The sequence below is a fragment of the Cryptomeria japonica genome, chromosome 10 (assembly GCF_030272615.1).
Source record: "Cryptomeria japonica chromosome 10, Sugi_1.0, whole genome shotgun sequence".
Classification (NCBI taxonomy): domain Eukaryota; kingdom Viridiplantae; phylum Streptophyta; class Pinopsida; order Cupressales; family Cupressaceae; genus Cryptomeria; species Cryptomeria japonica.
The window spans coordinates 608674954-608747042 of NC_081414.1; the positions used below are offsets into that span (position 1 = coordinate 608674954).

The 72089-nt window shown below is 35.8% G+C and overlaps 4 protein-coding genes across 5 annotated transcripts; 3 read left to right on the forward strand and 1 right to left on the reverse strand.

The window, feature by feature from the left end:
- Positions 1-14371: 14371 nt before the first annotated feature.
- On the reverse strand, positions 14372-15802 carry LOC131859096 (uncharacterized). Its single transcript, XM_059212627.1, has 2 exons — positions 15043-15802; positions 14372-14922 (listed from the first exon to the last, which is right to left on the reverse strand). The coding sequence occupies exons 1-2, from the start codon at positions 15800-15802 to the stop codon at positions 14372-14374; spliced, it is 1311 nt and encodes a 436-aa protein (XP_059068610.1).
- Positions 15803-18570: 2768 nt separating this feature from the next.
- On the forward strand, positions 18571-19691 carry LOC131064341 (7-deoxyloganetin glucosyltransferase-like). The gene is made up of 2 exons (XM_059212628.1): positions 18571-19335; positions 19429-19691. Exons 1-2 carry the CDS (start codon positions 18822-18824, stop codon positions 19689-19691), a joined length of 777 nt encoding a protein of 258 aa, XP_059068611.1. The 5' UTR covers positions 18571-18821.
- A 61-nt stretch (positions 19692-19752) lies between these two features.
- On the forward strand, positions 19753-20316 carry LOC131859097 (linamarin synthase 1-like). The gene is made up of 2 exons (XM_059212629.1): positions 19753-19886; positions 20031-20316. Exons 1-2 carry the CDS (start codon positions 19753-19755, stop codon positions 20314-20316), a joined length of 420 nt encoding a protein of 139 aa, XP_059068612.1.
- A 5605-nt stretch (positions 20317-25921) lies between these two features.
- Positions 25922-29155, forward strand: LOC131064342 (UDP-glycosyltransferase 85A8-like). Of its 2 annotated transcripts, XM_059211967.1 has the most exons (3): positions 25922-26390; positions 26483-26800; positions 26949-29155. In XM_059211967.1, the coding sequence occupies exons 1-3, from the start codon at positions 26258-26260 to the stop codon at positions 26993-26995; spliced, it is 498 nt and encodes a 165-aa protein (XP_059067950.1). In that variant the 5' UTR covers positions 25922-26257; the 3' UTR covers positions 26996-29155. The 2 variants fall into 2 exon arrangements, with proteins under 2 accessions (XP_059067950.1, XP_059067949.1); XM_059211966.1 differs by lacking the exon at positions 26949-29155 and having other exon boundaries at positions 26483-26940.
- Positions 29156-72089: the final 42934 nt, after the last annotated feature.

Genomic DNA, 72089 nt, shown 5'->3' on the forward strand with positions numbered 1-72089 from the left:
TTGAGGAACAACTAGATAACCGAGCAAGAATTGAAGGAGAATTGGCTAAGGACCTGAAAAGAATAGCCCCACCAAAGTTCGATGGAAAGACTATTGGTGATAGTGCAAAGGCATGGGTGATAGAGATGGAGAAGTACTTTGGTCTCTGTAATATGTCCAACAAAACCAAAGCAGTATGGGTTGCTTACCAGCTTACTGGAGAAGCTGCTACTTGGTGGGATAATGAAAAGTCTGAAAGGAAGTTGTAACCTGGAGATGTTACTTGGGAGTTATTTTTGCAATCCTTTAGGAAGAGGTGGCTTCCTTAGTTATTCTTCGATAAAAAGATGATTGAATTTCAGAACCTAACACAAGGTGGCATGTCGGTGAGTCAATACTAGGAGAAGTTTACCAACCTTCTTAAGTATGTTCCACAATATCAGATGGATGAACGATTTCGCATCCAAAAGTTCATCTTAGGTTTGAGACCTCATATTGGAGCAAAAGTGGATATACATAATCCATTGACTATGGAGGAATTATTTGAGAAAGCAACCAAGCAAGAGCAGAAGTTGCCACAGTTGGCAAATTTCCGTAGAAATGTGAATACCAGACCAAGTTTTTGAAACAGGAATTTCTAGAAGAGCAACAACAACAACCAACAAATAAGGAATCTGAAGAGAGGACCCAACACTCAAGAAAAAGGAAGAGTGAATTGGGATGGTAATAAGAGAGAAAATAGTAACACCAACTACACCAACCACAATGCCCAACAAAACTTGGATAGAAGTAGGTCAGGTAGTTATTCTAGACCTAAGGACAGGTGTTACAAGTGTGGAGGGAACCATTATGCCTAAAAGTATCTGCATCATACCCCCACACAAAGAGGAGTAAGTCAGCAAGGAGCTTCACAACACTAGATTCATGCAACAGTTGACAACCGTCAAGCTGGTTTTCAAGCTTCACCTATTCAGATGACAGGTAAGTTTTTTGGGCAATCAGTTTCTATTTTAATAGATACAGGAGCTACTGAATGTTTTATTGATCCTAAAGTAGTTTGTAGATTATTTGTTAGACCTGGTTATATGTCAAATGCATGGATAGTCCAATATGGGAATCAAGCAGAACATAGGGTAGATTCTTCTCTATTTTGCAATGAACTAGAGCTTTCTAGTTTCCAAACTCAAGTTAACCTTTATGTGGCACCATTAGGATCGTATGATGTGATCTTAGGTATCAACTGGCTAACTGAGCACAAAGCCGTAGTAAACTGTGAGGATAAGCTCATTAGTTGTATAGATGATTTTGGGAATTTAGTTGAAATTCTTGGGTCTCAAAAGCCTCTTGAATTAGACACATTTCAGCAATGCAACTCAAGAAAGCCCAAAGGAAAGGATGTTCCATAATTGTTGTCATGGTAAGTGATTTGGATAATGTTGAGAAAAGCCCTAAGGATTATCCTATTCTTAGAGAGTTCCTGGATGTTTTTCTAGAAGACCTTACTAAGTTGCCACCAAAGAGCGAGTTTGATTTTTCTATAAAACTCTTACCGGGAATGGAGCCACAATCTAAGGCTCTATATAGAATGACAACTATAGAATTGTATGAGCTTAAGGCTCAATTGCAAGAATTGCTTAGGCAAGGTTTTATTAGACCTAGTGTATCCCCATGGGGTGCACCACTGATCTTTGTAAAGAAGAAGGATGGCACTTTAAGGTTATGTATTGATTATCGAATGTTGAACAAAGTAACTATCAAGAATATATATCCTTTGCCAAGGATAGATGAATTGTTGACCAAATGAAAGGTGCAACGGTATTTTTCAAGATTGATCTTCGATCAGGATACCACCAATTAAGGATTAAGGATGAGGATATTCCTAAGACTGCATTCCAAACACGATATGGACACTATGAATTCATAGTCGTACCTTTTGGTTTAACCAATGCCCCAGCAGCAGGGGTTGAGAGATCGCAAGCTTTATGTAAAATTTTCTAAGTGTGCTTTCTTTCAAGAAAAGGTGCATTACTTAGGTCATGTTAGAACTGCTGAAGGAATTTCAGTTGATCCTGCAAAGATAAAAGCAATAGTGGATTGGTCAACACCTCAGAATGTGTCAAAGGTCCGAAGTTTTATGGGACTTGCGAGATATTATAGGAAGTATGTGGAAGGGTTTTCTAGGATAGTAGCACCTATTAATTCACTTCAGAAAAAGGAAAAAAGGTTTGAATGGACTAAGAAGTGTGAAGAGTCGTTTCAGCTCTTGAAGCAGAAATTGACAACAACACCAATCTTGACTATACCATATCCCAATGGACACTTTATAGTGATTATAGATGCCTCAGGTGAAGGTGTGGGAGCAGTGTTAATGCAAGAGAGAAAGCTGGTTGCATTTGAATCAAAGAAGTTGAAGCAATATGAATTGAATTATGCACCACATGACTTAGACCTTCTAGCTATTGTTCATGCATTACAAATGTGGAGGCATTACCTTTTAGGGAAGCCTTTTGAGCTAAAAACAAATCATTTAGGACTAAAGTATATCTTTACACAACCTAACCTTAATGCAAGACATAGAAGGTGGCTTGATTTCCTAAGTGAGTATGATTTTGGTATTGAATATATCAAAGGGAGGGAAAATAGGGTAGTTGATTCTCTCAGCAAAAGAAGACCTCTATCTGCTATGGTTACTACAAGAACAAACTTGAAACAACAAGTGTTGCAGAATCTTTCAGAAGATGACCATTATCTAAGGGTTAAGCAAGCCTTGGGGGAAGATTCTTCAGATCATCGCTATGATGAATATGAGTTGGAACTTGATGGTATTTTAAGGTACCAAGGAAGAATGTGCATTCCTGGAGGGGGAGAGTTAAGGAAGTTAAAATTACATGAGGTGCATAATACACCTTATTCAGGACACCCTGGAGTAACAAAGATGGTAGCTGACCTGAGATCTTTGTATTTTTGGCCTAAACTCAGAAAGGAGGTGATTGAGTATGTGGCACAATGTTTGGAATGTTAGCGAGTGAAAGCTGAGAATGTTCATCCAGTAGGAATTTTATTTCAACATGTTATACCAGAGTACAAGTGGCAAGTAATTAGTATGGATTTTATCCAAGGATTACTGATGAACAAAAATAAGCATGACACTATCTTAGTAGTGGTGGATAAGTTAAATAAAGTTGCACATTTCATACGTGGGAATCTCAAGGATGGATCATTTGTTCTTGCCAAGAAATTTGTGCAAGAAATATTTCGGTTGCATGGTGTACCAAAAACCATAATTTCAGATAGGGATACTAGGATGACTTCTAGATTTTGGACAACATTAAATGCAACATTGGGAACTAGACTGAATTTTAGTTCAGCATATCATCCTTAGACTGATGGCCAAACAGAAAGGGTTAATCAGGTCGTGGAAGATGTTTTACGAATGTATTACATGGATCAAAAGTACAAGTGGGAGGAGTATTTGCCTTTGGTTGAATTTGCATATAACAACTCCTTTCATGCATATTTGGGGATGGCACCTTTTGAAGAACTCTATGGGCAAAAGTGTTGCACACCTATCAGTTGGGATAGACTAGAAGACAGGATCATCATTGGTCCTGATTTACTTAAAGAAATGGATGAGCAAATGATGTTGATCAAGAGTAGGTTGAAGGAGGTAGTTGACAGACAAAAGAGTTATGCTGACAGAAATAGGATTTTCAGATAATTTGTTGTAGGAGATAAAGTCTTCTTGAGAGTCAAGCCTCATAAGAGCTCTATCTCATTTGGAAAATCATCAAAGCTGACACCAAGATATGTGGGACTCTTTGATGTGCTCGAATTTATTAATCCAATTGCTTATAGATTAGCTTTACCACCTGCTCTAGCTTGAATCCATAATCTATTTCATGTTTCTTTGTTGAAACCTTATCATGCTAATGCATCTCATATTCTTGATTGGCAATCTTTACATGTACAGGATCCAGGGGTGGTGCTAGTGGAGCCCATCCAAATCCTAGATCAACATAGTGTGGAGCTACGTAGCAGAGATTTCACTCAATATAACGTCCAGTGGGACCAATATTCTGAGGATAGTGCTACATGGGAGGATGCTAAGACGATTGACCATCATTTTCTTCATTTGCTTTCTTAGAAAAGTAGTTGCTTATCATATGAGATACCTTGGAAACAATGATTTTGATTTTATGGTGTGACCTTGGATAGCATGAATGCTATCAATTGTTATTATTTATATTTGAAACTTGATGTATGGTTAACATTTTATGAGATAGAATTTCTATGTGCTTATTGATGGATAATAAGACATCGAGACGATGTCTCTTCCAAGAGGGGAAGGATGTCATGAACCGTATTTTCAATAACATGTTAATAGTAAAAGGTGGCGGGTTGAAAGAGTAAGTTGACTGTTAGAAGCCGATGGTCGAGCCGTTTTGGGCGACTTGGCACGTAGTGTCCACAACATAGAAAAGTTTGCAGTTAACTCCCTCTTCCCACGGTGAATTAGTTGTGAAGTCGGCAGATAACTCAAACTTCTCCACGACAATGGTGAGAGGTGGTCGACTCAGCTCTCCATGATGGTATAGAACAATAGTCAAAGGCCAAGGAACCCATAGACGTATCGACAAGGTAGGTAGCTAAGAGGAAGGAAGATCGGTGACTGATTATCATGCATAGTTGGTTAAACCGAACTCTTAAAAAGTCTAGGAAAGGAGTAGATGTGGAGGATAGGTCTTAGAGACCTGTCAACCTTAGAAGCCAATCTAATTGACAAATATACAACAAGTAGAGTTCTAAACTAAGGGAACCTTTAGTGTTTAGAAAAGGTGTCAAAGTCATGGCTAGGCCAAAGCCAAAGTTTTAGCAGTTAATGTAGAGGAAAATAGTATAAGTAGTAGCAAAGGCGCGAGAGAAGAGACATAGGAAGATAGGAAGAAGATCAGGAAAGGTAGAACATAGAAGAACGACAGAAGATCAATTAAAGAGATTAGAGAGGAAATTTTAGAGAGGAATGGTAGAAGAATCGACAAAGGATTTGTGAACCAGCATCCAAGAGAGGAGTAGGCAGATTTGAGGAGGAAAGCGAGACCTTCACCTCAAGCCAGTAACAAAGCATAAGGAGATAGGATCTACTTCTATTCTTGGTCAATATGCATTTAGAAAGGATAGTGAGAAAGTCGTAAAATAGTACAATGTTTACTAGAATGGAATTTGATTGAGACATTCCATGATCAGATTAAATTTGTTTTAATGTTCTTTTGAATAGTCATATAGGGAAATACATTATGAGGTAACATTGGATGAAATAACTATGAACATACATGTTAAATGTTAAAGAATGGTATTTAGTGCTTTATGGGTTACAATAGTTAATCTTTTAAAGAATGTGAACTCAATATAACTCATTTATATGAAAAGATTCATACTTGGGCTACACCTTCTTCTTTTTAAAAAAAACTTAGTTGATTTACTTTTTGGTTTACAAATGAATTATGTTTTCTTATCAAATTTGCGTGATATTTAATCAATGAAAGATTGTTTTCATATATGTGTGAATGCACTTCCACGAAAGAGTGTTTTATCTATGAACAAAAGTAATAGGAATGTTGTTATTTCTATTAGACAAAAGGATTGTTTTCTTTATGAAATTGTATTCTTGATTTATATGAACCAAGCTAGATAGGCTTATGTATGGGGAAAGTTACCTTCTGGGATGGGTGCCGGATATGGAATCCTAGAGAGAATAGTTTTCTTTTCCAAACTATCTACTTTTGCTATGCATGGCATTATACTCGGCCAAGTAATCCAATTGAATAAACCATTGAAATAGATGGAGTTCATTTATTTATGCTCTCTACCATATCCTTGATTGATCTTGCTTGTTTCTTATTGGAATTACAAAAATAAAAATGAATGTATCATCTAGGCACACACCAGATTCCATCTTATATTTCGAATTCTTTTTGCTAAGCAATTCGTGCAGGGTCGGGTATTCTTGATTGACTAAGAATTCCAAGGAAGCGTAAGCTTCAAGGTTGGGTGGAAAAAGCGCGTGATTTTTGTTCTTGTCTTCATTCAAAGGATTGAATTGAAGCGACTCAGATTGGAGATCAACAGACGCATCTCTCTTTCTTTTATGTTTGATTATACTTACAACAATAGAAAGCCTAAGCATGGTATAAAAATATGTAATGAGACATTTATACATTTCATTGTTTATGAAAATTTATTTATCTCCTATTGATATCTATTATTGTTTAAGACCACTTCTCCAAGGAAAGATACAAAATTGATCTCATAAAGAAATATGAATAATAGATTGAACTGCATACAAAAAGAATCTTATTAAATCCATATTTTAATGAATTGGTTGTTGAATTTCAACCAATTTAATAGCAAGTTTAATGCTAGAAAATAATTATAGGAAGTTGAAAAAAGATCATTAACATGTGAAATGATCAATTTGAAGTTTTGCAGTGGCTAATTGTGATCACAAATCACTAAGATAAAGTTGGGCGCTCACATTATGGTCATTTTGACCATACAAAAAAAAGAAAACAATAAAACTTCATTTTTGCATTTGAGTTCTACAAAGTTTTAGTATGCAACTCATTTGAAGCATGCTCATGTTGTTGGAGAGGTCATCCTTCATCGTTGCTTTGCCAAATCATTGCCAAAATGCTGACACGGCATCATCAAGTTTGAACAGGCAAGTATTTTTAGTTTTTAGTGTAAAATTTGGATTAAATAGATATACTCAATTAGTTTTTTTGATGAAATTTGTTTAATTTTCAAGATTTGAGAATGCACCCCTAAATGATCGAACCCTCGATTCATGTTTTCATTAAAACCCCATTGAATAAGAACCATAATAAACACCTCCTTCAATGCGTCAACATGGACTCTAGAAACACAAGAAAACATATTAAGTCAAAGAGAAGTAATGTAACATTTCATCCACTCAATTTACACTTGAAAGGAAAGCTAAAAGTTTATAACAATCCCTAGAGTTGGTGAATTGATCATATCCTTCGGCTATGATTGGGAAACCCGCAAATATTAGGATTTAAAAAATAGGATTATATAATTTATAGCATGATGTGGCAATATAGGATAATATATCTAGACCAATTAGAAAAAAGTACTTTCTCAATGGGTAAGTGCACCAAGATGGTGAACAAAAAAGTGGCCACTAGCAAAAAAACACCTAAAACAGATGAAGCGTATACGCGTTTTTAATAAATTCAAAAATTGTGTATCTGTTAAGGCTTGAAAAATCCAAGCCAAAGCATGATCTTGCTCTTTAAATAAAAAATGTGATCATGTTCTTTAAAATAAATTGGTATATATTGTTTGTAATAGATATTGATAAGATATAGAGAGAATTAGAGAAGCATAAGTGATGCAAGTACAAGATGGATAGATGATCAGTAGATGTGAAGTGAGTAAGAGTAGTGGTTCAGAGGTATATGCAACAATCAGATGAGCATATTAAGGGAATTGTTATCTACATTCTAATAGATTCTTTTTTTATGCACTTCAATCTATTATTCTTATTTCTTTATGAGATCAATTTTGTATCTTTCCCTAGAGAAGTGGTCTTAAATGGAGAAAGTCTCTTTTTGTATCTTGCTTGAGGTTGTGTGTCTCACTTTACAAGTTTGGAGTAGTAAGCTCTTTTTGGCAGGAAGCCTTGTCCATTGTAAAACTGTTACTATTATTGTGATTTTTATTCTCATTGTGGTTTTTCCCAATTTGGGTTTTCCACATAAAAATTAGGTGCCATTGTGTGGATGTTTTTGTTGTTACTACAATTTCCTTTTAGCTCATTAATTTTGATGAATGATTAAGTTAGAAACACTTTAATTTGATAATATTTTGTGAATGTTGATTCACCCCCTCCCCTCTTACCCTTTGATAGTGTTCAACACTGCTACCATCACCACTATATCCTCGGTTATCGTCGTTGCCTCTAATTGTCGAGAGTGTCTGCGAGATGAAAGGCACGAGTTTTGAAATTGTGACTACCCTAATGATAGGGCTCGTGACTTATTGTCACGCTGCGAGGTCATCCCCTATTTTTCTAGTATTATTATCAATTTACATAATAGTTTATTTTATTTTATATTATAGTATGTTTATATCATTTACTAAATTAAATCATATAATATAACTATTGCTCTTTAGCCCTAACTATTATTGTAGAAATATATTCTTTTTTCTCTATAGAAAAACACAATTAGGTAGTATTGTAGAGCCAAATAATTTATTTTTTCTAGTGAGCTCATTTGTAGCCATTCAACTTTACAAGGAGACCAAGGGCCCATATGCTATTTTCACAATAGATATTGACATATATATGAATTTATTTTAGCCTATCTAAGCCTATTTAAGAATCTTTAAAATTTATTTAAGGTTTTTTTATTCATAGAACATTTTTTATTTGCATAGACAATTATTCTATTTTGCTTCGGAAGTAGTTAAGTTTTGTATAATTTTTATTTACTTAGAGGTTAGTTCAATGAACATGAGAATTATCTTATTTTATAGAAAGTAATTTAGGAAATGGGAAAATAATCTTGAATAATCTTTGAAAGAGTGATTAAGTTTAGTATCAAATTGTTTATGTCACAAATAATAATTATTAATAAATGTAGTTGAGTTTTGTGTTCTACGACAGATAGTATATATGAAACTGATGCATTAGAGACACATGTATGGATTAACCATTTAATTCTATTTAGTTATTATTAATAATGGTAATTTTTACTTCCTACGATTTTACACCCTTCTCTAATAATGAATGTGACAAAAACCTCTTATCCCAAATAATTCATTTATATCTTACTATCGCTGTAACCCTTGCACTATCTTTTTGTACAAGTGCTAATATGAGTTACATGGTTATTTTTTGTTTCTAGAAATGAAAGGCTTGTAATAAACCTTCTTAAAAAAATTTATTTAAACTTTAGTGACAAAAGTTGGTATTTAAAAATCTTCATATAATTTTTGAAAATTCTTAAATTATTTAAATATAAATGCGCATATAAAATATCCAAACATTAAGAGTCGGAGTCAAGATTGTTTGACTGTTAGTTTCAACAAATTTGTTCCTTCAAAATCGAAAAATCCTAAATAGGGGAAGAGCACCAGTAGTCGTGCACCCTAACTTCGCGCTTTTCAAAAGTCGACATAACAATGTCGAAAATGTCTAAATTTTTTATAGCACCTTCTATGACAAGTTAACTACTTATAACTAAGGTTTCGGGTCGTCATCATCATTTTTTATAGGTTTTTTAAACGCATTTATAAAAAGTGTTCAAAATGTCCATTTTTGAACCCCCTACCAATCATAGTGAATTAGCACACCCAGTCTTTAGTTACCTTTGACCTAATAGTTGAACATATTGTCACCTAAAAAATTCACCCCCTAACACATATGAAAACAACTAACATTATATGGTTGTACATTATGTTATTAATAATTAAATAAAATTAAATCATATCCATTTTTTACTCATTGAATAGTCAAACAATTTCTATTAAATAAGTGAATGAATAAAAACTAAAAACTAAATAAAACTAACCTAATACCTACTCAACCCTAATCTTTTCTATCCTCCACAGCCTTCCCCAAATGCTACTGCCATTGTTTGCGTTTCAAGAGCATGCATCTTCTGCTACCACAGGAGCTACCATGAACAGAGACGTGGCAACCAGAGCGACCAGGCCAAGGCATCCATAGACGTGGCAACCAGAGCGACTAGGCCAGGGCATTCAGAGACGTGGCCTGGGAAAGACGTGGTATATTGTTTTACAACTGTATGTCATTTTGACTGCATTTTACATGATATCCTTCTCTATTTTTTAATTTTGACTGCATTTTACATTTTGCAGCTTTCTCCTCGACGTTCCACATACAATGTCAATGGCGTATGTAACTGTGTATGTTGACACAAGAAATACAATGGTTTGCAACCCTTTCGAGTAGGTAAGGTCTTTACAGATCTTACGGGGCAACGACCCATGTTTGAATTCGAACATTTGTGCAATATTTTTCATCTTTGCCTGTCATTTTCCTCTACATAAGGCTATTTACCTAGCAAAGAGCTTTGGCTAGGGTTACAAATTTCTTGATGTTTATTTTTGTCTCCTTCTATGCATTCTTCTTGCTATTTACTTGCCAAAAATCTTTGGCTAGGGTTACAAATTTGTAACAGAGATTTACTTTTTCTGAAGGGTTGCATTTTATTGCAGTGACATAGTTCTTCGATAGCGTGGCTTTGTATATAAAGCCTTGTATCACACCCGGCTTTCAATTCACCTCAGCAAAATCCTAAATTCGCCTTTGCAAAACAACATTTGAACCGGCTTTCAAAACATCGTCAATAGGATTTTTTGCCATCAATAATCACAAGACCCTAAACCCACTTTAGGTATTTTATAATTTAAATGATTCTCAGAATTGAGTTGCCCTGGGTTTTAAACCCAAAACACTGTAGATAGTTTTCAGAATATTTATTTTATTAGTTTTCAGAATATTTATTTTATTACTAAGAAAAAGTTGGGCATATAAGATAAGGGTGGAGTGATGGAAATAAAATAAAATTGCCCACATATTGTATTTTCCCTCGAGATTTGGCATTAATTGAACAGAAAAAAGGGGGCTCACAAGTAAATGTGGTAGCACATTAGAGGTTTGAGGGAAAAATGGTGGAGAAGGTTTTATAAACTCTTGAGAGCTAATGACTTAGTCTTTTAGAGACTATCACAAGAGATAAAGAGGAAAGCCTGTGACTAAATGCATTGACAAAACTTCTTGTAATTCAAAGGGCCATTGATCAATGGTCATTAAGCATTCAAATACACTCAATATTTTTAAACACAACCTCTATGGTTAGAGTTACAGTGGGGTAGCTGCATTTTATGATCCATATCTTAGATTCATTTTTAGCCAGGAGTTCTATAAGTCAATTTGGCAGGCATGTATTTCTCTCATATACTTTTGGCTCTTCTCTTCTATATATGTAATGGGCTCTTTGGAGCAGCCAGATGGGATTTTTCTTTGACAAAGCCTTGCCTCTTTTTAATACAAATTGTGTAGTTTAGAGGCTCTCAACATAGAATTTGTATGTTATTTTAGACCTCTAGTAGTAATTATGACTTTACAATATTTGAAGCATCGAATCAATGATATCGTGGTTCAATATTCTAATTTTTCTCTTTTAAATGGGGAAGTTTTGTCCATCATGGTATTGGGTTCTTTGGCTCTTGTATTTGCTAATGATCAAGTCATTTTTGATAATCGAAGTTTGCTGCTCTTTGTGCTTGCTTATAATTTTGTCAAGGGATCTAAGTGATCTATTTTGGTGCATCAATTTTTCTTTTTCTTTTTTCCTTACTTTGCTCTTTCTTACCCTTTTTTCTTGATATCAAATCACTAGAATAGATAAGTGTTGAGCTCAACAAAAGTACTTCCACAAAACCGTGTTATGTGCTTAAAATAGCTGCACTTGTAGCATGTAATGTTACAATCCATTAGATGGGCAAATGATTATAGTTCCTTTTGGATAGACTAGTATTATTGTTTGTACAGATTCTACAATCTACTACTTTTCAACCAAAATGATTGCATGGAAAACAATAGCCATAAAAGGAATGATGGAACTTGGTTATATGTGGTTGTCTTTGATGAAACAACTTTCTGAAGTTCTCCTTGTTTGCCGTTGGCAGTGGGTTGTTCAGATTTGTAGTAACTCACTGATATGATGTTAGATATATATGTACATATACATACATACATACATATATATATATATATATATATATATATATATATATATATATATATATATATATATATGACAAAGGTGACAAAGTAGCTCCTCTGGCGGCAAAGGATGCATACTCTTGAAACACAAACAATGGCGGCAGCATTTGAGAAATGTTAGGCTGTGGAGGATAGTAAATATTAGGGTTGAGTAGGTATTAGGTTAGTTTTATTTAGTTTTTAGTTTTTATTCATTCACTTATTTAATAGAAATTGTTTGACTATTCGATGAGTAAAAAATGGATATGATTTAATTTTATTTAATTATTAATAACATAATGTACAATCATATATTGTTAATGGTTTTCATATGTGTTAGGGGGTGAATTTTTTAGGTGACAATATGTTCAACTATTAGGTCAAAGGTAACAAAAGATTGGGTGTGCTAATTCACTATGATTGGTAGGGGGTATGTGCATGTGCATGCGTATGTGTATGTGTATGCGTATGTGTATGTATACACATCCATACATATGTACATACATACACTCATACATACGTAATGCAAATACTTTCCATAATATTTGTTGATTGTTCGTATCCATAAACATACACATACACATACACATACACATACACATACACATACACATACACATACACATACACATACACATACACATACACATACACATACACATACACATACACATACATATATACATACATACACTCATACATACGTAATGCAAATACTTGACATAACATTAGTTGTAGTTTTAGTATCCATAATAGCAATGCACTCATTGCACTGATATGCAGATATTACAAAATGGTGTTGCACCAATTCATTGTATTGATATATAGGTAGATAGATATTATAAAATGGCCCCATATCAATTGATATTACAAAATGGCACCAAATTCATTGTATTGACATAAAGATATTGCAAAATGTCCCCAACTTATATGCACTGCAAAATGGCCAGCCTACACACTACACAACATCTACTTTGACTCCTACACAGATTCATTCTATTGATATATAGATAGAAATTACAAAATTACTCCACATCAATAGATATTATAAAGTAGCACCACATTTGCTATATTGACATAAAGATATTGTAGAATCTCCCCAGCTTATATGCACCGCAAAATGGCCAACCTACAAAACAAGAATTGCTATGCAATCCAAAATTCCGAATTCAAGCATGCAACATTGATTAGTTTCATCAGTTCACCATAAAGCCAGGGAAGGGTTCTGGCTCCTCCACAAGCCTTCTTGTAATCATTTTTTCTACAACAGCTGCATCTGGCTCCTCCATAGGACTCCTTGTCATTGTTTTTTCTGCAATAGTTGCATCAACCTGTGGTGTAATAGGAGTTATACTACCGAACATATTTTCATCCAACAGTCCACCAAATTGGAATTGTTTGATAGGAGAGTGAGGGGGGCTATGACTAGTTGGAACATGGATGTTGTTAAGGGCAGCATACGCTGGGGTTAGAATATTGTACATATCTCTCAAAATCTGATGATGCCCAGGTAGGGGAGTTGATGGAGTACTGTTGTCCCCTGCCCTGATTGCAGTATGTTCTAAATTGTTATGGTAGCCAGCTTGGAGGTTACTAAGAGCAACATATGCAGGTGTTAAGATATTATACATGTCTTGTAAAATTTGATGATGTCGAGGCAATGGTGTTGATGGAGTACTCCTTTCCCCTACAATAATTGCAACATCCTTGTTCACTTGCTCTTTTGCTGGTTTCTTTTGCTTGCTCATCTGCTTTTGTTTCTTTTTCAACTCCCTCTCCTTTTGTTGTTGTGCCCTTTCTTCTTCCTTCCTCTGCTTTATTATTTGTCTTTCAATCTTTTCCTCGTCTTTCCTCTTTCTCCTTGCAATTTGTTCAAGTTTCCTTGCCTCTTTTTGTTTTTTCTTCCTTACTTTCAACTCTTCAATTTCAACTTTTCTTGCTTCTTTTTTTTGTTCCCGAATTATGTATTCATTGGAAGTAAGGATTTGAGATTTCCCAGCCCAATTTAAGTGCATTATTGTTAGAAAGAAGACTAGACCTATTTCTCACCCTTTCAATGGGTAAATTCAGAAAAAAAATTAAAGAGCCTTGACTGCATAACATTTCTTCAGCTTCGTCTTCTATCTCAAATGTTGCAGTTGTCTTCAAAGAACCTTGATTGTGTCCATCCTGCTCATCTTCTACAACTTCATTAGTTTCTAAATTTGAATTCTCCCAATCCATTGTATCAGCATAATAATGAATGACCTCAGAGCTAAGCATTGGAGGTGAAGGCATGGATAAAGAAACTTCTTCATTTTCCATGTCAATCTATATTCCTAAATGTTCTGCTCCTTCTTTAATCCAATTTGGTGGTTCAAACTGTGATGGTAAACTAAAGTCTTCATGTATGCCATTTTCATATTGTGTTTGGCTATATGACTTGGTGAGCATGTGCTTTTAGTTGGTTCTTCTGTTTGTTGTGCTTCATTCTTTCATTTGTTTCACACATTGTTCCAAACACTCTTCCACTTGTGCCTCTCCAAAGCCAGCTAATCTTAAGATGCTAGCAATGCCTGCAACATCATTATCATCTCATAAATTGAATGCATCACTTGGTCTCATGTCATTACAAAGAGCATCTTTATTTAATGGCCATATTCCGGTCCTTTGGAAACCAGCTATGATGTTTTCAGATGTCAGGGCAAGTTTGAATGCTTTACTTGCAAGTTCTGCCAATTCAGTTCTCCTTATTTCTATGTGTGGATGTTTGGCCATCCATTTTGACCTTTTAGATTTGAAATGTGCCTTGAATGGAGAGAACACACTCACATCTAGAGGCTGCAATTTGTGGCTGGTGTGGGCAGGCAATGTTAGAAGATCAATACTAAGAGATTTTGCTTCATGGATTGTAGTCAAAGCAACATGGCTTCGATGACCGTCAAATATAAGGAGATGTCTGTTTGTGGGTGAAACTCCACCCAGAACAGATTTGGCAAAGTGATATAGCCAATTTAAAAATAATTCTTTTGTCATCCAAGCATGTGGTTGTGCAGCCATACATGCTCCTAGTTCACAGTTGGCAATGTAGTTTTTAAGCTGTCTTTTGGCCTTGAAAAGATAAAATCCTGGAATGCTATGACCTGCTGCATTAACACAACATAAAATTGTTATCCACTCTCTGCTCTTTGATAAAATGTGTGGGACACTTCTACTACCCAACTTTGTAATTACTCACATCTCGCAGTTCCTGCCTGCTTGCACACCTGTTTCATCACAATTCCATATTTTTGTTGGTCCGTATTCAGAAGCATTGTACAATTTCTCTAGGTTGTCATAAAAATCTGTCACAATAGTTGGTCGTAGCATTACTGCTCTATCCCTGTCTAGACCCTCTGTAGTCCTTATTGTCAAATCTGGATGGCGTTTGCAGAAACCTGTCCACCATGATCTGCCTGGGAAACCATTCTTGAATGGATTTGGCCTTGTTTCACATATATGAGCTACATGTGACTTTAGCTGAATGATCTCTAATCTATGACCAAGTTGTGCCATATCTTTACACCAGTCAACAATTTCTAGCTCTTCTTCCAATGAAAGGATCATTGGTGGACCTCTTCTTTTTCTTGTTGTTAGCCCTAAAAGCCAATATGTTAAAGTGCTCGCAGGAATTCCCCACTTTTTCGCAGCTGCTCTGATGGAATATGAATTGTCTTCAACATCTTTCATAGCACATTCCATGTCTTCTTCTGTCCATTGACCGTTATAACTGGATTTTTTATCTCCATGATGTTGAGAAGACTGTAAAGGAGCATTTGTTCTTTCTATATTTTCATCTGCAGTAGTACAAGTTATGTCATCCTGAGGTGGATTAATTGTAGTGTCGCCATCTTTATCCTTCACCAAATGGAATTTAACACCATGTGGGTAACGGTTCCTCAACATTTGGGTTGTTCTTTTGCTTCTTCTCTTTCCTGTTGTCTTTCCTTTTGCCTTTCCTGTTGTTGTTGCCTTACCTGTTGTCATAGTACCTGAACAACAATAACATCAAATATTAAGTGTGTGTGTGTGTGTGTGTATATATATATATATATATATATGTCTTGTAACTAAAATTTATATATATATATATATATGTATGCATGCAGATATATATATTTTGTAACTAAAAATACTGTGTATATATATACGTACGTATATATATGTACAATAGGTGAACTATGGAATATAAGCTTCTGGAGCAATATTGTCTTTGGCAGCAATTTGAACTTTTACTGGAATGGATGGTTTTGGGAGTAAATAACATCAAACATTAAGTATATACACATATGTATGTATGTATGCACACACACACACACACACACACACACACACACACACACACACACACACACACACACATGCAGATATATGTATAGGTGAACTATGGAATATATGCAGATATATGTATGTATGCATATATATATATATATATATATATATATATATATATATATATATATTTTGTAACTAAGAATAATGTGTATATATATGTACAACAGGTGAACTATGGAATATAAGCTTTTGGAGCAATATTGTCTTTGGCAACAATTTGAACTTTTACTGGAATGGATGGTTTTGGGAGTAAATAACATCAAACATTAAGTACATACACATCTGTATGTATATATGTATACTGTGAATCTAAACAGTAGTAAGAACAGTAGTAATAATATATATGTATACTGTGAAACTAAACAGTAGTAAGAACAAGTCAACTGAACAGTAATGAAATAGATATATGAGGATTGATTTGATATATATATATATATATATATATATATATATATATATATATATATATATATATATATATATATATATATATATATATATATATATATATATATATATAAACTAAATAGTAGTAAAAACAAGTCAACTGAACAGTAATGAAAACAAATTACCTAGAATTTATGCTAGCATAGTGCCAACCAAACAGTAGTGAAAACAAAATACCTAGATTTTACATAGTCAAAAATTATATAAACAAACAAAATACCTTCAATTTATGACAACACAAACTAAACAGTAGTGAAAATGAAAAAAAAATAAAGTAGTGAAAACAAAGTACCTGGATTTTATGACAACACAAAGTCAAAAATTACATAAACAAACAAAATACCTTCAATTTATGACGACACAGAGAACTAAACTAAACATTAGTGAAAACAAAATACATGAAATGATAGACAACTAAACTAAACCGTTAGTGAAAACCTTCAATTTATGTTGACACATGATCATATATTATGCGCACACAAACAAAATACCTTCAATTTATGACAACACAGACAATTAAACTAAACAATAGTGAAAACAAAATACATGAAATGTATGACAGCACACAATCATATATTATGTGCACAAAGTCAGTCTGCAACAAGAAGTAATGTATGCAGGAATGTGAATGTACCTAGAATTTATGCTAGCACAGTGCCAACCAAACAGTAGTGAAAACAAAATACCTGGATTTTATGACAACGCACAGTCAGAAATTGTATAAACAAACAAAATACCTGCAATTTATGACAACAAAGTCAACTAAACTAAACAATAATGAAAACAAAATACTTGAAATGTATGACAACACACGATCAGATATTATGTGCACAGAGTCAGTCTGCAGCAAGAAATAATGTATGCAAGAAATCTTGATGTTTTACTAAACAAAGGAGGAATGTGAAGGTTTTACAACAGTGCGGGGAGAATGTAATTGTAAAAACTCTCAATCGTATGCTACATTAATATGACATTTTTCCCTCCTTTTTTAAAATCTTCTTTGATTTGTTTGATCTGTGGCTATTTTTTGATCTTGCTTGATCTATGGCCATTTTATGATCTTGCTTGATCTATGGCCATTTTATGATCTTGCTTGATCTGTGGGTATGGATTTCTACATTTCTATTGAATAAGAGTACATGAGGTAGATTTATGGGAGGTAAATTTAAATTTTTTTTGCATTAATTGTTTGTTTTCAATCGAATGGAGAACCTCACAATTGCTCTATTTAATGTTTCGGGTACTAGATTTGGTCGTTGCAATCTAGAATCTGAACATTTATGTTCAGAAGCTGGCTATTAGAGGATGAGAAGTTGAACAATTGTGAATGAGTGATGAGACTGTTTTGCCTCACAAGTTGGTCAACCATATATTAGTGATTTGACACTTTACCATGTAAAATTGTACAAATTGTAATATAATATTTTATATTTGTCTTATAAAATTGTACAAATCTTAATATAATCATTTTACAACTATATTTTATATCACATCAAAAGTGTGCTGAGTTGTAGGAATGCTGTTTTAATTTATTTAATATGAAACATGTATTGAATGTTTTTTGTTTAATAGTTGCATGAAATTTAGTAAATCAATGATACATGCCATAATAATTCAAACTGATTTGATGTATTGCAATTATTGATATATAAAGACACAAAAAATGATATATTTTTTTTCAAAGAATAGTTTTTATTTGTACAATTTTTGGAACAAAAGGTATCAACAACCCTCACAATAATTGGTACATGCTCAACTACTGGGTCCTTTCCCCTAATCGTCAATTTACATTGATGTCATATTCAATGATCCCGCAATTAATATCACTTTTGGAATTTTTTGTTTAGTTCCCTTTTCAACTGGATCAATAAGCACGGAGATTTAAAAGTGATTATCCAGTTTTTCATGAAGAGATTACACGAAGCACGCTATAACTGGATTAGACAACATGATTCAATGTATCGGTACTCCTATGCAGAAAGAATTCAAGATAAGGCTAAGCATGAATCAAAAGTAAACCTCCTCCCTGCTTATTCTTGACTACTCGTTATAATCAAAATGTTTGAAAACTTTGAAAAGAATGTAAATCTACTCGACCACATGGTTGGAATAATTTCTTTTCATCGTCGTAAGAAGTAGCCAGAGATCACTGTGAGAAGTAAAATAACTTGATTTGCAGCGTTCTCCCATTTGTGGGCTACTGCTGTGGCTCTATTTCACAACGATGGCCTCGATCCCACACCCCCCACACGCAGTATTGGTGCCCTTTCCCAGTCAGGGCCATGTCAATCCACTCATGCACTTTGCCAAGCTCTTGGCCGCCAGAGGATTCTTCGTAACTTTCATCAACACAAACTGGATGGAACACCGGATCTTCAAAGCGCCTAACGATGCCGCAGCGCTTTCCCATCAGCTGCAGCACCAAGGCCTTCAGATTCGCTTTCTGGCTCTTCCCGATGGCCTCCCTCCCGACCATCGACGAGCACAAGCGATGGTCGAGTATTTCCAGGCCATGCAAAAGTCAGGCCCCGCCATGGTTCGACTACTTCAAAGCGTGGGTAATGTCGAAGTCCCACCGATCACCTGTATTGTTAGCTCTTGCTTCATGTCTTGCACCCTCCAAGTGGCCACATCTCTGGCTGTGCCTCGCGTCGTTTTCTGGACTTACTGCACCTCCGCTGCCATTGTACTCGCCAATTGTCGGATGCTTGTGGAGAAGGGATATATTCCGATAAATTGTGAGTGCAACTTTTTATTTCATACCGATCGATGATATGGTTTCGGAGGCATGCTTCTGTACTTATTAGTAGTATTGTGCTTGTCGTATGCAGTGAAGGAGGCACGGCGGCCAGAAAACCTTATCACTTGTCTTCCGGGTAACATTCCTCCTTTGTGGCCAACAGACCTTCCAACTGCCTTCAGAGTTGAAGACACCGCCGATTCCACGTTTCAATTGATGATGTACGAATCTGAGATTCAGGACAAGGCAGACTATGTGCTTATCAACGTGTTTGAAGAGCTGGAAGGACCCCAGGCTGCAGAGGGGCTCTCTAAAGGTTACCCTGCTCTACCCATCGGACCTAGATTGCCTTAAATGGCTTCAGACTAAAGCACTTTCCTCCATTCTGTACATCTCTTTTGGGAGCATCGCAGTGATGTCGATGGCGCAGTTACAAGAGTTGGCTCTAGGGCTGGAGGCAAGCGAGCAGCCTTTTTTGTGGGTAGTACGACCTGACATAGCCGAGGGAAAGGCTGCGGTCTTACCCGAGGGATTTACAGAACGAATTGGGTAGCGCGGAAGGATTGTGCAGTGGGCGCCTCAGTTGAAAGTACTATCACATCCCTCTGTTGGCGGATTCTTGACCCAAAACGGATGGAACTCCACCTTAGAAAGTATTAGCTTTGGAGTGCCTATGATTGGATGGCCTCTCAGGGCAGAACAGTCTCTCAACTGCAGATTTTGCAAAGACATTTGGAAGATTGGCATGGATTTTGAGTCCCGAGCTGAAGATGAAAATGCTTTGGTATCTAGAGAGGAGGTGGAGATGGTAGTTCGAGCGATGGTGGAAAGCCGCCAAGGAAAGGAATTAAGAAAGAATGCAACAAGGTTGAAAGAGGCTGCGACGAAAGCGGTGTTGGCAGGGGGTTCGTCTTATCGAAATTTGGATAAATTTACAAGGGACATGACTGCAAGAGCAAATTCCGAGATACTAGAATAAATCAAGGTTTTTTATGGTTTTGCAACAAGATCTTCTAATGATCAATACTTCTTTGTGCTTTGTGCAATTGTAGTAAAAGTATGTGTTACTCAATAATAGTTTAATATCCATTTCGATATTACTAGGTTGGTGAAGATAATATTTGTTAGGATTTTTATTTTATTCTAAGTTTGATTCATATTAGATATAATTGAAGTTGGGTGGGTTACTTGAATATATAATTTATTGATGATTTGATTTTGAGTTTCGTACAAAAATTTCTAGAAATTGAATCTGTCAAAATGAGAATTGTGATCATCTCAATTATTTAATTTTGATTTTAAATTTGATGATTACATGTCTAGAAGTGTAGTTGAAGTTGAATTTTTGATATAATATTAATACAATATTAGAAATCAACAAACAACATCTACAAAAAGTCAAAGCAGAATTTGGCATGTTTGGTAAAGAAGAAAATGCATTTTTTTTGTCTATTGCCACTTTTTGGACCCCGATTATCTTGCTCTCACCCATCCTTTGTCATTTATGGATAAGAAAGTAGCTCATCCGCTCCACATCCTAGACCGAGTCTCCTTCCTACTCCTCCTAGTCCTCCTATATATGTTGAAATTTCACCTCCTAAATCCTATAAAGGACAAAGAGAAAAATGCCCAACATCTTCTATCTCTCAATCTAGTGTGGTTCCTTTTGTTCCTCCTTCCATTCCTAGACCAAGGAAGAAAAGGAATCAATGTTGAGTGATTCCCAAACTTCTTTTACATAATCTTTGAGTCATAATAAATGTCAAAATCATAGTGCGAGAGAATGTCTTCAAATACATTGTGCCAAGGCTCATGAGATTGGTTCTGACAATTATTCTTCTCCTAGGTAGTTGAATGTTGGTTTGATCCCATATTCTCAACCTTATCCCAATCCTAGAGAGAATCCTTACCTTAACCAACCTTGCCTAAAGATGAAGTTGTTGATGCAAAATCAATTTTCTTCTTCTACTCACATCAAACCTCCTATTGTGATAAATTTAAATGATTATTCTAATGGTATAGATGAGGATTCTAATAATGTTAATAGTGATATATCTTCAATATTTTCAAAAGCTTTAACTCTAGCTCTTAGTGACACACACAGTGATTCATCAATATATTAGCATGGTCCTTGTTTGGCACTAGAGATAGCTCCATCTACTGTACTAGTCGTAGATCCTTTAGTATTTTATCCACCATCTCTAAAAGACGTAGAGCAAGATTGGGAGGCAGATGATTTGCTAGACTAGCTCATTCATGTAATATGTTCTTTTAATGTGTTTGCTTTCATGTAATGTGATCCCCGTAATGTGATGCTTGACATGTCTTTGTGTTTTGTTAAGCTCTATTTGCATGACCCTTGATTGTTCTATTGGCACAAGGAAACAAAGGGATTGACCCTATCATAAAATTCCTCTATTTGTATCAACATTCTTCTATATGTTGTATACATGTTACATGTTCTTTTGTGTTATCTATTTTAGGACGATGCAAAGCATTGAGTTGTTTTTGGTCTCTTCCATGTTGACCTAAAGAGAATTGTGTTGTTCATCTTATGTGCTCTTCTTCCATTGTGTTTGTAGTTCTGCTACCTTTTAGGATAAGGTAAATTCAAAAAAATTATATTTGATCTATATGATCTATTTGATGTGCATATTGACCCCAAATAGTGGATCCCTTATGTTCTCTTTCATGTCTTGTGACTATCACCTTTTATTTTCCTATATTTGGGATCATTTCATTGTGGTGACATGCTTTCCTTTTGGATGCACACCTATGCTACCTTAAAGTAATTGCTCCCGATAAGATGTAAGCAATTGCTTTAACATGGGGATATTGACTCTGCTATATGTTACACTTTGTGCACACACGGTATGAAGTTTGTTTTTTAAACTAAATGACCAAACAACATGATGTGTTTGGTGCACTCTATAACAGCCATTTTGTAGCCACATTTTTGGATTACCTATGAAACAAAGGTTTTGTTGTGTAAAATTTATGTTTAATGCAAACTATAGAACCTATTTTGCAGTCACTTTTCAGGTTATTTAGAAAATCAAGATTTTTTTTTATAATATTTTACAAGAGTCAACTAGAATAATGCACCTTGCTAGTCCTTTTTTAATCTCTCTATTCTCTTATGGCTCCTAGTAAGAAGCCCATACTAGACCTAGATGTCATACTCTTCTTTGTTATTGCGTGCTCCATGTACATGTGTAACCTATGTTGATTATTTTACACCTTTTATCTTGATATTTTAGACTGATAAGATCCTAAGTCCTAGGGGCTTGGTGTTGTCACTTTCATGTCTTGGTGAAATTATTTTGATTCTATCTTGTACTTTACTAAGAGTATGAGAATAAATTCATACACCTACTAAAGTTGGGGCTAAATTTAGTGTCATAAATTTTACCCCCATACAATTCACACTCATTTGGGACTAACTTTAGTGGTTTTCCCTAATGCCCCTTATTTCTAACTAACTAGGCTCAATCCATGGACAAATCTGAAATCTCGGCATAATTCCATGGTCACTAACCTAGACTATGGCTCAAAAATCTAGGACAATGGCACCTAGTGCCCTAGTCCTCCTAATCTATGGTCCCTAGTGCCATGGTCTAGTCAAAATGGGCCCAACTCCAATGAAAATATAAAATCATGGTTGAAACGTTTAAATCCCTAATTGATTTTGTTTGGAAAAATAACACAATAATTTCACTTCATCAAAGAGATTTTGTAAAAAATAGAATTGATCATGATAATCATGAGCCACGTCCAAAGAACTTTTTGGGTAATGACCCTAATACAATTTCTCTCTAAATGTGTAGATATGTATCCTCAAATAAAAATTAGTGAATGATATTTTGAAATGGAAAACCTTTCTATATCAAAGTAAATCACACATGTACAACTTGTTGTAGAGTCCACATTGGATTTTCTAATCATTATGATGTTTTTTAGCATGCATGTGTAGCTCTATATATTAATAAGATTTTCTAAGATTATATGATAGAAGGTCCACTTAGATTGGTAAAATATTTTATTTCAAGGATTTTATGTGAATTAATGGATGGATAAATATTTTACAAGTGATCATGCTTTGATGGAAAATGTGATAGTTGTTGTTGTTTGTAACATTTGAAAAAAATTCATTACCCTAAATGTAACTTATTTCTCTAATTACTTTTCCAAAATGAATATCTTACCTAGGAAAACATAAGAAATATGGATTTGTAAAATCCTTCCAAATTTATTTTGTACAGTGGTAATGAGTACTATGTCACTCATGTATACTTTCAATGTTCCTTCTTTGAAGTTCATTAGAGGCAATGGCAGTATATAGGGAATAGTCATCTTGTTTTTCTAATTCTTTGTCTAAGTTTTGCACTAGCTTAGGATGTCCTCCTACTTATACTTCTATTCTTTTGGTGGCATGGGATATTAATCTAGTTTTTATTATTTGGTAAAACTAGTTGCTAGTTGAAAAGAAATTTTAAAATCTTCTAAGGTTATTAGAATATTATTTAGTATGTTTGGTAGAAGATTTTGGATTCATTAAAGGAAACTTTGTTACCTAATTGTTCTATGGATAAAACATTTGATCTTTGTGAAATTTAGATTTTGTGGCAATTTCATTTGTATCATTTGAATGGATATATTCCTTGTAGCTCTGTTGTCAAATCTTCTAGAATAAGGTAAATATAGTAGGTAAATGGTCTCCTCCTTTGCATGTTTTTTAAATCAATATCGATAGTTTGTTTTTTCTATTACAATGACGATTGGTGTTAATAATTAGATGGAGGCAAGGGCACTCCTTGCAATTTTAGAGAAATCTTGTGAGATAGGTTCGAGAAAGTTAATTTGTGAGATGGATTTTATGATATTAGCCATCAATATTGTGATTTTTTTGGAGGTTGGATTCTTATATTGATTAGATTCTTTGCCTTTCACAAAATTTTGAATATATTTTCTTTGCTCATATCTCTAGAGAATGGAATGCTATTGTGATTTATTTGGCAAAGTGGTTCTTTGATGTTAAATGCACTTGGAAGATCACAAATTGGATGTTCTTGTTTTCTTCTCTATGTTTGCAATTTCTTCAACTTCTTCATAATGATTTGGTTTGATGCAACTAATTTGTTTTATATCAAATTGATTTATTTTATCGATTTTATGATTATTATTTTTATCTATAGTGATGAATGATTTGTGGTAAACTTCCCTACATTTTTACCCTTTAGACTTTAATGACAACTAATGATATTTAAAAATCATTATACAATTTCTTAAGATTCTTTAATTAATAATATTTTTTTTGCAAAAATTATAAAAAATTATAAAAAACCAATGTAGACATAAAATATACAAATATGAACAATGGTGAGCAAAGTTGTTTTGACTATTAGTTTCAACAAATTTGTAGATTTAAAAACTAAATCCTAGGTAGATAATCTTCATTTTACATTAATCTTATAGGGGAGAGGATCCTATAGTTGAGCACTCTAACTTTGCGCTTCTCAAAATCCTACATGGAAATTTGAAATCCCTCCCACTTTTTTACAGAAACTTATTTGGCAAGTCCCTTGCTTATAACTAGGGTTTCAAGGCCACGTCATCAAATATGATGTCAAGTCAGCATGCTTTTTATCAAGGTATCCAAAACAACCCCCAAAAAGTGAAACTGATACTTGTGCACTAAGTTATGTTTTATTGGTGTGATGATGTGGCATCACATGATTTGTTGCTTTTTAAATCTAAGGGATACATTTCATTCAATTATGGATAGTCATCATCAACAATAACAACTTTCAATTCACAACTGTTGGTGCAATATTGTAAAAAAAAATTGGACATTAAATAGCTAACTTCGCACACCCACAGATCCTAAATGGTACATCGGATTTTGATTTTTTTTTTAGTTGTCTTCGTATGCGACTTAACTACTTATAGCTATTGATTTGGCTTTTGGGTAGTAACGATGCACGTTGTGGAATTAGTTATGCGCACCAAGGTCAAAAAGTACACATTTCAAAGTGTCGCCTGATACCTAACTAAAGATGTTCCAGTAAACGTCCACTCAAAATCGCCAATACTTGTGGACAAATGTCCCAATAGTTTGCACAAATGTTCCAATAGTGGTGCACAAATGAGCCAATTATGAACAAAAATTTATAAAAAAATGACAAAAAATGATCGGCTATTGGTACAAAACAAATTTATTAATGGTGTTTTCACTATGATGGCTATGAGGATCACTATGACAATAAGTGTGCCGCTATTAGAACTATGAGGACTATTGGTACTCTTCCCTTAGTCTTAGTATAAGATTAAATTGTTAAACTTATGGATTTTGGTGATTCAATCTTGTTTTTCATGAAGAAATTGCACGAATCACGCTACTGGATTAGCCATGCGAGGGTACTAAGTTCACATCATTCAATGCATCGGTGCTCCTCTGACGAAAGAATTCAAGATAAGGTTTGATTTTTTTATCGTAAATTTGGGTACCAGAGTCAAAAGTTGAAAGGTTTGATTTTTTTATCGTAAATTTGGGTACCAGAGTCAAAAGTTGAAAGGTAGAAAAGAAGTTGAATGGTTGAAATAATTTTATTTCATCATTGTGGGAAGCTGCCAGAGATCTTGAATTAACCTTGATTTGGAGCGTTCTCCCATTTGTGGTCGACTGCCCTGGCTCTGTTCGACAATGATGACCTCGATCCCAAGCCCTCGACACGCAGTAGTGGTGCCCTTTCCTAGTCAAGGCCATGTCAATCCCCTCATGCACTTTGCCAAGCTCTTGGCCGTCAGGGGATTCTTCGTAACTTTCATTAGCACAGACTGGATGGAACAGAGGATCTTCAAAACGCTGTTTTCTGGACTTTCTGCACCTCTGCCGCCATCGTAATGTCAGCTCTCGCTTCATGTCTTGCACCCACCAACTAGCCACTTCGCTGGCTCTGCCTCCCGTTGTTTTCTGGACCTTCTGCACCTCTGCCGCCATCGTATTCGCCAATTGTCGGATGCTTCTGGAGAAGGGATACATTCCAATAAATGGTGAGTTGCTATAACCTTTTATTTCATACTGATCGGCGATTTTGGAGGCACGCTGCAGTGTTTATTAGTAGTGTTATACTTGTGGTATGCAGTGAAGGAAGCCCGGCGGCCGGAAAACCTTATCACTTGTCTTCCGGGTATGATTCCCCGACAAACGGACCTTCCGACTGCTTTCAGAGTTGAAGACACGGCCGATTCAACGTTTCAATTGATGATGTACGAATCCAAGATTCAGAACAAAGCAGATTATGTGCTTATCAATGCGTTTGAAGAGCTGGAAGACCCCGAGGCTGCAGAGGGGCTCTCCAAAGGCTACCCTGCTCTGCCCATCGGCCCTGTCTCCCTTCCCGACTTCCTCCAAGCGACTAAATCCTCTGTAATAAGACATATTCATCGACCTTTAATGTTATGTAGGTTCTTATCTTTTCATATCTATCTCTTATCTGTAAGTTGTGTTAAAAATAACTTCAAATTTATAAACTGGTGCAATTTTTTTAATAAAATATTTATTTTAAACTTTTAGTTTGTGAATTAAAACAAAATTATTAAGAAATGCAGGTGCAAAATTGCATGTCGAGCCGAACCCTGAAATACAAAAGGGTTAAAGATTTTTCAGAGTATTGAAAACCCAAAGGAATTTGGACGCTTGAGGACTTTCAAGATCCCAAAAAGGGAATGAACAGCTCTCAACATAATTGAAAGTAAACTTTTATGGAACGCCACAGTTGCAGATGTGTACGCTAAACGTGGAAGCACACACATGGCATGCGATCTGTTTGACAGAATTCCTGAAAAGAATATGATCTTTTAAAGTATAAAAAAAGCACGTAACTCATGTGACAAAATGGCTCAAAGAAATGTGGTGTAGGCCTTGCAGGTTAAATAGACAAGGCATGTGACTGTTTGATAGAATGTTTCAAAAGAATGTGGTTGCGACCAGCTGAGATAAGGTCTGCAAACCGTTTGACGAAATGACTCGAAGAAATTTTATGTCATCCGACGCCCAGATTGGATGATCGAGGAAGAGATTACCAGATGGGGTTAGATGAAGAGGAGATATTTTATGTTTTGCTATTGCTACTAAGATGCAGTTTTTTAAATTTATTGCGAAGACAACTTTAATATCTATCTACAGTTCTGAGAAAGGATCTTCAAGTACTGGTTTAATAGCTTGTGTCATTCGTGACTCCAGCTCGCGGAAGTTTTATCATGAAGGAGAGACAAAGGTTTTGGCAGATGGAGTGGTTATTTGTATGAATTCGATGAGATGAGGATAAAGTACAGAGTTAATTTTCATGGGGTAATGGAACAAGAAACAATATCCATAACAAAGGTAAGCCTTACAATTGTTCTCTGCTGAAAACAGTTCTTTCCTGATTTGATCTTTTTCTCATTTTGAAGGATGTCCGTATCTATGATCAAGATAAGCTTATTGCGAGTCATGTTACAGAGAAAATGTGAAGGCAGGGCAAAGAACTAAGGATTCGGATACCATGGGTAGAGAAAACTGGCTTAAAAGATTCATTGAGTACTGCTGAGTAAACTGCAAGCCTAGACTATCAAATGTTGTTCCTAACATGTGACAAAACAAGTTATTTTAGGATTAGACAACGATTGTACCAACAGGCCATGAAAGCTTGGAAGCTACTCCTGTACTAATTACTGTGAATTCCATTGCAAAGATGTGATTGTCACCTCTGGAAACAGAGAAACATGTAACAGTATCCTTAAGCCAGTCCTGCTAACAGCAGGATCTGCAGCACACAATACAAGAGTAGTCAAGAAAAGCAGCAAAACCCAAAACTAAAGACAATTGTATTGCAGCATACAAGAGTAAATGCAAACTCCAGGTCTTTATTAGCCACCTCGAGCCCTGGCTGTAAAGGAATTTCAACAGACAGCTCTTCATTTTTTAGTATTACATGTAGCCACCATGATTACCATATAACATAGCAAAAGTTGAACTTAAAAGGTTAAATCGAAGATCAAGGGTGGCAAAGGCAAATGATGGTGGCAATCATGAGCCTGTTAAAGGAAATGATTTTGGTCTCAAGTTGGAGGATATATTGCAAGGTGTCCTGATGGAAACCCTAAATACATATGGATGCAGAATGTTGAAATTTTCAAAGAAGCAAAAAATAAGCTGCCTAGAAGATGCGGAGTTATCTAAGTACTATTTGTACATGGGAATAATAGAGTATATCAACACAGGAGGATTATTTACAAATCATGTGCTAATAGGACTTCCAAATCAAAATATGATCAGGAAGTGCAGGCAGAGACATGCTATGACCAAGAGAATAATTGGCACCTTTGGCAACCCAAACTATAATCCTGAATTACTGAGCATCTTCCATTGAATGAGAGATTCGCTTACTATACTATTGACAAATGTTGCCTGGTCACTATAGTGAGGGATGGAATGAATCTCATTCCATCTAAATACATTATTTGCAGGCAGAGAAATTCTAAATTAGACAAAATCTTAATCTTCCATAAAGAAGAGCATGCTGGTTGTTTTAGAGTTAATTCAATTCCCTCCTCCTCTTAGTGTAGCCATCAAAGTCAATCCCTGGAATATTGATTTAGTGACTGAGCCCATGGGAAACCATTGTTATCCCTGAGTCTGAAAAGCAAGACACCGGAAACACTAGAGATGTGTGACCACCCATGATGTGGGGTATGGGGCACATAGTTTCTTTTCCAAGATTTGGATAGAGCATGTAGGACTACTTGAAATTGCCAAATTGTTTCGACAAGGAAGGTGCGTGCTTGGAAGGAATGAGTCAAATTTAAAAGTAATTCCTTTTCTTTCTTTCTTTCTTCTTCAACTTCCTTTTTTTTTTTTTTCCCTTCTATGTATAGTTATATGAACTTTGTTGTAAGGTATTGGAAAGCCCTCGGGGGTTTGAAAACATTGAATTCATTATTTTGCTCTATTCTCTTTCATTTTATTTCGTTTAATATGGTTCTTCAAGGATTAAATTTATTTTATTTCTATTTAAACTGATGCACGTAATTAGTTGAATAAATGTTGATAGATTCTAATACATGTTTACATCACTAATATTTGATGATTGTGAAGTATCTAGTATGGTCAATTGAATATATCTATAGTGAATCTCTCCATCACTCACACGTAATTCCCCTTGAAAATTGTACTCTCTCACATTGGGATTGTGGCAACAGGTTTGGCAAGAATGGTTTGAGCCCAATTTGTCCATTCACCAAAAAGTGTATAGGCATGATGGAAATCATAAATGATTATTTATTTTGTTTTCTCTTTAACCCTTCTCTTCTCCCCTTCTCCCTTAATAATATTTTACATCCAATGATTAACTAGATACGCAGGCATAAAATTAGGTTTTTTTTCGACTAACAACACAATTTCACAAATATTAATCTCTTTTCTTGCTATTTTGAAAATAAGAATCTAATTATATTAAAAACAATTAAATCAAGTCCGTAACTAATCATATAATTTTCAATTTTGAAGTTTTAAAATGTGTAACTAAATTTTAATGTAAAATTATCAAATTTCAATTATAAGGATAGGAAATGTGATCAATTTTTTAAAACTTTCTAGACAAAAAAAATTCACAAATTTTAAAGCATTTTATCACTATCCTATAATTGACAATTTAATTATTCAATAAATACATATTGAAAATATTTCAAATTTCATCCAATTAAATCTTAATTTTAATGAATTGGTTGTTGAATTTTCAAAATTTTAACCAATTAAAAGGAAATTTAATGCTGGAAAACAATTTTAGGAAGTTGAAAAAAGATCATTAACAAGTGAAATGATCAATTTGAAGTTTTCAGTGGCTAATTTGTGATCACAAATCACTAAGTAAACCTCCCTTTCAAATGAGGGTCAATACATAAAGATGGGACGTGCTAACATTATAGTCATTTTGACCATACAACAAAAAAGAAAACCAAAAACTTCATTTTTGCATTTGAGTTCTACAAAGTTGCAACCTGCAAATCATTTGAAGCACACTCATGTTGTTGGAGACATCATCCTTCATCGTTGCTTTGCCAAATCATTGCTAGAATGCTGCCACAACATCGTCAAGGTTGAACAGGTAAGTATTTTTAGTTTTTTTGTGTAAATTTTGGATTAAGTAGATAGATTCAATTAATTTTTTGGATGAAATTTATTTAATTTTTAAGATTTGAGAATGCGCCCCCAAATGATCAAAACCATGATTTAGCTCTTCATTAAAACCTCACTGAAGAAAAACCACAACAAATACCTCCTTCAATTCATCAACATCCTCTAGGAACACAAGAAAACATATTAAGTTGACGAGAAAATAATAAAAAAGAATTGGAGGAATTGATTTCAAGATTGAAAGATACGATAGCAACAAACTCCCATAGGTCTAGCCTCACCAAATCACTACAATCCATTGTCTCTCACATAGTATCAGTGAGCGGGAAAATCAATAGTTGATCCAACAAGAGAGCAGAACTTAAAAAAATTATGTAGAGAAGCTATGTAACATTCCATCTACTCAATTTACACTTAAAAGGAAAGCTAAAAGTTTATGACAATCCCTAGAGTTGGTGAATTGATCATATCCTTTGCTTTGTTTGGGAAACCCACAAATGTTAGAGTTTAGAAAATAGGATTAGACAATTTATATCATGATATGGCAATATAGGATCATATATGTGCACCAATTAGAACAAAGTACTTTCTCAATAAGTGTCCACTTGTTTGAACATGGATAACTTAGGGTGTCTTCATATCATTGAAACATTAACTACAAACATGGTAACATATGCATGCCAACATGGATCAATGTAGGAATGTGATAGAACAACACAACGTATGTTCACTTGTGTCAACATGGACCACTTAAGGTGTCCACATATCATTGACATATTAACTAGGATCATACTAACATAATCATAGAGCCAGGTAAAAGAATACAAAAAGAATAAAAAGAAAAGAAAAGGAATACAATTGAACTATATATATATATATATATATATATATATATATATATATATATATATATATATATATATATATATATATATATATATATATATATATATATATAGTGGGTCAACAATTATGTTGCAATGAAGTGAATTGACGTTGTGACATGTAGCACATGAAATATGTTGACAAGGTGGCATGCACAAAAGATAGAAAGACAAAGAGAATATACTATAATGTTCAAGATTTGATTTGACCAATTGTACAATTATGTCTAATTATTTTTCTTTTGGCTTCAAACTCAAAAAATTTCAATCTTTTTACCAAGTTCCTTCATATTCAATTCAATTGTATTAAATCTAATCAAATTAGTAAGAACTATTAAAAGAACAAATATATATTATTAAAATCAACCAAAAAATATGATAATTAGCATTCCAACACTGGGAAACATAAAAATATTAGCTAATGGAGTAAATTTCGGTCTAAAAATAATGGTTGTGTTTTTATCAACACCATGAAAAAACATTTACATGCACAAACTGCAAAGAATAATAGAGCATGTGGGCCTAAAGCATAAGGTCACATGCCATTTTACCCTTTTTTTTTGCTCCCTAAAATGTGCTCATGTTATAACCTAAATTGACAGTTCTAGCACTTAGAGTCTTAGATATGGGGAAGGTAGAAAGAGTTGTAAGAATAGAAAGAGAGGGAGGAAGGAAGGAAAGCAGAAGAAGAGGAACACACACATGCAAAGACACGGATTTATTGAGAGAGGTGGGTAGGTAGTAGAGAGTGAAGGAGGGAGTGAGACAAAGAGGTAGAGAGAGAGGCAGGTAGGCAAGGAGGGAAGGATACCCTTTGTTGGCAGCAACAATGAAGGAAGACTAAGAGAGTGGGGGGGTGAATCAGTCTTCACTGGATCTACAAATTTAATCACAAAAATAGATCTAATAAATTGCAGCAATAATAAAGATAAGCAAATTAATGGCACAACACACAACACCAAGATTTTGATGTGGAAAACTCAGTTAAAACCATGGTGGGAACCTACCCACAATAAGATGATACTCTGCAATAGTATGTGAAAATATTATATTGGGGAATGCACATGCATTCAGGCACACTGCATAGAGATACCTGCTCAAAAGATAATGGCCCGGAAGGGTACAACACTCAGGGAAGTCTCACTGACTTACAATAAGATTCGGACTACAATCCGGAAGAAATGAACTGAAAGAATAGCATCTCCAAATGCTTAATTACAGTTCCGGTTAAGCACAATTATCTGCTCAGCAACACCAATCTCTCCTCAATCACAACATTGAAAGATGAATCACTTGATTGCACATATACCACTCTCTGATAATGCAGACACAACCACTACACCTAAATTACATGAAAATATCACCTATATATACAAATCATCAACCTTGACAACAAGGTCGGCTAAACCCTCAACTCACAATTACAAAATTACATCACATGATACAAAGATCAACCACTAGACCAATATAATGATTTACATGACAGAACATGGACCTAAATCAAATTCCCAAACGCTCAACTCCACCAGAAATCACACCAAGATCAACCGCAACATACTACATTACCAAAAATATCGCATAACACGAAAATCATCACCGGTTCATAGAAACCATCAAAAACTCGCACAACGATCAATGCAAATTTTCAAAACAAATAGGACACGACTAGGAAACACCAACAAGCACGTTAGAATCATTAGAAATAGTTGCGCCAACACCACTTATCAAATCTTCATCTATCAATGTCTGAAGGGTAAAAGCACAAAACTGTGTCACGTTTCAAGCCAACTTATCAGCACAAGTGAATTTAAGTAATTCTAACTAAAAATGAATTTTAGTCAAATATATGGTCTATAGATATTCATCATAGCTATCTTATATATGGGCCACAACTTTTCCAATTGGATTTGTCTACTAAATGTATATTTTATACCAATTTGGGTCTTATTACCAACTTTATTTTATTTTTTTGAAAAACTAGATGTTTGAACAACTTCTACTCTTATAAATTTTATTTTTTGAAATGTAAAAATACACTTTATAGATCTATAAGTGAATTTTCCAAAATACACATCTTTTAATATATTAATTAGCTTTTATTTTTATTTTTTTTAATTGAAAGTGGGTCATCAACACTAAAATATAAGGTTGATTATCTTGTAAAGAAAAAATACTAAAATTTATTTAAAATTTTTGAAAAAAATAAATGCACTAGAGAAAAGAGTTTATGTCAAAAAGATATAATTCTTTTCTAATTTACATAAATAATTAAGAAAAAAGGTAGCATCGAATTCAAAGAGTTATATTTAAGTACATGAAACTTTTCAAATTTATTGAAAAATATATATACATAAAAAATAGTTTAAAATATATTTTTGCATTAAAGTTTCTAGTTATCAATATACACAAAAAAAAATTGAAGAAAAAAAAGTAAAAATTACTCTATAAAGTGTGATGCCTCGTGTAACTTCAATTTCAACATTTTATCAACAACTAAATTATAGTGTTTACTTTATAAGAAAGTATATTCAAATAATTTTTTTAATTTTTTTTTTTAAATCAAACCTAAAATACACAAAAAAATATTACATTTTATTAGTTTACATCATTTCAAAAATCAAAACATAAATTTCACTTTCTATTGATTCAATTTAAAAAGTTGAATCAACATTGGCCATTTCCTTTATAAAAGTGTGACACAACTTTATGCTTTTACCCTGAAAGCTCAAGAACACAACCAATCAACAATTGTCACAAAGAAGGATAACTTGTGGAGCACCAAATCACAATCCATATGAAGTGAAGATACACAAGACCATCCCAAACAATATCCCAAAATCTTAGCACAAGATCTGGTCACACTGAAATATGACTTGATGACAACATATGAATGTGAAAAATATTCAATGCAAAGAAATAAGATATCTCCAGCAAAAAACCCCCTAACATCAGGACATATAAAGCAGTTTTTCACATGATCTCTCTCCCCCTTTGACAACAATGCCAAAGATCTCAAAATAGATAACCAAATCACGATTCTCTCTCTCTCTGAGACACACAACCAAGATAACAGACTACTCCACCAGAGGAGCAACACCAGCTCATCAATCCAGATAAAAAGATAAGGCTCTGAAGTCCACCAGATTGATGCAACTCAATGCATCTAGTTCTCAATAGGAGGGGTAGATACCCCTAACTTGTCTCTCAAATAGACAAATGTATTTGTTGGCAAAGGCTTAGTGAAAATATCAACTATTTGTTCCTTTGTAGATACATGCTCCAGCTTCACCTTCTCTTCAACTTTAGCAGCTAAGCTTTCTCCTCAATAGTGCAGCTTGTGGAATCAACAAGTTTGGGTCCATCTTCCTTAATGGCAAGAAATACAACTTCATCCCCTTTAGATTCATCATCTATAACACCTTCATCAATGACATAATAACAGTTCTTCTAATTCCTATACTTCCAGTTAGACTTGTAAGGTTTATCATACTTGCCATGCTTCTCATATCTATCATTTCTATCATGCTTATCAAACTTATCATGCCTGACATACTTAGCCATTATCTCCAGCATCTAGAAGAAAAATGTCCTATCTTATTGCAAGAGAAACATTTCAGGGGAAGTTTTCCATCATACTTACTAGCTCCTTTAGGGAATCTTCAGGCAATCAATGCTTCAAGCTCATCGAACTCCTTTTCTTTCTCTTCCATCTTTCTTCTCTCTCTTTCATATCTAGTTATTTTTCACTCACCAGAATCATACTTTTTCTTACCGGATATAGATGTTGATGCTCTAAATGTTGTCTCAAACTTTCCATGTGATTCTCCAGATTTGCTTAGCTCAAATGCAACAATCTTTCCAACCAACATATCTCTTGTCGCTATATTCACACTTTGGATCTTTGGATCTCATCAATAGTAGCAACCTTATGTTTGTAAGGAGGAAAAGATCTCAGCACCTTAGCAACTATTTCATCTTCTTCAAGGGTTCCATTGGCACATCTGATACCTAGGACCAAATCATTCACCTTAGTCATGAAAGAGTGTATGTTCGCATCATCTCCCATCTTTAGCATCTCATACTTTCCTTTCAAACTCTGTAACTTAGCAACTTTCACTTGTTTATCACCTTCATACAGGGTTTCAAGCTTTTCCCAGATCTCATGTGCAATCTAAAGTCCCATTAAATTTGTCATCTCAGAATCAATCAGGGCACTAAGCAATGCTTCCTTTTCTCTAATATTATGCTCAGCTTCCTTGATCTCATTAGTAGTAACCTGTTCATTCGGAGGAGTAGAATAGGCATTCTTTGTAATCTTCTAGTAATCTTCACTAAGACATTTCAAATGCACTTCCATCTGGTTCTTCCATATTGCATAGTTACTTCCATCAAATCTCAAACCATCCTTCTTAAAGATAACATCTTGAGCTGCCATCTCAGATCTCCTCAAGCAGTTAGGCTTCTTCTGGGAGATCTAGCTTTGATACCAATTGTTGGCAGCAACAATGAGGGAAGACTGAGAGGGGAGGGCTTGTGAATCAGTCTTCACTGGATCTACAAACTTAATCACAAAAACAAATCTGATAAACTGTAGCAATAATAAAGATAAGCAAATTAATGGCACAACACACAACACCAAGATTTTGATGTAGAAAACTTAGTTAAGGGAAAAAACACGGTGGGAACATACCCACATTAAGATGATACTCTACAGTAGTATGTAAAAATATTACAATGGGGAATGCACATGCATTCAGGCACACTGCCTAGAGCTCACTACTCAAAAGATAATGGATTGAAAGACTACAACCCTCAGGGAAGTCTCACTGACTTACAATTAGATTTGGACTACAATCCAAAAGAAATGAACTGAAAGAATAGCATCTCCAAATGCTTGATTACAGTTTTGGTTAAGCACAGTTGTTTGCTCAGCAACACCAATCTCTCCTCAATCACAACACTAAAAGATGAATCACTTGATCGCACATATACCACTCTTTGGTAATGCAGACACAACCACTACACCTAAACTACATGACAACATCACCTATTTATACAAATCATCAACCTTGACAACAAGGCCGGCTAAACCCTCAGCTCACAATTATAAAATTACATCACACAATACAAAGTTCAACCACCAGACCAATATAATGATTTACATGACATAACGTGGACCTAAATCAAATTCCTAAATTCTCAACTCCACCAGAAATCATGCTAAGATCAACCGCAACACGCCACACCACCAGAAATACTGCTGTAGCGTCGTAAATTGTACGCACTTGCTAGGGTGGTACAATTTCACACCTAGTTTAGCACCCGCCTTAGTGCATTTTACATTTTGCATTGCATTTCTCCTTTAGCACTTAATTAATCAAATTAATTAGGTCTAAGGTCCTATTTCATCATCCTCTACATCATAAAGTTGGGCCCTTTCGTTAAAGCGTGCCCTTTTCATTTTATTCCTCCAATACATCACTCAATCAAAAACCCTAATTAAGTCCTATTTTGAACTTGGGGGCTTGGTTTCGGGGGTCAAAACATCTTGAAATCACCTGTAACTTCGGGATTCTCTCTAAAATCATCATATCCGACGGCCCTGAAAATTTGGTGAAAAGTTGTCGGGACCATGGCGCCACGAGTGCACATGGTCCCGGACATTTTTTTCAAAATTTTAGGAGCATAATCCAATCACAAAATAAAGCTTAACCCCAAGAAATTGGTGGGAAATTCAATCTCTGGGTCGGCCAAAAGACGAAATTACGATCTAGGGTTTCCTACATAAGAGCTCTCTTTCTTCATTTGAAAGGATCTGATTTTTGTTTTCAGGAACCTCATATGCAGTGAAAGAGCAGATCTTTGAAGACTTCAACAACATTCAACATCCTTCTATCAAGCATTTATCAATTTAATTCATCCATTTGGGGCTTGGAAGACATTGAAGAACAATAGGAGATTACCGACTGAAGATTGGCTTGCACCCCTCCCTTGGGGATTGGGTATGATTTCATGTTGTTTTCATGTCTCTGCATAAGCTTCAATATATCCTTTATTCATGCTTTAGATCACTTTGCATCTTGATTTAGAGCATTTACATCGTCATTTACAAGCAATTAGGGTTTACTTTCTAGGTTGCTCTAGTTTGCTTGCTTGCATTTTAGGACCTTGCACATACACTAGGTCTGCACACACAATACATTTTACAATACAACTTGGCTATTCGTGGAGGTGGAAATCACCGAAGCGGGGGTTTGACTAAGGCAAAACCCTATATAGCCGCCCATACCCTTTTCAGATATAAGTGCAGGTTTCAGGACTCAGACGACGCTGCAGGTGACAGATCCAGGAAAAGCAGGTCGAGACAGCACTCCACATCAAATTGCAGAGCAAAAGACCTGGATAGGGGCACTGGGCACCCTGGTCCTATCAAGACAGGGGCGTTGGGCACCCTGGTCCCTGGGACAGAGGCGCTGGGTGCCCTGGTCCTCCTGACAGACAACATTTTTTGACATTTCCGACAGTTTCCAGAGTGCAAGACAACAGTTTCAGGTGCAGTTTCCGACACGGTATCATGATAGTGGCACCCACACCCCCATCCCGAACATTTTCAATTAGATTTTGACTCTGGGTACGCATCTGCATTCTTATTTCGTCCTTGTATTTACAACTGTTCGTTGTTTAATTTCAATTTTGCAATCTTGTTATTCGTTTGTACATGCATTTTGGGATTAGGACTTGAACTTGCATCATTTTATCTTTCAATTACAACAAAGGAATAGAAATCCTAATAGGTAGCCCGTGGCTCTCTCTTTCACAAAAAGAAGTAGCCAATTGTGTGATACCTCTAGGCTCTTTCGTATTCCGTAATGTGTGTCAAAAGGTAGGATTAGGGCATGTTAACCTAGTCTCGCTTTTTTCCCCAACACATTTTGGTGAACCCGACGTGAATCTATCATTTCTTCCTCTTGCATTGCATTTGTTAGATCTAGATCTAGATTTAGTGTGTTTTCATTTCATTTTTCATTAAAAAGAAAAAAAAAAAAGTGTGTTTCTTTGCATTGTGTGTTTAAATTTTATGCAACCTTTATTTCAAAATGTCAGATTTTTATTTGCAAAATGTTCGTGCTTTTGACGATTATTATGAGTATAGCCAAGATGAATTAGATGAAGCTTTAGATGAGTTTTTGAACCCTAAAGATGCCAAACCTTCATTTTACCAAAAACTCATAAACCTTGTTACTATGCCATTTAGATGTGATGAGAAAGATAAGTCGAATGGTTCCTCTCAAGGGTACATTCCTATCAACTCTTCCACTGAATCTAGTAACATGGTTGTGTTCAATAATCCCCTCTATGAGGAGATGTCTCCTTTTGAATCAAAAGATAAACTTTTTAATCGATATGATCATGCTTTGTTGGATGATGCTCTTGATGACTTTGTGGCTTTATCGAAATCTTTAAACAAGAACAAGACTTCTAAATTGGTTAACATGATAAACTTGAATGAGCATAACAAGCCTCTCTTTGAAGTCCAAGGTGCTTATCCTTCTCCCACCTTTCAAGTTCCTAAATCACCTCTCCTTACTGTCCAAGGAAGGTATGATCATGATTCCTTTTGTACTTTGAATAAACCAATTATCACCGTGCAAGGAAGAAAACCTATAAGTCCTTATAGTTATGCCAAGCAAATAACTAGAGAGAGTTATCATGCGGTTGCCCATACTTATCACACCAGAAATAATAGGCAGCCTAATCCTCCTCCTGTTATTCCAGTTTCTCTTCCTAATCCTCAACCAATTCTTCCACAAGCTCCCCGTATTTCACAAGTTATGGGTAAGGAATATGATCTCATAGAACAACTTAAAGCTACCCCTACTAAGATATCCCTTTGGGATTTGATTCAAACTTCTTCCGCTCATCATGGAATGTTACAAGATGCCTTGAAAGATTTGAATGTTCCTCCACCGAATACATCTAGTAATATAGCATCTTTGGTTAACTCTGTGATGAATCCTAAGGCTCAAATTGTGTTTACCCAAGATGAGATGCCTACTAGTGAAATTCAACAACAATATGATCCCTTGATGATTGTGGTTATCATGAAAGACACTGCTATAAGACGAACACTAGTAGATAATGGCTCTGGCCTTAATGTGTGTAGCATTAATCTATTGCATAAAATGAATGTGGATACATCTCTCATTGAGCCCGACTCTCGTCCCATTCGAGGCTTTGACAATGTGGCTAAGACTTAATTAGGTATTATCACCTTACCTCTCACAGTAGGACTTGTTACTTTGCCTACTCCTATCCATGTTATGTCGGGAAATTTAACATATAACTTGTTATTAGGGAGGCCTTGGATTCACAGTATGCAAGTTGTCCCCTCTACATTGCATAGACAAGTTAAATTTATCTATAACAATAAGACATATACCTTGATAGGTGATACTAATTTCCAAGCTTGTCTACAAACATCTACTTCCAAAGGGGGTTCTTCTAAGCCATCCTCGTCTAGTGATGACTCTTTAAATAAGATACCTATCAATGAGTCCTCGCTCTCTGATGATCAAAATTCTTTGGATGAGTCTGGAGCTCCTGAAGAAGATTCTTCTCGACTTGAATCTACACATAAGAAGGATTTTGATCCTGAGAAGGTTCTCGAAGAAGACGATTGGGGATCTCTTGATTTCAATCCCACCTTTGTAGGTGAATATAAGGTTCCTTCTAAAGAGCTTAAAGTTGAAAAGAAGGAAGAAGCTAAAAATCAATCAATCTTACCTGAACCTATGAGTAATAATTTTGTGGTTGCTTCTCAAACTTCTTCTCCTCACACCTCTAATTATGAAGAGTTTGATTCTTTGTCTTATGAAAAACCACCTTCTCTTCCTAAAATGGCTGATCGTTATGGTCGTGGTTTTCGCATTTTTGCTAAGCATGGGTATCATGGAAATGGATGTGGTGCTCATGAACAAGGGATAAAGGTTCCTCTAGAGACTAATTTTCACAATTATGCCTTTGGACTTGGCTATAATCCCTGCAAATGCACTAAAGCTTCTAAAAGACCATGCATTAGTGTTAATGCTATTTCTACATCTTTATCAATGCAACACCCTGAGTATATTGATGGGGATCCTTCGTGTGCCCGTGCTTTGGATGTCTTCCCTACCGACGATGCTTTAGCTGAATTCTTGGGAGCCTATGACACTCTTCCTCGTTATCATCACAATAGGGGACTCCCTTATTGTTTGAACATTGAAGCCTATTTTGGAAAAGAGATCGATAATGATGAGATTGTGAAAGAATTCCCTTAGTTAAAGGATACTCCTCAACAAAGTAATCTTCTCATAAGTGACACCACTGATGTTAAGATGGATCCTTGTAATAAAGAGAAAGTTATTAAAATTGGAAAATGTTTGGATGAAGAGGAACAAAAACAATATGAAGATTTATTGCATGAATTCCCCGAGATCTTTGCTTGGACATACTCTGACATGTCTGGTATAGATCCTAAGATTGTTACTCATAATATTGTCTTAGTTCCCGATGCTAAGCCCGTCAAACAAAAGATTCAAAAAATGAATCCTAAGGTGGCTCTGCTTGTTAAGGCTGAGATTGAAAAGTTATTGGAGGCTGGATTTATCCGCCCTATTGACTATTCCCCATGGATTTCAAATATTGTCGCTGTGGCTAAACCAGATAATAAAATAAGAATGTGTACCGATTTTTGAGATTTAAATAGGGCTTCTTTAAAAGATGATTTCCCTCTTCCAAACATTGACATGATAGTTGATTCTACGGCAGGACATGCCTTGTTATCCTTCATGGATGGTTTTTCAGGATACAATCAAATTTTCATTAACCCTCAAGATCAATTCAAAACCGCTTTCACCACTCCTTGGGGTACATTTTGTTGGATAATGATGCCTTTTGGACTTAAAAATGCCGGTGCAACTTATCAACGAACGATGACCCTTATCTTCCATGATTATATGCATAAGATTTTAGAGGATTATGTTGATGATATTTTAGCCAAATCCATTCTTCGCATAGATCATATTAAAATCCTTCGTCAAATCTTTGAAAGAGTTCGTAAATATCACATGCGCTTGAATCCCCGAAAATGTGTTTTTGGTGTAGATAGTGGAAAACTATTAGGATTCATAGTTTCGCATCGTGGGATCAAGGTGGACACTAAGAAAATAGATGCTATTGTCAACATGCCACATCCTAGAAATGTGTCTCAACTTAAAAGCTTACAAGGAAAGATTCAAGCTATTCGTAGGTTCGTATCTCAACTTGCGGATTGTACCTTTCCTTTTACTCAACTTCTCAAAAAGGATATCACTTTTCAATGGAACGAAGATTGTCAGCAAGCATTTGAAGATTTAAAAGTGTATTTGGCTAGTCCTCCTATTCTTCAACCTGTCGAACCTTCTAAACCCTTCCTTCTGTATATAGCTGCTTCCTCTCATGCTCTCGTAGCATTGTTGGCACAACATGATAAAAATGATAAGGAATGTCCGGTTTATTACATAAGTCGTACCTTACTCGATTATGAGACCCGATATTCTGCGATAGAAAGACAATGCTTGGCCTTGGTGTTTGCGACTCAGAAATTGAGACATTATCTTTTAAATTCAGAAGTCCACGTCATGGTAAAGTTTGATCCTTTGAAGCATCTTTTCTCTAAAACTGATTTATCAGGACGCCTAGCTATGTGGGTTATGATGTTAACTGAATTTGACCTTAAATTTGTTTCACAAAGAGAAATTAAAGGACAAGCATTGACAGATCACTTAGTTGAGGCCCCTTCACCTTTCTCCTTCCCTAATTCTGAGTCTTTCCCCGATGACTTCATTCTTTCTATAGAGAAAGATGAAACTTGGGAATTATACTTTGATGGTTCTAAGTGTCGTATGGGATCGGGGGCATGTGTTGTTCTGATTTCTCCTACAAGGAAATCTATTCCCTTATCCTATCGTCTAAATTTCCTGTGTAACAATTACATTGCTGAGTATGAGGCTCTTATAGCGGGAATAAAAGTAGCTTTAGCTCTGAATATAAAACACATACATATTTATGGAGATTCTCAATTGATTATAAGACAAGTAACAGGACTGTATCAAGCAAAACAAGACAAATTATCACAATATAAAGACCTTGCTATCTCTTTATTACAAAAATTCGATTCTTATACCATGGAACCTGTTCCTCGAAAAGATAATCGACATGCAGACGCAATGGCATGTGTGGCTTCTCTTGTATCTTTAGAGGACCCTGTGGTTGATCTTAAATTTGTTATTCACAACCTTATTTCTCCAGCTATTGTAGACGATTCTAGCTTGGTAACATGTTGTGACTTTGTAGATTCAGACGAATGGTATTCACATATCGTAAGATATTTGACCGATGGTACCTTTCCTGATTCCGCCAATAGGAACACAAGGGCTAGAATCCGCAAGCTGTCTGCTCGATATATCATTCTTTCTAATGTCCTTTATTGAAGGGGTTATGACGGTCTTCTCCTTCGTTGTCTTAACAAATCGGAAATCCTCGTTGCTCTTGAAGAGGCACATTCAGGTGCCTGTGGGGGGCATTTTGGGGGCAAATCCTTGGTTCAAAGATTACTTCGTATGGGATACTATTGGAAAACTATGCAGAAGGATTTTTTTTCATTTGTTAAGAAATGTCATCAATGTCAACAACATAATAATCTGATTCATGCTCCTGCCCAAGAACTTCGTTCTCAAGTAGCTTCTTGGCCTTTCTCCACATGGGGTTTGGATCTCATTGGTAAAATCTCTCCTCCTTCATCTCAAGGACACACCTTCATTATAACCGCAATAGATTACTTTACGAAGTGGGTAGAAGCTATTCCCCTTCGCTCTACTACTGCTGAAGTGATTTGTCAATTTCTTCTAGAAAAGATCATTTCTCGATTCGGGATACCTTCCACTATAATCTCAGATAATGGGACATCATTTAAGAACAAGGATGTGAAGAAATTCCTCGAGAAGTATCATATCAAACATCGATTTTCTACACCATACTATCCTCAATCAAATGGTCAAGCCGAATCATCCAATAAGATAATTGAACAAATTCTTCGCAAAACCGTGAATAAGCATGGTAAGGATTGGAGTAATCAGCTAATCTATGCTCTTTGGGCCTACCGAACGAGTGTACAAATTGCTACAGGAACTACTCCTTATAATCTTGTTTATGGTGCTGACGCTATTATGCCTTTAGAGTTAGAGATACCATTACTTAGGGTTTCTCTCAAAGGTATAGTAGATGATGACTCTTATAGAGAACAACGACTTCAACAGCTTGAGATGCTTGATGAATAGCGTATAAACGCTCTTGAGCATATTCAAGCGTATCACAAAACTCTACAACGAAGCTATAATGATAAGGTTATTCAACGTTCCTTCTCAGTAGGTGACTTAGTCCTCTATGGGAATCAACGCAATGTGAATGCCTTACCTGCAGAAAAGGGAAAATTTAGTCCTAATTGGCTTGGACCATACATCGTTATTGAAGATTATGGATCAGGTGCTTACAAAATAGTGGATGTAGATGGTACACCTCTTAAAGAACCTATCAATGCTATGCACTTGCGTAGATATTATGCTTAATTCTTCATTCCTTATTTATCTTCTTTTCAGTTCTTCAACATTGGGTAATATGTTAGTATCTCCTAATTAGAGCAAAATAGAATTAAATGTTATGGTGTTTAATCTATATTGCTTCGTTCTTGACAAGCGTGTCTCCTTACTTTATAGTTTGTCTTGAATTCATTTATGTAAATTGTAAAAGATTTACGTTTCCATTATGCTAGCATATTATACAATGTCTTATGCGTTAAGTAGAATCGTATCATGTTGTATTTAATTAAATCACACTAGTTATATGATTCTTAGACTTAATGCATATTTCTTCCCTATCATCAATGTAGTACTTGATTAAATATTTTAATTAAGTCACACATGTATCAATTTAATCATGGAGCATTGAGAAATCAATCACATGGAAATTAAATCCTGAACATACATGTACATCTACCAAATGTATTAGATTTAATCAAAGCAAAATATACATTGTTTTAAGCATTAAAGATAACACATTTGAGACAAAGAGAAGCATGTATATATATATATATATATATATATATGTGTGTGTGTGTGTGTGTGTGTGTGTGTGTGTGTGTGTGTGTGTGTGTGTGTGTGTGTGTGTGTGTGTGGATCGTATACAAATATAGGTCATTGTACATCCAAAATATGACCTATCCTACATCATAAAATCATCTCCTATCCCTAGGGCTGGTGGCTGGAGAGTGTCAACTAGATGCTCCCTCCTGATCCGGCCATGCAGGTGGACCCATAGGTGTGTAGCGCGATATAGACCGCGAGTGACTCCGAGAGGAACTCCTACGATCCCTATCCATAAGGATCGTGCGATAGGAGGTAGCCTCGGCCTGAGCTGCTGCTAGATCTCGTCGTGCCCGCTGAAGGTCCTCTGATAGGACTCTCTCTCTCTCCCTCCATATGTCTACTTGTACTCAGAATGGGGAAAACAAGTCCTCATGCCGACCCGCATTCCCCTGAGGCCTATAAGCAATCTGTGAGGAACTCGAGATCTGTGCCATCGTGGAAATGTCTGTCACTGCTTGCTGAATCAGGGAACGCCACTCCTGCACATTAGCTGTAGTAGTAGAATAGATTTTTGTATTAGTACCATTCTATATCATCAAAACATTAATCAATCAATATAAACCTACTATACCTGGATCTCCCTTACGCCAGTAGGGATCATGATACGGTAGCATCTGTGACTGGGAACTACTAGGCTCCCCTCGCTCGAATAATTTGTGCACGACGGGTGTAGGCTGGATGGTACTAGAAACAGGTCTCCGTATCGCCTCATGTTCCCCCTTTTGGGGAATAAGAGGAGGATCCAGAGCTATGGTATCATCTCCTGAATGGTGGGGAGCTGCATCTGACCCCTCCTCATCATCTCTATCCTCCTCCTCCTCATCATCCTCCTCGTCATCCTCATCCTCATCCTCGTCCGCATCCTCACCTGCATCCTCATCATCCTCATCTCTATCTGTGTCCTCCTCCTCCTCCTCCTCGGCACTGGGCTGATCTCTTATGGGTGGATCAGGATCTTCTGCCTCCTCATGACCCTCTCCCTCCTTTGGCTCCTCTGACCTGGATCCCTGGTCCTCATCTCAGTCTCCATGTCTCCATGGGCCTGGATGGCCGGTCGGGTGATTTGGTGGAAAGATAGGTCCTAGGTAGGATCTCATAAACCATGAGACATACCTGCGCTGTGCTCCAAGCTCTGCAGAGTAATCAGTAACTACATCCTGATCGAATCCCTCTATATCTGTAGTCTCGATGTCATCTATTGTCGGTCTCGCTACTGCTCTAGGTCTGGGAAGGACTCGTGAGTGTCGAGTATAGATGGGCACATCGGCTGGAACACACTGCTCTAGCCCAAACTGCCTCTGTACTCGGTCGAAGTAGAATGGGACTATGATATGTGAATATCGTCCCTGCAGTAGGCGGTTCCTCTATAAGCATGCTAACTGTCTCTCCATCCCATCCCATCTGTGCATCCGTAGATAGGGTCTCCATACAGTCACCTCGGCTGTCAATCTATCAAATATCACTCTCCAATATAACAGATCTCCAAATCTCCACTCGCTGGTAAGTGGATAAGCAAACACCCTAGGTCGCTCGCTAGCCGTACTCATTGGAAAGCCGACAGGCCTGGTGCATGTGAAGTGCTCAAATACCCACACCTGCAGAAGTGTGCATGTCATCAAGTTGCAACCCTGTCCAAACACATACTCCTCAAGGTCGTGATAGAGATGTGCAAGCATACTCCGACCCCAGGCATACACTCTCTTGTGTCTCTCCATAGCTCTAATGCACCATGTGAGACACCCATGCATATGCGTACCTCGCCCATTAGGGCAGACGGCTAGTGCTATGATGGCGATCATAAGGCATCTCACAAGGGGCACCTCTCCTGTAGGATGTAAGAGCCAGCTGACCATGCTGCGACCTCTCGTCTCGCTCGGCATGACTCTCCCTATGCAATATACCTGCTCTCTCTGATGGTCCTCCACTGACCGATTGGTCACGTATGTAATAGTAGCTCCTTTGATAGGAAGACGAAGTATGCGGTACACATCCTCAAGTGTAACCGTCAGCTCCCCTACTGGAAGATGAAATGTGCATGTGTCAGGATCCCATCGCTCCATCAGTGCCATCAGCATCGCAGGATGGAACTGAATGGCTGGCATGAGGATCGCATACCATAATCCCACGATCAACAATGTGTCCCTCTCTGCCTGAGTCAAACGCAGAATCTGATCTCGCAAGCTACGAAGAATCTGTCCCGCCGTATGCTCTCTCATGTATGGGAGCCCCTGCAACACAAAAACATAATTGTAATCAGTACTCAATCATCAAAATCACTCATGCAAACTATCAAACATCGTATGCTAACCCTGAAATCCCTTGCCAAGCCCTGATTGGGACCATGGTGCCCTGTCAGGGACCATGGCGCCCTGAGGGGACCATGGCGCCCTGGGTGGGGCCCGGGTCAGACTTCAGGGCCTGCAAATGATCACAAAAAGTCAAAATGCAGAAAATCAAAAGTCAATGCTCAGTCAACTCACCTCGTCCAGTGGCTCGTCGTCGATCACGACCTGGCGCAGGATCTCAATCCTCGTGGGACGCTTCGGTCGTCGTGAAGGCATGATGATGGCTATGTGGGCTCCGCTGCAATGAACAATATTCTAAAATCAACAAAGTGACAAATGCAAATGTCACTTTCAAAGTATATACTTTCATTTCTTTACCTTTACTTTCGAAACCCTAATTTTCCTCTATCACTCATTTCATCATAACTTGAGTTTGGGAGATGCGATTTTCGAACCGTTTGTTGCGTAGGAATCGTATTTTCATTCCCTTACTCTTGGGATGTTCCAAAAAGTGCTCTGATGAAGCCTATTCAGTGAACACCCCTCATCAATACTCTCTTATACAATTTGTCGTAAGTAAACATGCTACCCTGTTTCACCTCCCTAATAAGCAAGTTGAAACAGGGGGGGCATATAGCTACTCACAAATTTCATCACTTTCCTTAGTAAGCATTAGGTGATTTTGTGATCTAACGTATGTTTTGTAGGGTGCGGTTCCTAACTGTGTACTGCAGATACCACTGGGGGCTTCGTCCGACAACTTATGGATATATCCTTTTTCAAATGATGTTTACTTTTCTGTACTTTAGCTTGCATATGCACGTAGTACTCATATGACCGCTAAAGTGGGGGCTAAATGTAGCATCGTAAATTGTACGCACTTGCTAGGGTGGTACAATTTCACACCTAGTTTAGCACTCGCCTTAGTGCATTTTACATTTTGCATTGCATTTCTCCTTTAGCACTTAATTAATTGAATTAATTAGGTCTAAGGTCCTATTTCATCGTCCTCTACATCATAAAGTTGGGCCCTTTTGTTAAAGCGTGCCCTTTTCATTTTATTCCTCCAATACATCACTCAATCAAAAACCTTAATTAAGTCCTATTTTGAACTTGGGGGCTTGGTTTCGGGGGTCAAAACATCTTGAAATCACCTGTAACTTCGGGATTCTCTCTAAAATCATCATATCCGACGGCCCTGAAAATTTGGTGAAAAGTTGTCGGGACCGTGGCGCCCGGAGTGCACATGGTCTCGGACATTTTTTTCAAAATTTTAGGAGCACAATCCAATCACAAAATAAAGCTTAACCCTAAGAAATTGGTGGGAAATTCAATCTCTAGGTCGGCCAAAAGATGAAATTACAATCTAGGGTTTCCTACATAAGAGCTCTCTTTCTTCACTTGAAAGGATCCGATTTTTATTTTCAGGAACCTCATATGCAGTGAAAGAGCAGATCTTTGAAGACTTCAACAACATTCAACATCCTTCTATCAAGCATTTATCAATTTCATTCATCCATTTGGGGCTTGGAAGACATTGAAGAACAATAGGAGATTACAGACTGAAGATTGGCTTGCACCCCTCCCTTGGGGGTTGGGTATGATTTCATGTTGTTTTCATGTCTCTGCATAAGCTTCAATATATCCTTTATTCATGTTTTAGATCACTTTGCATCTTGATTTAGAGCATTTACATCGTCATTTACAAGCAATTAGGGTTTACTTTCTAGGTTGCTCTAGTTTGCTTGCTTGCATTTTAGGACCTTGCACACACACTAGGTCTGCACACACAATACATTTTACAATACAACTTGGCTATTCGTGGAGGTGGAAATCACCGAAGCGGGGGTTTGACTAAGGCAAAACCCTATATAGCCGCCCATACCCTTTTTAGATATAAGTGCAGGTTTCGGGACTCAGACGACGCCGCAGGTGACAGATCCGGGAAAAGTAGGTCGAGACAGCACTCCACATCAAATTGCAGAGCAAAAGACCTGGACAAGGGTGCTGGGCGCCCTGGTCCTCCTGATAGACAACATTTTTTGACATTTCCGACAGTTTCCAGAGTGCAAGACAACAGTTTCAGGTGTAGTTTCTGACACGGTATCAGGACAGTGGCGCTCGCGCCCCTGTCCCAAACATTTTCAATTAGATTTTGACTCTGGGTATGCATCTGCATTCTTATTTCATCCTTGTATTTACAGTTGTTCGTTGTTTAATCTCAATTCTGCAATCTTGTTATTCGTTTGTACATGCATTTTGGGATTAGGACTTGAACTTGCATCATTTTATCTTTCAATTACAACAAAGGAATAGAAATCCTAATAGGTAGCCCGTGGCTCTCTCTTTCACAAAAAGAAGTAGCCAATTGTGTGATACCTCTAGGCTCTTTCGTATTTCGTAATGTGTGTCAAAAGGTAGGATTAGGGCATGTTAACCTAGTCTCGCTTTTTTCCCCAACACAACCGCATAACACGAAAATCATCACCGATTCATAGAAACCATCAAAAAATTGCATAACGATCAATGTGGATCATCAAAACAAATAGGAAATGACTAGGAAACACCATAAAACACGTTAGAATCATCAGAAACAGTTGTGCCAACACCACTTATCAAATCTTCATTTGTCAACGTCTGAAAGCTCAAGAACACAACTAATCAGCAACTGTCACGAAGAAAGATAACTTGTGGAGAACCAAATCACAATCCATCTGAGTTAAAGATACACAAGATCATCCCAAACAATATCCCAAAATATTAGCACAAGATCTGATCACACCGGAATATACCAGAAGAAATACTGAACTCTGCAAAACAGTGATCAACAAAACAAAACTGCAAAACCAGATCATAAGATCTTCCCAAAAACACTAGAGAAAATCACAGGAATATATTGACATCAATGACAACAACATATCCTAGTAGCAACAATGAACAACAATCTCCAACACCCTCAACCCTAAACCCTATCCCTCAACACTAGGAACTAAAGCCTATATGCTAAACCCTCAACCCTAACCTTATACACTATATTGTCAAACCTATACCCTGTAACCTGAACAATAAGATCAAAAGCCTATACCCTATATTCTAAACCCTAAAATCTAACATTGATAATTTAACACGAAAATCTAAATAATTAAATTTAGTTTCTAAGCCATCAACACTCAACCCTCCATAAACTATCAACCCTAAAGCTTGAACCATAGGCCGTACACCATAAACCATGGATAATTTAGAGATACAGTGATAGAGGGGAGAGAGACAAGGGGAGAGAGATAGACAAAAGAGAGATAGAGAAAGTTAAAGTGAGGCATGAGATATATAGAAGAAGAGAGAAATTAGTAGGGAAGGAGGGAGAGGTAGACAAGGAAGGATGAATGGTGAGGTAGCAAGGAGAGGGAGGGGAGAGAGAGAGGGGGGGGTGTGGACCCGCAACCCTTCATCATCAACCATATTTTCCTTGCACCCTAAATCATAAACACTAGGAGATACACCTTGAACCCTATATAGGTAAGTGCACCAAGATGCTATCCAATTTAGTGGCCACTCCTTAAAAAAAATCCTCAAATGAATGAAACACATAGACGATTTTAATAAATTTGAAAGCTACGTACATGTTAAGGCTTGGAAATTTGAGCTAAAACACTACGTTGTTTTTGAATTAAAAATGCGTATGTGTTATTTGAATTAAAAATTGTTCTTGAACAAAAGTTAATTTTACATTCTAGCTTGAATCATTTTTTTCTATTCAAATAAAAAAGTTCAAGTCAAATTCTAAAAGTATTAGTTTAAGTTAATTGTTTTAATTTTTTCAAGTGCTTAGTTTTAGCATGTTACATCAAGGAAAACAAGTGTTGCATTTTCAAGCACCCTCACTCCCCCCTCCATTTCTATTTAATGCATTAATTTTCCTTCACAAATCACCACTCTCATTTCATAGCAAAGTTATCATGCCATTTTAAATCCACAATTTGCATCCATTTAACTTAAATTTTGTGTCTCATTATCAACCATCATGCATTTGCATCATCATGAAGCTACATTGAGCACTCTTGGAAGTATCAAAGTGAGCACACATCAAACCGAATTGAAGGACAAATCTTCATCAAAGGAGGCTTGAAGTTTTCATTTCTTGCTTATTTCTTATTCACTCAAGGCTTCTTTTTAACATCCTTATATTGAGTGTTTGCTTGATATTTATGTTGTTTAGGTTGTTAATATTGCATTTCAATCATTTGTATTTCACTCACATTTATCTGCACACATCTATGTGTTCAAAGGAGAAGAAGAATTGTGTAAATGTACTAAATTATTAATTCCTTGTGATTAGAAATAAAATATGGGGTAAGTGCACCAAGATGGTGTGCAAAAAGAGGGGTATAAGTGGGCACCTTTTTTCTAAAATCAGCTAAACCTAAACTTCGAGGAGCAATTTGAGACTCATCCACTCAAAATATGAAGATACCCAAAGAAAAAATAGTGTAGTACTCTGAATCTAGTTTCCAAACTAATTATTTTTTTCAAAATTGGATAAGATTAAGGGGGTCAAATCCTTCACGCATGAAAAATAGTTTTTGATTTTTTCTGAAAAAACATAACATAGTGTCTGGCATGCGCATCAAAAAATTCATAGTCAGATTTAGTATTTTGACAAATCCTTTGGTAGAAAGATAATTAACAATGAGCACTAGAAGTTGTGTTATTTTTTGTAATTTTTTGTTGAGTATTTTCTTTTTATGATTTTTTGAAATGAGCACATCCTGAAAATTAGATGCTTGTTTGTGTGCAAAGCATAAATTGCATCAAAATAATCAAAAAAGTAAAAAAAATTTAAGTGTTAAGAATCAAGTGCACTACAATAATATATAATTTTATTAAAATTTGGATAAGTAGATCAAAAGTTATGCACTTGAATTAGCATTCAAAAAGTGTTCGTGCTTTGTGGAACTAAAAACTTGAGTATGGGTATATTTTTTTGTATCTTTATATCAACAAAACACATACAAGTTTTTCTTATTTAGCATAACCCATATGTATTATGCTTATTGATAAAAACACATGCATTTTGCTCTCATAAAAGTACATATCTATTTTAATTTGCTCCCATAAAAGCACATATGCATTTTTATTTCAAATAACACATATGTGTTATTAACATGTACATGTTTTACCTTGGATGACAAACATTAGGCTTTTAGAGCTTCATTTACCTCATTTTGACATGTATCTTTCTTCTATTTGCATTTATCAACTTCCTTGTCATTAGGTTTATAGATTATAAAATGGGTCTTAATAAAATTACCACCATATTATTTTCACACATCATATATATATATATATATATATATATATATATATATATATATATATATATATATATATATATATATATATATATATATATATATATATATATATAAAATTGTTCTACACTTTATTCTTTACACATTTAAATTATTATTTTTTGTATTTTTTATTATTTTGGTGCAAGTTATGTGACCACACACTTGATGATTTGATTTTCAAGATGTGTCCACTTTAAAAAATCATAAATAAAATACTTAACAAAAAATTACAAAAAAAATAAATAGCTTCTAGTACCCACTCTTAACTATATTTCTACCAATGGATTTTTCAAAATACTAAATGCAACTAGAAAAAATTTCACCCATACACCAAACACTATGTTATGTTTTGCTAAAATCAATAGGAACATTTTTGTGTGTGGGAAGGAGTTGACCCTCTTAATCTTAGACATTTTTGAAAAAAATTAGTATTTTAGAAACTAGATTCTAAGTTTACTTAATCTTAATATTAATGCTTACTCTTTTGAAAATTTCAAATTTTGGATGCATGGGTCTCAAATTACTCCTCAAAGTTCGGGTTTAGCTAATTTTAGAAAAAGAAAAAAAAAAGTGACCACTTATAACCCCATTTTGTATAAGATCTTGGTGCACTTACCCCATAGGGGCTTCACTTAGTGAACTTGGTGTTGATGTGGATGTTACTCACACATCACATATAAATAAATTCTACAACAGAACCTATCTTTCTTGAAAGATTAATGTATTATTAATCCCAAGGCTCAAAAATGTCAGGCCTTGACTTTCTGATGTTGCTCAAGGTTTTTTGTATTTACTTTTTTCACAAAGGGACTTACATTGCTGGATCTGTAAAAAAAAAGGTCAAATTCTAAAGATAATTGTTAGATTCACAAAATCAACCTCATTTTATGTTCAAAGACCTCCAATCTAATTATATTCAAGTATTTTAAAACACATTTTATCATCAAATTTATTACATTTAATGCTTTAAAAGTTGTGAATTTTAAGGATTTCAAATCTCAAAGAAAATTCAAAAGAAAAAAGGTTTAGAAATAAGAAAAGTTAAAAAATCTAAGTGTACAGTGATCATGCACAAATATGCTTCAAAATTGTAAAAAATGATAATATTTTACCAATCTGTGTTTCACTAGACCTTGTCTCAATTACACACAAATGGTGCAATCTTCAAAGGAATCTTATCACACTCAAAAATCTTTAAAGTGGACCTGAATTCCAGCGTAGCAACTTGAGATTTTTAAGAAATATGACAAGTAAAGTCATATTTATAATCATAGTGACCTTCTGTATATCAGTATTTACAATCTTCATAAATATATTCTAACAATCTCACTGTCTAAGCAACAAGAAACCATGAAGTGAACAAGAATTGGTGATTCCCAACTACATGTCCCACAAAAATCAACAATTTCCAGACTTAGTCTAATCTCCATGAGGATTTTAGATCACTTAGTAGCTTTCTATAAAATTCTAACAATTATCTCTTTCAAAGCTATGCTCGATTCTAACTGCTCTCTTTTTTTAGTCCCCCCAAAATGAGATAATTTTGGGCTATTTATAGAACATAGCACTCAAAAAATTCATTACAAAATATAATCAAAGATCCAAATTCAATCAATAAAAATCTATGGTGGTGGTTGAAAGTCGACACATGGGTGACATCAACTTCTTTGACAGCTGGCACATGGAATACTCTAGAACATTCTTTATTTAGCAACCTCTACAAAATAAACTAGCAATTAGAGATTAAATTGGCTGCAAGTATTTAATTTCCTTCAGAAGAAATAATAAGAACATTATTAAATCTCTTAATCTTTGCAAACTAAATTAATAGATGATTAATTTGTAACTTCATATTTAGATAGCAAATACATTCATGTTTTAATTGGTCAATCATTTTATGCTTATGAATTCCAAATTTCACATTAGAATGGTAATTATTCATGTTTTAAATAGTCATGAATAGCTTTTTTATTTTAATAAATTGTCTCAAATAGTTAATTGTATATTATTCCCCTTGTTATCACCTTTCCGAATCATTTTGAATTGTTAAATTTTATTAAATAATGAGAAAGTTATGACCATTTTACTGATTTATGTGTGTGCATTTTCAGAATTTCTCATTAAAATAATTTTTTATTCACATTTTAAACATTTGTGTACTGCTCTTTCACTTCAAAAAAATATTCAAATTATTTATTAATTCTTATTCCTCTCATCTCCACCTTTCCAAAACATTTTGAATTTTTAAATTTTGTTGGAAAATAAGAAAGTTATGGCCATTTTAATGATTCAGTTAAAAAATGATTTCAAACTGTTCTTTTTGAGGAAACTTTCTCACTTTTGCAGCTTTTTTCATTTTTCAATTTTCTCCACTTTCCCTGGCGCGCATTTTCTCCACTTTTTTCAATCTCTCTTTGTTCAAATTTCAACTTTGTCCACTTTCCTTCATGAGCAAATTTCATTTTGTGAACAAAATTCCATTTTTGGATTTTTTACTTTTCTCATTTTCAACTTTCCAAAACTCTTCAATTTCCCTCACGGACAAATTTCCATTTTATGATTTTCCAGTTGTTCCATTTTCCAAAACTCTCCACTTTCCCTCAAGGACAAATTTCATTTTGAGGACAAATTTCCCATTTTGGAATTTCACAAGTCACCAAAACTCTCCACTTTCCCTCATTTTTCAAATTTTCCCTTAGAAACTTTTCCCATTTTTTTCACAAGGCATTTTGAGGAGGATTTTGGTTTTTGAGGGAATTTTCACCATTTTGGCAAAGTTAGTGCAAATGCTCCCAAATGTCTACCAAACCACAACTTATGCATTTTAAGGAATTCTGGAAAACATCAAAAGGCAACTTGGATTATTTTTTGTTCTTTCTTTTTATGGTGATTTTTTAATTTTATTTTGCATTTATTTTACTTTTTTATTTTATTTTTGTAGTGTCATAAAATTGCGACCCCTGCAATTGTAACCACATTTGGGGTTCTCATCTTGGCGACAACATTTCCTTCCTTAACCAGGACCTATTTCTGCATTTCTAACCCTTCTCTCATCCTCCTTCATATTTTGTGTCTTCTTTAGACCCTGTCTAAGCCCCAAAATAGGGTAGGACAGGGGCGTGGCACTCCTGTCCCCCCTAGGATAGGGGTGTGGCGCCCCTATCTCCACCTCTTAGGGTGGTCCTATGTGCAGGCTGCCCGATCTCCTATGCATCTCTTGTTTTTGATGTTTGTCATTCCTCTTTGTCGACCTTCGGTGGTTGAAAATTAATCCTTGAGGCATGTAAAAAAAGGGAATTCAATACTCTCATTCATGGACGATAGATGACAGATGGATAGCGCATAAACAGATAACAGAGCATAAGGAGAAGATACAATATTTCAAGGTCATTATCAAGCATTCAAGCATTCAAGTCCTCTTCATTCATCCATTGGAGCAACATTACAATATTCATTTGCAAGCATATGTGTGTTTTAAGGTTTTGTCATGTTACATGTCATTTCATACAACATTTGTGATTATATTAAAGAAGCAAAGAAATCATCATCAACAAGTTGCAGATCTACAAGGTATACATCTTCATTGTTTACATTCAAGCATTTGCAATTACTTTCTTTCTAGGTCGATTCCTCAACCTGGGTTTGACTGAGGCAAACCCCTATCCACAACCCCCCTTTCTTCTCTTTTTTGTGTGTAAGTTGCAGGTGTGCAGTTGTAATTGCATGTTTGGGCTTCATTTACAGAGATGGAAGAACCCTTTTCATTTTGCGTATTTTGTGGTGCACCATGTACATTCCCACCATGGTCCTGATGACTTTTCTCCAAATTTGTAGGGCAGATCTGCATCAATCTAATTAGCTTAGATCCAAAGTTACAGCGTGATCCCGAACTGGTAGCTCCTCATTTCACTCATTTCCTCTCTCTTTTCTACATAGTCAACAAGCCAACTTTCTCATTTACAAAAGAGGGTAAATCACACTTCAACCACTTGCAATCCACTCATAATTTACATCCTTGTTCCCCTCGGATTTGGATCTAGTGGATTCAAGCCCCTCTTTTGAATTTAAAGTTCCTCCCAAGTGAAAATCATCCTAGTGGCTTCCTTTCTCTCTCCTAGGTGGGGAGTCACTAGGATCCAAATTTCCACTTTACATTTTTTTGAACCCGATGTCTTACACATTAAATTTGATTTCTCATTCTTAGATCTGATTAATTGCAATTTGAATTTCAAATTTTCATTCTCAAGTTTGATCTATTTGCAAATTTTAGAGGTTAATTGCATAAAAACCCTAATTTTTCATTTTGAGAAAATTAAGCTTGTGAGGTGTAAAATTTTAATTGCTTATTTCAGATTTGATTTCTATTTCAAAATTGCAATTCAAATCTGTCTCTTTATTCTGAAAATTCTGTGGTTAAATCATAAAACCCTAATTTTTAAGATTCTTCTATTTTTTACCTTTGACTGCAAGTTTGACCGATCTAGACATCTCCAAATCGGTTGTTTTTTAGATTCCGCATTAAAAACATAATCTCTATCATCCCTGAAAATTTTGAAAAAAGTTGGTCGGACCATGTGTGTTCCCGCCACGGTCCTTGGCTTTTTTCCCAAAATTTTGGGAGATGGAATTGAATGTATTTTTTTGCTCAAATCTAGAAAATCAACGTACTTTATTAGTTTTAACACTCTCTAAGGTCAAACACAAATTCAAATTTCATCAAATTCAAATGTAATAACCCACCTTAATTAACCCAACAAATTGACCATTATTTTTTTTTGTTTAATTTAATCATTGTGTTTGATTCAATTCCATACTCTGGGCATCCATCCATTTGGATTAGGCATTCATCCATCCGGGATGAGCATCTAACCATACGGGTTAGGCATCGGTCCATATGGGACATAAGATTTCATCTATCCAATACGGGATAGGCATCTACCCATACGGGGTAGGCATCGGTCCATACGGGACATAAGATTTCATCTATCCAATACGGGATAGGCATCTACCCATACAGGGTAGGCATCTATCCAATCGAGATAGGAGGAGCTCTGGCCAGAGACTTAGACTCATCAGGACCATTCGGGTCCTGAGCCACTCACTAAGTACTACACTCTTCTAACAGAAGTGCACCAAGGTCCCTGTCCTTAGGAGTAATTAAATAACATAATACAAGCTTGAATTTTGCCTCAGAAATTGGCTTAAAGCCTCGGGAAGTCAAGCGAATCCATACGGGATTCCTTCCGAGTATGCATTGAATTACTTTTTCCAATTTAATTATCTTATCTTTCAAAATATGATTCTTACTCATTCTTTCTTTTACCAAGACTAGACCCCACCCACGAACGCCTAACTACGAGGGACAACTCCATCCCAAGACTGCCTACATACCCGCTTCAGCACGGGATCAAGGCATAAAGTACGCAGTTCTATTTTCTATTCTATGGTTTGATGTAAACTGATTAGTGGTTATGCAACCCTTTCTAGGGTCAATGTCCCAGACAGTTTCTCTACAGTTACTACCCACGATGGTAGCGCTTAAGCAAAGGCTCAAGATGGCCTATTGATTGTGGCCTAAAACAACTAGATCCTAATTCTTATCACAAGCATCACCCTTGACCCTTTTCTAATTGACAACAATATCTCTTCAAAAATTAATTCCATAAAAGCATTTTTACTTAACCAACCCTAAAGGGGGTTTACTATGGTTTAACTCAATGGATGTAAAATCATTTGAAAATTATCTTATTAGATTATCCATCCAAGGGGAATTACCTACCCCTTGGATTTTAACTTCCAAGTGTCCCTTATTACTCCCCGATGATTTATGGGGATGATGCCATAGACATCGTTGATGTAGCTTTATTAGGCATTAAGTGCAGTAGTTCAACACGACGACATTACCCGTAAGCGTGACCCAGAGGCACCGTAAATACTGAACGCTACTAGGTTTTGGTTTCCATCTTCCTTTATTTAGTTTTCTAACTAAGAGCTATGAAAACATCATGCTTGAAAATAATCATGAAATGAATGTACATAATTAGACCTTTTGAAGTTAATTATTTGAATAACTACTTTGATGGCAACCAAGTACCATTTGATAAAAAGGAGTACCATTCTTCTACAACTCAACTAATTAATATATAATGGTATGATAAGGGCAATTATGAACTCATATATTAAAACATGTAACTTGTATGAAGAAAATGGGAAGGTAACTTGCTCATCAATGAATACAATTTAACATATAAGTAATGTGCATGATGTAAAAATAGTGACATTTACATACGAGATTAAGTAATGTTTACTTCGATCGTGAGAATATTTACTAGTTCCAAATGAGTGATTAGTTTATACTTTTGGGCATTTTGGATCAAATAATAAGACTTATTTGTTTTTAAGTGAGCCAAAATCACTGATCAAGTAGTCCAATAAATCCCTAAAGGGATTGAGACAATAATTTTTTGATTTCAATCCTTTGCAAATTTATTCACTTAAAATTTAACTAAGCAATTGTTAGCAATTAACAAAAAGTGTAAATAAAACAATCATTGATAATTAACTTAAAATTTAACTAAAACAATTATTAAAAATTAACTTAAAATTTAAAAAAATGATTATAAAAAAAAATTAACTTAAAATTTAATTAAAACAATTATAAAAAAATTCCTATTTGCAATTTCAAAGTATAATAAATAAAAAGCGAATTTATTTGGTTTAGTAGCAAATAGGGGGGAGTGGGGACCACGGGTCCCATCACCCCTGCGGTCTTGCATGCGCAGGCCTGTAGGGTTGAGGGGACACCGTGGTCCCCTCCACTCCCCTGTGGCCACTGCCGTGACAGTGACCACAGGGGTAGTGGGGGGTACCACTGTCCCCTCTGGCGGTTACAATAACTGTCGCCCCTGTACGCCTTCGCAACCCTTCGAACATTTTTTGAAAACCGCATCATTACTATTACATGCAACATTAATATATTTAACATTTGGAATAATTTTAATATAATGCAACATTAATAAATTTTAACATTTGACACAAGCTTTATATATATATATATATATATATATATATATATATATATATATATATATATATATATATATATATATATATATATATAGTTTACATTTTCAATTATTTAATAACATCCTTATATATAAATGAAGAGGGTATTCATTTATGAAAATAAGAACATGAATAAAACACCAGATTTCATAGGGGTATTGTTTATTTCTAGAATTTGTTTCTAGTATTCATAGGAGGATTTTATTCAACTGATATTCACAGAGTTTCAACCAATATTCACAGAGAGATTTTATTCAACTCATTTCACGGAGATTTTATTCAACTCATTTCACAGAAATTTTATTCAACTCATTTCATAGAGATTTTATTCAACTCATTTCACAGAGATTTTGTTCAGCTCATTTCATAGAGATTAAAATAATCACAGAGAGATTTAAAAAAATAATCACAAAGAAATTTTAAAGATAGTCACAGTGAGATTTTAAAGATAATCACAGAGAGATTTTAAAGATAATCACAGAGGAATTTTAAACATAATCACGGCGAGATTTTAAAGATAATCATAGAGAGATTTAAAGATAATCATAGAGAATTTTTAAAGATAATCACAGCGAGATTTTGAAGATAATCACAAAGAGATTTCAGAATGAGATTCAGATTTCCATTCGAAGAACCAGATAAAAGAATCAGAGGGAGGAATAAATATCCAAATCACACAGGAAAAATTTTGATTTCAGAAAAAAGAGATTTTAAACAAATAAAGGAATATGATTTTCTTTTGCTAAAATTTTTGGAAGAAAAACAAAAGCAAGATCATGTGCATATTTTCTTGAGGGAAATAAAATAATTTAAATAACTATAATTTACATGCACTATATGAAAGCATCATCATTACTATTTATCCTCAAATAAAAGATTTACAATTAAAAAAAAAAGAGTTTCTTTATATAAAGGAAAATCTATAACTATTGATAATACGAATTCCTCATAAGTAAATGTAAAGATAAACAACGAGGAGAGAACCTAGTTTATCGAGCTTGATGTTGAATCCACTAGCTACCCTTATGATCTTTCCTTGCAACTTGAGAGAAATCCTTCAAACAACAACTTAAAATTCCTGCAACGAAAATGAGACTACCAAAAAGATCTATTTCTAAAACTTGGGAAATTTTCTTCAAAACATAATCAACTCCCCTCTTTGAAACTTGCATATAATTTTATAAGAAAATTCCCTCTATTCCACTATCTAGAAAATTTAATTAAAAAGGAGATTCTTTCCCAATTTTGGACTTCATGCAAATTGATTAGACTTAGTGGAGGAGTTACATGCAAGATGGTGGAGAATCCTCTAGAAGCTTCTTATTCTTCCTACAACATGTGCCATAATTGGATGTGGAAAATAAATAAATAAAGATAATGTATATTTTCCATGTGTGTGTGTGTGTGTGTGTGTTATTATTTTTCATTCTTTTTATAACATTTACTTAATCATTTAAATAGCTAATCCAAAGAGAAAATAAAATTGTAATTTAAATCCAAAAGTTATAAAGGAGGGTTGTGACATCCTCCCCCCCTTAATTTGTGCATCGTCCTGATGCACTTATTGAATGCATCCAAAAGATTCTATAGCTCATGATTAAAACAAAAAAGGAAACAACTGCTGCATATCCTTAGTAACTTCCCACGTGGCATTCTTTTCATCAAACTGGTCCCATTGTACTTTGCACTGATCAACCTCTTTGTTGTGCAACTGGCACTAGCGCCTCTCCAAGATTTTGAATGGCTCTATCATTATTCCTCCCATTTCCTGGACCTGTAAGGCATCCCAATTCAAAATGTGTTTCTAATCAGGTACATAATTTTTAATAAGAGATACATGGGAGACATCATGGATTCGGCTCAACTGGGGAGGTAAGGCCAACCAGTATGCAACTAGATTAATCCTTCCCAATATTTCAGAGGGTCCAACATAACGAGGTGCAAGCTTAGTCTTTTTCCCAAACCTTATGGAACTCTTGTGTGGCCTAACCCTTAGGAAGACTTTCTCTCCCACCTCAAACTCCCTTGGTGTCCTGTTTTTGTCTGCATAACTTTTCTGCCTATCTGAGGCTTCCTTCAATCTTTGCCTAATTTCCTTAGTTTTCCTCTCCATCTCTTTCAACATATCTGGTCCGACAATCACTCTATCTTCAAGACTATCCCAAATCAAAGGTGTTCGACATGGTCTACCATACAAAGCTTTGAAAGGTACCATTACCAAAGATGTTTGATATGTATTATTGTAAGCAAACTCTACCAGAGGTAGGTACTCTTCCCATTTGTTCTGTTGGTCCGTGCAGTACATGCGAAGTAGGTCTTCCATAATTTGATTTGTCCTTTTTGTATGACTGTCGGTTTTAGGGTGGTATGCAGTGCTAAAAAATTTAGTTGAGTTCCCAAAGCTGATTGAAGAGTGGTCCAAAATCTTGAAGTGAATCTAGCATCTCTATCTGATACGATTTTCTCTGGTATTCCATGCAACCTAAATATTTCCTTAACAAAACGCCTAGCCAAGGTAGGTGCATCATCCGTCAGATTCCCTGGTATAAAGTGTGCCACCTTAGTGATTTTGTCAATTACCACCATTAATGCATCATTCCTAGAAGGTGACATGGGTAACCCTTGCACAAAATCCATGCTAATAACTTGCCACTTGTGTTGAGGTGCAATTATAACAATCCAGCTAGATGTCTATGTTCTGCCTTTACTCTTTGACACTCCAAATATTTAGCCACATGCTTGATAATGTCATTCTTCATCCCTTCCCAAAAGTATAACTTCTTTAGATCTGCATAAAGTTTGTTAACTCCTGGGTGCCCTGAATAAGGGGCATTGTGAGCCTCCGACAAGACTACTTCCCTTAAGTTCCCTGAATTAGGAATATAGATTCTATTATTGTATCTGAGCAACCCATCTTCATCTAATGTATACCCTTCAATCTTAGGATTTGTTGGATCATGTTCTAATGTCAATTTGACTTGCTCATACCATGGGTCGTGACCTTGCTCATCCATCACCTGCCTTTTGAAAGAAGTTTTGAATGTTTCTATAGTCATCAAGTGTCTCCTCCTACTCAAAGCATCTGCCACCCTATTTTCCTTCCCCTTAATATATTCAATTTCAAAATCGTATTCACTTAGAAACTCTAACCACCTTCTTTGTCTGGCATTTAAGTGGGGTTGGTTAAAGATGTACTTTAGTCCTTGGTTATCTGACTTTAACTCAAAGGGCTTCCCTAGTAAGAAGTGTCTCCATTTTTGTAGGGCATGCACAATCGCTGCCAACTCTAAGTCGTGGGGTGCATAATTGACTTCACGAGTCTTTAGCTTTCTGGATTCGTAAGCTACTACCCCTTCATCTTGGACAAGTACTCCTCCTAAACCTTCAATAGAAGCATCAGTTATGACTGTGAAGTGTCCATTCGGATCTAGTACTTTTAGAATGGATGCTAAAGTTAGTTTCCCCTTCAAAATTTGGAATGCCTTATCACTTTGTTCTGTCCACACAAACCTTTTACTCTCCCTTTGTAATGAGGTGATGGGGTTTGCTATCTTAGAGAATCCTTCCACAAACCTCCTATAGTAACTTGCTAGCCCCATAAAGCTTCTTACCTCTGAAATGTTTTTAGGGATCAACCATTCTACTATTGCCTTTATTTTATCTGGATCAACTGCTATTCCTTCCTTTGATATTATATGCCCAAGGTAGTGAATCTTTTCCTTGAAGAAGGCACATTTTGACAATTTCCCATATAACTTATGTTCTCTCAACCTTTGCAAAACAGTTTGTTGGTGCACTAAATGTTCCTCCTCATTCCTAGAGTAAATCAATATGTCATCCAGAAATACCAAAACAAATTTATCCAAGTAGTCATGGAGTACACTATTCATTAGGTTCGTAAATGCAACTGGGGCATTGGTTACACCAAAAGGAACTACTGTGAATTCATAATGCCCATGTCTAGTCCTAAAAATTGTTTTCGAAATGTCTTCCTCAATTCTGAGTTGATGGTACCTTGACCGGAGGTCTATCTTTGAGAAAACTGCTGCTTCTTTCATTTGGTCAAAAAGATCCTCTATGCGAGGTAAGGGATACCTATTCTTTATGGTGACTTTGTTCAACATCCTATAGTCGATGCATAGCCTTAAGGTTCCATCCTTCTTCTTAACAAACAAAACTGGCACTCCCCATGGTGATACACTTGGCCTTATTAATCCCTTAGCTAAGAGTTCCTCTAATTGCATTTTGAGCTCTTGTAATTCAGCTATGTTCATTTGGTAAGGTGCCCTTGATACTGGTTCAGCTCCTAGTAGTACTTCGATAGAAAACTCAAACTTCCTTTTAGGGGGTAAGTTGGGTAATTCTTCTGGAAAAACATCCTTGAATTCTTTTAAGAAAGGGGTATTTTCAAAGGTTGGTGTATTTTCCTCTTTTCCTTCATCAATTTCAACCATATAGAGTAGGCCTCCTCTTCTTCTTTCCTTCTTTAATTGCATGGCTGATATGGTTTCTATATTAATGGGATTAAACTTTCCTTGGATTTTGACCCTTTTTCCCCCCATCATCCAAACATTCAACAACTTTGTTATAGAAATCTAAATTAGCTTGATGGTCTGTTAACCAACTCATTCCAATAATTATATCATATAATCCTAGGGGTGCCACATAGAGGTCTACCCTTGATCAAACTCAAGAAATTGTACCCTTGCCCTTGACAAACGCTTAGTTAGTTCTGGATTTAAGATTTTTTTAAAATTTAATTTCTATCATTGCAAAACATTCACTTAGTTGTATAAATTGAAGTGAGCACAAGGCCTAGATTTGAACCTTTGCTCTGATACCACCTTAATTAACCCAACAAATTGACCATTCTTTTTTTTTGTTTAATTTAATCATTGTGTTTGATTCAATTGCATGCTCTGGGAATCCATCCATTTGGATTAGGCATTCATCCATCTAGGATGAGCATCTAACCATACGGGTTAGGCATCGGTCCATACGAGACATAAGATTTCATCTATCCAATACTAGATAGGCATCTACCCATACGGGGTAGGCATCAGTCCATACAGGACATAAGATTTCATCTATCCAATACGGGATAGGCATCTACCCATACGGGGTAGGCATCTATCCAATCAGGATAGGAGGTGATCTGGCCAGAGACTTAGACTCATCAGGACCATTCGGGTCTTGAGCCACTCACTAAGTACTACACTCTTCTAATAGAAGTGCACCAAGGTCGCCGTCCTTAGGAGTAATTAAATAACATAATGCAAGCTTGAATTCCACCTCGGAACTTGTCTTAAAGCCTCAGGAAGTCAAGCGAATCCATACGGGATTCCTTCCGAGTATGCATTGAATTACTTTTTCCAATTTAATTATCTTATCTTTCAAAATAGGATTCTTACTCATTCTTTCTTTTACCAAGCCTAGACCCCACCCATGAACGCCTGAGTACGAGGGACAACTCCGTCCCAAGACTGCCTACATACCTGCTTTGGCACGGGATCAAGGCGTAAAGTATGTAGTTCTATTTTATATTCTATGGTTTGATGTAAACTGATTAGTGGGTATGCAACCCTTTCTAGGGTCAATGTCCCAGATAGTTTCTCTGCGGTTGCTACCCATGATGATAGCGCTTAAGCAAAGGCTCAAGATGGCCTATTGCTTGTGGCCTAAAACAACTAGATCCTAATTCTTATCACAAGTGTCACCCTTGACCCATTGCTAATCGACAACAATATCTCTTCAAAAATTAATTCCATAAAAGCATTTTAACTTAACCAACCCTAAAGGGGGTTTGCTATGGTTTAACTCAACGGATGTAAAATCATTTGAAAATTATCTTATTAGATTATCGATCCAAGGGGAATTACCCGCCCCTTGGATTTTAACTTCCAAGTGTCCCTTATTACTCCCCGACGATTTATAGGGACAATGCCACAGACATCGTTGATGTAGCTTTATTAGGCGTTAAGTGCAGTAAATCAACACAACGGCATTACCCGTAAGTGTGACCCAGAGGCACTGTAAATATTGAACGCTACTAGGTTTTGGTTTCCATCTTCCTTTATTTATTTTTCTAACTAAGAGCTATGAAAACATCATGCTTGAAAATAATCACGAAATGAATGTACATAATTAGACCTTTCGAAGTTAATTATTTGAATAACTACTTTGATGGCAACCAAGTACCATTTGATAAAAAGGAGTACCATTCTTCTACAACTCAACTAATTAATATATAATGGTATGATAAGGACAATTATGAACTCATATATTAAAACATGTAACTTGTATGAAGAAAATGGGAAGGTAACTTGCTCATCAATGAATACAATTTAACATATAAGTAATGCGCATGATGTAAAAATAGTGACATTTACATACGAGATTAAGTAATGTTTACTTCAATCGTGAGAATATTTACTAGTTCCAAATGAGTGATTAGTTTATACTTTTGGGCATTTTGGATCAAATAATAAGACTTATTTGTTTTTAAGTGAGCCAAAATCACTGATCAAGTAGTCCAATAAATCCCTAAAGGGATTGAGACAATAATTTTTTGATTTCAATCCTTTGCAAATTAATTCACTTAAAATTTAACTAAGCAATTGTTAGCAATTAACAAAAAGGGTAACTAAAACAATCATTGATAATTAACTTAAAATTTAACTAAAACAATTATTAAAAATTAACTTAAAATTTAACTAAAACAATTATTAAAAATTAACTTAAAATTTAAAAAAACGATTATAAAAAAAAATTAATTTAAAATTTAATTAAAACAATTATAAAAAAATTCCAATTTGCAATTTCAAAGTATAATAAATAAAAAGTGAATTTATTTGGTTTAGTAGCAAATAGGGGGGAGTGGGGACCGCGGGTCCCATCAACCCTGCAGTCTTGCATGTGCAGGCCCGCAGGGTTGAGGGGACACTGTGGTCCCCTCCACTCCCCTGCGGCCATTGCTGTGGTAGTGACCACAGGGGTAGTGGGTGGTACCACTGTCCCCTCCAATGGTTACAATAACCGCCGCCCCTGTACGCCTCCACAACCCTTCGAACATTTTTTGAAAACCGTGCCATTACTATTACATGCAACATTAATATATTTAATGTTTGGAATAATTTTAATATAATGCAACATTAATAAATTTTAACATTTGACACAAGCTTTATATATATAGTTTACATTTTCAATTATTTAATAACATCCTTATATATAAACGAAGAGGGTATTCATTTATGAAAATAAGAACATGAATAAAACACCAGATTTCACAGGGGAATTGTTTATTTCCAGAATTCGTTTCCAGTATTCACGGGAGGATTTTATTCAACTAATATTCACAAAGTTTCAACCAATATTCACAGAGAGATTTTATTCAACTCATTTCATAGAGATTTTATTCAACTCATTTCACAGAAATTTTATTCAACTCATTTCACAGAGATTTTATTCAACTCATTTCATAGAGATTTTGTTCAACTCATTTCACAAAGATTAAAATAATCACAGAGAGATTTTAAAAAAAATTCACAAAGCAATTTTAAAGATAATCACAACGAGATTTTAAAGTGTAAAGCGGAAAATCGCAATCGAACCCTAGTTGCACTCCCCTCTTCCAACTCCGAGGAGAGAGAAGGGAGGTTCGCTAGGATTCGATGGTTTTCACTTAAGGGAGAGACTTTACATTCAAAAGAGGGTTTGAAACTCATAAGATCCAATCTCACACAATGCAAGATTGGATGCTAAATGAATTTCAAGGGTTCAGACAGCAAGGCTACCCTCTTTTGTAAAGAATGTTGATAGAGGAATTAAGCTAGGAATGCATAGAAAGTGACAAAGATTTGCTTATAAACTGAGTTCGGATTATAGGATAAAGCTGCGGACCTGGATTTAGCAGTAAAATGTCGATACGGCGCTGTCCTGTAAATTTGAGCAAAAGTTGTCGGGACGATGGCGCCCGGCGCCATGGTCCTCCGAAAAATCCGCGAAACGAAGGGGGATCTGTTCGTCTCTGCACAAGGATTCCAGATCTTCAATCTCAGCCGCGTATCTGCAACCTACACACAGAAAAGTGAAGACGATTGGGGGGGTTAGGGATTAGGGGTTTGCCTTTAGGTCAAACCTCGGTTTTGGAATTAACCAAGAAATGAGCAAGTGTTGTAAATGTAAATGACTGTAATGTAAAACAAGTACTAATACCTTGTTCTAAGGATGTTTGTATCCTTATGTGCGAAGGTTTAGATGTTGTTGTTTGTTGTATGTTGTAGTAGCATGTAGTAAGTGATCTCCTCTTCAATGGTTGAATCCTTGACTTGAATGCAACACTTAGCCTTGAATGGAGACTTGAAATGATCAATTGCTTGAATGCTTGAATGCTTGAATGCTTGAGTATAGTTTCCATGCCATATCTTCTTATCTTCCGTGTCCCCAAATGAGAGAGGAAAATGTAGTTTATATACTTGTCAATTAGGGCTGATAGACTGATTTTCCCGACCTTAGGCCGACCAGGAAATGTAATTTCCAATTTGCAAACAAAAAGACCCGCAATCTCCTTAGGAGACCGGGCCCAAAATAGGACCCAGGGACCAGGGCGCTGGGCGCTCTGGTCCCACCTCCCGGGACAGCAGGGTGCAAGGAGGTTCAGGCCAGGGTGCTTGAAAAATGCAGTTTTTGGTGTCGTGAGCAAGTTTCGGGGTCTCCATTCAGGTTGCGTGTTGCGTCACCATCGTGAAGACCGAAATGCAGTCGAAATTACAAGTGTCGCAATTTTAGGACGCTACATTTAGCCCCCACTTTAGTGGGAGTATGTATGCTCATACTTCCGGTAAAGTACAAGGAAACAACATTGAAAGACTTTCACCACGTCAAGGAGGCAAGACACACCAAGCCCCCAGTGGACTAAGGATCTTACGACTTCGATTGACAAAGTAAAAGGGAAGATCACGAGGGAGAACCATGACTGTCAGTAGTAAGGTTCCCTCACTATGAGTCATGCAAAAGAAATACCAAAAATTTTCAAGGCAAAGCTAAGTTCGCCAAGAAATTTTCAAGTATCTTGAAAGGATAGACAGGGTGTATGCCCCCCTACGTTAAAGTGATCGCACACGCCTCAACGGGGGTGATTGCTTTAACGTAGTGATACACATAAGAAATGAGAAGGGAAAGGAGCACGTTATCGCAAAGATTTAGCCCCCAAGTGTGAGATAAACCCAAGGATAATAGACACAAACACAAAGCACGAGGTGACTTCGCTTTCCTCAGGGTCAGTATGTTGTATGATAAGTCATGTATATATCATATGTATGTATGCATAATTGTTCTTCATTCCCCAATCAAGGAAGGTCACTTAGAAGAAGGGAACACATGTGTCTGTTGAGTCAACATGAGAGAGACCAAAAGAGATCTCAATGCTTTGCATCGTCCTCAAGTAGACAACACTAAGGACGACAAATAGAAGAATGAGAATAACATATAGAAGAAGTAACAAAAGAGAGGAGGAGAGAATCTGCTATGCTAATGTAACTAGTCTAGCACGTCATCTACCCCCCGATCTTGCTGATCAATGTTTCAGGAAGGCAGGGAACACGCTAGAGGAGGAACATCCAACACAGCAGATGGAGCTATCACAAGATCCAAACAAGGTCTATGTTCATGTTCCAAGCCACATTGTTTTTGTCTAGGAGCTAGGATAAGTGCTTTAGAAAATTCATTAGATAAATGGTTATCAACATCAACAAGTTCATATTCACTATCAGAAGCAAGAGGAGTAACATGTTCATCATGAATAACATTTTCATCTATATCATCATCAAGATTTATAAAAATAGGATCTTTAACTCGCACAGGATCAAGACCATCACGCATCTTATGTTTAGGAGATTTAGGCTCAATTTCCGGCTGAGGAGAAAATGGAATAATGCTTGTTGAAGGTGTTTTTGGAGATTGTAAAGTTTGAGAAGCGGCTGCTTGAGCCCTAAGACGACGCTTTCGTCGGCATTCGCGTGCAGAACGATTTCGTCTAGTCTTAGTAGGAAGTGTAGAAGATAGAGGAGGAGGAATGTTCTCATCCTTATCACTTGGGTGTTTAGGTTGTGGTCTCTTAGGCTGGATAATAGGAGAAGAAGAAGGTCTCTTCTCTCTATAAAAGGCAGGAGGAGGAACTGCTCCATATAAAGGAGGAATTTTTGGTTTAGGAAGAAGACCAAGTCCATCATGACGAGGAGGTATAGGTCTACTTTTAGAAGATTTATTAGGCACAGACATAGTCATATCCATAGGAACGGGTTGGGAATCTTCTTGAGGAAAGACATTAGTTTTATCTTTCAAAGGAAGAACTTCCTTCTCAAGAATGATAGGAATGTCAAGTTTAGGTGTTCTAGGTTCACTTAAAGATAGGATCATATCTGTTTTCCACTTTTGATAATATTTGAAAAGATGATCACTTCGCGTAGGAAGAGACTGGAATTGTTTAGGCCAAAAGTAATCAATAGGAACACTAGAAGTTCTCTCAGCTGGTTTAAAGAGACTATGATTGACAGTAACAACTTCACCATTATGGGGAAATTTCAAACACTTATGTATAGGAGAAGCAATAGCTTTCATGGAAGATAGCCAAGGATAGCCAAGCTTCACACGAAATTGTTCGGATGAAGGGATAATAGCAAAGTTCACATCAAGGGATTTGTTATGGACCTCAATAGGTAATGTAATAGAACCAATTGCAGGAGAAGAAAATGCATCAAATAATTTCACAACCACATCTGTTTTGTCATAGATCACTTGATTCAATTGCAAAGTAAAAAGAAATTCCTGAGTAATAACATTAACCATGCAGGAAGAATCAATAAGCACTCCACGGCAAGGTGTATGCTTAACTTTTGCAGCTATGTATAAAGGACCATCAGGTGCTCTAATGGTTTCACTAGAATCAAATGTGATGGAAGGTTCTTTAGGGTTTTCTTGCTGCTCTACAAAGTTAATCACATTCGGAGTTATAGACACAAGACCATCAGATGAGAGAGAGGAATCATTAGCCTCAATCGCATTAGAGGTATGAGAAGTATGAGAAGGTAATGGATCAGTAAAAATCTGAAGATTTTGGTTGAGAGGAGCTACAGATGTGTTGCCTTTATCATTCACTCCAGAAACAGAAATAGTATTATTATCAATCAAATCTTGAATTTTACCCTTTAAAGAAAAACATTTTTCAGTATCATGACCAGGCTGACGATGAAAGTGACAAAAATCTTTATGATCAAAATAAGGTGAAGTAATCTTTGCAGGATCAATTTGGCTTATAGGAGGAAGAGTAAGCACATTTTGTTCCAATAACTTATTCATAATACCATGCAATGATTCATTCAAAGGAGTATACTTTCTTTCTTTCTTGAAAAATTTAGAAATAGGAGGCACACCTGATGCTACATTCACATTGTTGTTGATGATGTTTTCATTGAATTTGATGGAATCTCTGTTCAGTTTAATCTTCCCAAATGGTTGTTGACTGCTATCACCCTTATCACTCGGAGCCATAGGATGTGATTGTTCCATTTGACTCACAGTCAGTTGATAATTGTGAAGAGTTGCACACAACTATTGGAAAGAAGTAAACTCAGAAAACAGAAGTTTGTCTCGAATATCTTTTTGCAAATTAGAAATAAAGATTCTTTGAATATCATTGTCAGGCACCGGAAAAGAAATTTGAGCATACAAATGCTTATATCTACCAATGAAATCAGTCACTTTTTCTTTAACACCTTGTTTACAATGCATTAAATCAATCAAAGTAACTTTTGGACTTATATTGTTTTGAAATTGTTGAATGAAAGCATTTGCAAGTTGTTCGAAAGAAGTAATAGAATAAGAAGGCAACGAGCAATACCATTGTAGGGCTTTGTCTCTTAATGTTCTAGTGAATAGTTTTGCAAGCAACCTTTGGTCATAAGCAAAATCAGTACAAATTGTTTGAAAAGTCTTAACATGTGTTAGAGGATCTCCTTTACCATTATAAAGCTCCAAATGCGGGATTTCAACATGTTTAGGAGGGATAGCTCGAACAATGTCAAGAGAAAGTGGGCTTGCAACATCAAATGTGGGCACACTAAACTTAGATTGATTCATAGAGGCAATTTGTTGCTGTAAAGAAGAGACAGTTTGTGCAAGATTGTTAATGGTCGCTTCAGTCGAAGAATTCATATTCGGTGTGTTAGATTGAGATGGAGGTGTTATGTTATTGAAAGAAGGTAGAGAGTAAGGTGGTGGGACCCTATGATAGTCAACCATAGGGGATGATTGGATAGGAGGAACACTACAAGGAGGAATGGAATGGTTAAATGAATTGCCCCCTTGCGTCATGTTCATTTGTGAAGATGTAATAGGAACACTCATTGAAGGAATGTATGAAGAAGTCAGATTAAATGAAGGAATAGGATTAATTGAAGAAGAGGGATTGCCCCCATGACTGGTAATCACAGGAGGAATGTCTTGTATAGAAGTAGCCATGATGTTTGATGTAAAGGTAGGTATGCTAGCAATAGGAGTTGTCAAAGGAATAGAATGATTGTCTTGTGTAGGAGGTTGTGTATAACCTAAAGATTCGGCACAACTCTTTATAGGCATCACATTTGAATCCACAATATGTGCAATACCACACAAAATATCAATTCCATTCTTATCACTTTGAAGCATGTGTTTTAGACCCTCAATTAAAGGAAGAGCTTGACTATCGGGATACTCATGAGACATCCATTGGTGAAA

Bases quoted from the DNA above. Each gene is read 5' to 3' on its own strand.
- LOC131064342 (XM_059211966.1), top strand. From the start codon at position 26,258: ATGTCTTGCACCCACCAACTAGCCACTTCGCTGGCTCTGCCTCCCGTT. The intron at 26,391-26,482 runs GTGAGTTGCTAT...TGTGGTATGCAG, and splicing joins GGGATACATTCCAATAAATG to TGAAGGAAGCCCGGCGGCCG.
- LOC131859096 (XM_059212627.1), bottom strand. From the start codon at position 15,802: ATGACAACAGGTAAGGCAACAACAACAGGAAAGGCAAAAGGAAAGACA. The intron at 14,923-15,042 runs GTGTGCAAGCAG...GTGTTAATGCAG, and splicing joins ATGGAATTGTGATGAAACAG to CAGGTCATAGCATTCCAGGA.
- LOC131859097 (XM_059212629.1), top strand. From the start codon at position 19,753: ATGTCGATGGCGCAGTTACAAGAGTTGGCTCTAGGGCTGGAGGCAAGC. The intron at 19,887-20,030 runs GTAGCGCGGAAG...ATGGCCTCTCAG, and splicing joins GGATTTACAGAACGAATTGG to GGCAGAACAGTCTCTCAACT.
- LOC131064341 (XM_059212628.1), top strand. From the start codon at position 18,822: ATGGCCTCGATCCCACACCCCCCACACGCAGTATTGGTGCCCTTTCCC. The intron at 19,336-19,428 runs GTGAGTGCAACT...TGTCGTATGCAG, and splicing joins GGGATATATTCCGATAAATT to TGAAGGAGGCACGGCGGCCA.